The sequence below is a fragment of the Ambystoma mexicanum genome, chromosome 6q (genome assembly GCF_040938575.1).
Source record: "Ambystoma mexicanum isolate Mex_15411 chromosome 6q, UKY_AmexF1_1, whole genome shotgun sequence".
NCBI classification, from domain to species: Eukaryota; Metazoa; Chordata; class Amphibia; order Caudata; family Ambystomatidae; genus Ambystoma; species Ambystoma mexicanum.
The window spans coordinates 451,767,375-451,838,173 of NC_090937.1; positions in this window are offsets into that span (position 1 = coordinate 451,767,375).

Sequence of the window (70,799 nt, forward strand, 5' to 3'; positions counted from 1 at the left end):
TTTGTTTTGCAATTGTCATCCCGAGTGGGATGGGTATGCCCAGATGTGGGTCCCGTGCCTGCTGGGCCTAGAGACCCAAGCTACTCCTCACTGATGACGCCCAACAAGGCTGAAACATGTCTGGGGATGCTTGTGGTCTCGTGCAGAAGGGATGTGACCTAGCAGTTCGGGCTGGACTACCCCTTTGGGGGTGGGGCCAAGCTTGATTTGCACATAGTCTTTCCCCTTCTGTAATGGCTTGGCAGGCAAAGAACGATGGTCTGGAGGGTTGCCCAGAGCAATGCCAGAGGTTAAGATTCATTCTAAACCTTCCAGCCATCACCTCTTTTGTTTTGCTATTGTCACCCCGAGTGGGACGGGTATGCCTAGAGGTGGGTCCCGTGCCTGCTGGGCCTAGAGACCCAAGCTACTCCTCACCGATGACGCCCAACAAGGCTGAAACATGTCTGGGGATGCTTGTGGGCTCGCGCAGAAGGGATGTTACCTAGCAGTTCGGGCTGGACTACCCCTTTGGGGGTGAGGCCAAGCCTCATTTCATATGGTCTTTCCCCTTCTGTAATGGCTTGGCTGGCGAAGACCGATGGTCTGGAGGGATGCCCACAGCAATGCCGGAGGTTAAAATTCATTCTAAACCTTCCAGCCATCACCTCTTTTGTTTTGCTATTGTCACCCCGAGTGGGACGGGTATGCCCAGACGTGGGTCCCGTGGCTGCTGGGCCTAGAGACCCAAACTACTCCTCACTGATGATGCCCAACAAGGCTGAAACATGTCTCGGGATGCTTGTGGTCTCTTGCAGAAGGGATGTGACCTAGCAGGATTACTCCTTTGGGGGTGGGGCCAAGCCTGATTTGAATATGGTTTTTCCCCTTCTGTTGTGGCTTGGCAGGCGAAGAACGATGGTCTGGAGGGTTGCGTAGAGCAATGCCAGAGGTTAAGATTCATTCTAAACCTTCCAGCCATCACCTCGTTTGTTTTGCTATTGTCACCCCGAGTGGGATGGGTATGCCCAGACGTGGGTCCCGTGCCTGCTAGGCCTAGAGACCCAAGCTACTCCTCACTGATGATGCCCAACAAGGCTGAAACATGTCTGTGGATGCTTGTGGTCTCGTGCAGAAGGGATGTGACCTAGCAGTTTGGCTGGACTACCACTTTGGGGGTGGGGCCAAGCCTGATTTGCATATGGTCTTTCCCCTTCTGTAATGGCTTGGCAGGTGAAGAACGATGGTCTGGAGGGTTGCCCAGAGCAATGCCAGAGGTTAAGATTCATTCTAAACCTTCCAGCCATCACCTCTTTTGTTTTGCTATTGTCACCCCGAGTGGGACGGGTATGCCCAGACGTGGGTCCCGTGCCTGCTGGGCCTAGAGACCCAAGCTACTCCTCACTGATGACGCCCAACAAGGTTGAAACATGTCTGGGGATGCTTGTGGTCTCTTGCAGAAGGGATGTGGCCTAGCAGTTCGGCTGGACTACCCCTTTGGGGGTGGGCCCAAGACTGATTTGTATATGGTCTTTCCCCTTCTGTAATGGCTTGGCAGGCGAAGAACGATAGTCTGGAGGGTTGCCCAGAGCAATGCCAGAGGTTAAGATTCATTCTAAACCTTCCAGCCATTACCTCTTTTGTTTTGCTATTGTTACCCCAAGTGGGACGGGTATGCCCAGACGTGGGTCCGTGCCTGCTGGGCCTAGAGACCCAAGCTACTCCTCACTGATGATGCCCAACAAGGCTGAAACATGTCTGGGGATGCTTGTGGCCTTGTGCAGAAGGGATGTGACCTAGCAGTTCGGGCTGGACTACCCCTTTGGGGGGGCGGCCAAGCCTGATTTGCATATGGTCTTTCCCCTTCTGTAATGGCTTGGCAGGTGAAGAACGATGGGCTGGAGGGTTGCCCAGAGCAATGCCAGAGGTTAAGATTCATTCTAAACCTTCCAGCCATCACCTCTTTTGTTTTGCTATTGTCATCGCAAGTGGGACGGGTATGCCCAGACGTGGGTCCCGTGCCGGCTGGGCCTAGAGACCCAAGCTACTCCTCACTGATGACGCCCAACAAGGTTGAAACATGTCTGGGGATGCTTGTGGTCTCTTGCAGAAGGGATGTGGCCTAGCAGTTCGGCTGGACTACCCCTTTGGGGGTGGGGCCAAGCCTGATTTGCATATGGTCTTTCCCCTTCTGTAATGGCTTGGCAGGCGAAGAACGATGGTCTGGAGGGTTGCCCGGAGCAATACCAGAGGTTAAGATTAATTCTAAATCTTCCAGCCATCACCTCTTTTGTTTTGCTATTGTCACCGCAAGTGGGACGGGTATGCCCAGACGTGGGTCCCGTGCCTGCTGAGCCTGGAGACCCAAACTACTCCTCACTGATGATGCCCAACAAGGCTGAAACATGTCTGAGGATGCTTGTGGTCTCTTGCAGAAGGGATGTGGCCTAGCAGTTCGGCTGGACAACCCCTTTGGGGGTGGGGCCAAGCCTGATTTGCATATGGTCTTTCCCCTTCTGTTGTGGCTTGGCGGCGAAGAACGATGGTCTGGAGGGTTGCGCAGAGCAATGCCAGAGGTTAAGATTAATTCTAAACCTTCCAGCCATCACCTCTTTTGTTTTGCTAATGTCACCCCGAGTGGGACGGGTATGCCCAGACGTGGGTCCCGTGCCTGCTCGGCCTAGAGACCCAAGCTACTCCTCACTGATGATGCCCAACAAGGCTGAAACATGTCTGTGGATGCTTGTGGTCTTGTGCAGAAGGGATGTGACCTAGCAGTTTGGCTGGACTACCACTTTGGGGGTGGGGCCAAGCCTGATTTGCATATGGTCTTTCCCCTTCTGTAATGGCTTGGCAGGTAAAGAACGATGGTCTGGAGGGTTGCCCAGAGCAATGCCAGAGGTTAAGATTCATTCTAAACCTTCCAGCCATCACCTCTTTTGTTTTGCTATTGTCACCCCGAGTGGGACGGGTATGCCCAGACGTGGGTCCCGTGCCTGCTGGGCCTAGAGACCCAAGCTACTCCTCACTGATGACGCCCAACAAGGTTGAAACATGTCTGGGGATGCTTGTGGTCTCTTGCAGAAGGGATGTGGCCTAGCAGTTCGGCTGGACTACCCCTTTGGGGGTGGAGCCAAGCCTGATTTGCATATGGTCTTTCCCCTTCTGTAATGGCTTGGCAGGCGAAGAACGATGGTCTGGAGGGTTGCCCGGAGCAATACCAGAGGTTAAGATTAATTCTAAATCTTCAGCCATCACCTCTTTTGTTTTGCTATTGTCACCCTGAGTGGGACGGGTATGCCCAGACGTGGGTCACGTGCCTGCTGGGCCTAGAGACCCAAGCTACTCCTCACTGATGATGCCCAACAAGGCTGAAACATGTCTGGCGATGCTTGTGGTTTCGTGCAGAAGGGATGTGACCTAGCAGTTTGGGCTGGACCACCCCTTTGGGGGTGGGGCCAAGCCTGATTTGCATATGGTCTTTCCCCTTCTGTAATGGCTTGGCAGGTGAAGAACGATGGGCTGGAGGGTTGCCCAGAGCAATGCCAGAGGTTAAGATTCATTCTAAACCTTCCAGCCATCACCTCTTTTGTTTTGCTATTGTCATCGCAAGTGGGACGGGTATGCCCAGACGTGGGTCCCGTGCCGGCTGGGCCTAGAGACCCAAGCTACTCCTCACTGATGACGCCCAACAAGGTTGAAACATGTCTGGGGATGCTTGTGGTCTCTTGCAGAAGGGATGTGGCCTAGCAGTTCGGCTGGACTACCCCTTTGGGGGTGGGGCCAAGCCTGATTTGCATATGGTCTTTCCCCTTCTGTAATGGCTTGGCAGGCGAAGAACGATGGTCTGGAGGGTTGCCCGGAGCAATACCAGAGGTTAAGATTAATTCTAAATCTTCCAGCCATCACCTCTTTTGTTTTGCTATTGTCACCGCAAGTGGGACGGGTATGCCCAGACGTGGGTCCCGTGCCTGCTGATCCTGGAGACCCAAACTACTCCTCACTGATGATGCCCAACAAGGCTGAAACATGTCTGAGGATGCTTGTGGTCTCTTGCAGAAGGGATGTGGCCTAGCAGTTCGGCTGGACAACCCCTTTGGGGGTGGGGCCAAGCCTGATTTGCATATGGTCTTTCCCCTTCTGTTGTGGCTTGGCGGCGAAGAACGATGGTCTGGAGGGTTGCGCAGAGCAATGCCAGAGGTTAAGATTAATTCTAAACCTTCCAGCCATCACCTCTTTTGTTTTGCTATTGTCACCCCGAGTGGGACGGGTATGCCCAGACGTGGGTCCCGTGCCTGCTCGGCCTAGAGACCCAAGCTACTCCTCACTGATGATGCCCAACAAGGCTGAAACATGTCTGTGGATGCTTGTGGTCTTGTGCAGAAGGGATGTGACCTAGCAGTTTGGCTGGACTACCACTTTGGGGGTGGGGCCAAGCCTGATTTGCATATGGTCTTTCCCCTTCTGTAATGGCTTGGCAGTTAAAGAACGATGGTCTGGAGGGTTGCCCAGAGCAATGCCAGAGGTTAAGATTCATTCTAAACCTTCCAGCCATCACCTCTTTTGTTTTGCTATTGTCACCCCGAGTGGGACGGGTATGCCCAGACATGGGTCCCGTGCCTGCTGGGCCTAGAGACCCAAGCTACTCCTCACTGATGACGCCCAACAAGGTTGAAACATGTCTGGGGATGCTTGTGGTCTCTTGCAGAAGGGATGTGGCCTAGCAGTTCTGCTGGACTACCCCTTTGGGGGTGGAGCCAAGCCTGATTTGCATATGGTCTTTCCCCTTCTGTAATGGCTTGGCAGGCGAAGAACGATGGTCTGGAGGGTTGCCCGGAGCAATACCAGAGGTTAAGATTAATTCTAAATCTTCAGCCATCACCTCTTTTGTTTTGCTATTGTCACCCTGAGTGGGACGGGTATGCCCAGACGTGGGTCACGTGCCTGCTGGGCCTAGAGACCCAAGCTACTCCTCACTGATGATGCCCAACAAGGCTGAAACATGTCTGGCGATGCTTGTGGTTTCGTGCAGAAGGGATGTGACCTAGCAGTTCGGGCTGGACTACCCCTTTGGGGGTGGGCCCAAGACTGATTTGCATATGGTCTTTACCCTTCTGTAATGGCTTGGCAGGCGAAGAACGATAGTCTGGAGGGTTGCCCAGAGCAATGCCAGAGGTTAAGATTCATTCTAAACCTTCCAGCCATTACCTCTTTTGTTTTGCTATTGTCACCCTGAGTGGGACGGGTATGCCCAGACGTGGGTCACGTGCCTGCTGGGCCTAGAGACCCAAGCTACTCCTCACTGATGATGCCCAACAAGGCTGAAACATGTCTGGCGATGCTTGTGGTTTCGTGCAGAAGGGATGTGACCTAGCAGTTCGGGCTGGACTACCCCTTTGGGGGTGGGCCCAAGACTGATTTGCATATGGTCTTTACCCTTCTGTAATGGCTTGGCAGGCGAAGAACGATAGTCTGAAGGGTTGCCCAGAGCAATGCCAGAGGTTAAGATTCATTCTAAACCTTCCAGCCATTACCTCTTTTGTTTTGCTATTGTTACCCCAAGTGGGACGGGTATGCCCAGACGTGGGTCCGTGCCTGCTGGGCCTAGAGACCCAAGCTACTCTCACTGATGATGCCCAACAAGGCTGAAACATGTCTGGGGATGCTTGTGGTCTTGTGCAGAAGGGATGTGACCTAGTGTAACGCTCACCTGATTCCCGTAGAGGCGCCGGTCTTGACTGGGCGTATACCGTATCTTCAAAGGTGATGTGTAACACACGGCTGGCTCTTTGGGCTGGACCTCTGTGCACTGTATGTCTGACTCGAAGGGTAAGATGTCTTAGGTAAGTGAACGCCGTGCTCTCCATCTGCCTCGGGGCAGGGTGCTGTAACCAGTTTCTTCACTGGATAAGGGGAGCAGGCCTCTTGACTTCAGAGGACTGCTGTCCGTCGTTTACTGCACGAACGGTAAGTTTCGAGTAATTCTAATGTCTTTAAAAGTCTTTAGTAATGATGTCTCTTGTTTTGCAGGGTTCCGGCGATGGCGGATGACGGGCTGAAGCTAGTTGAAGATGGAGCCCGTGTGATGAATAGAAGCGCCTGGAAGCACGTAAGTAAGCGCTTGTTGCCTGCTTCACGATGCGCTCTAACTGTCTTTTTATTTTGCAGGTAAAAGTTCGGAGCAGCTGCAGGGTGCCGGAATACCCACTGGGTTAGATGTGGAAAGGAGTAATGGCATGTGAGTATTAAAGTTCCCCAATGTCTTTAAATGCACCTTGTTTTGTCTTTCAGATGCGGGATGCAGCGCCGAAGGCCTCCGGAGCGTGCGAAGAGGTGGTAAGCTTTTGTCTTTCAGATGCCGGAATGCAGTGCGAAGACCTCCGGAGCGCACGAAGAGTAGGTAAGCCTTTGTCTTTCAGATGCCGGAATGCAGTGCGAGGCGTTGGTGACAGCCGATGGACCAGGTAAGTGAAGCGCTGTCACTGAAGACCATAATGCTAACCTGTTCTTTCTTGTCTTTATAGGTGTTGCTGAAGACTGGATTCAGGATGGTAAGCCTTTTTCCTTAGGCCCAGGATCAGATGCAGAAGACACAATGAGCGTTCTGCTGCAGAGGATGCAGAATAACGCAAAGCAAGATTCATCCATCGGGTGTGGTTTAAATAGCCTCCTGTAGTGCTTAGGTGTCTCCTTCCACAGCCACGCCTAAGTAAGAAAAGAGTTCCTGCTTTCCAGAAGAGTTCCAGTGTTCTGAACCTAGGCAGTGGCTCCTGCCCCAACCAACAGGAAAAGTAGTTCCAAACAGAAGAGGATCAGAGGCTCAACTGGCAGGCAAGTAAGCAGCATGGTCTGCTGCAGGTAAGTCCACCCAAGCATTATGAGCCCGGCGCTTCCAGCGCTGGGACTGGGCATGTTTATGAGCCTGGTGCCACTGGCGCCAGGACTGGGTCCAAAAGGTCCCAATTGGGACTGGTTGGCACTCGGAACCTGGGTTATGGATCTGCTTCCAAGGGAGTTGGGAAAACCCTGACCTTTTGGAAGCAGAGATCATGACAGTACCCCCCCTCAAGGCCCCTCCCAAACCGGGCTTCTCCGGGGGTTTTGGCTTGTCAGGAAATGTTCGGTGAAATCTTTTGATTAGGCGAGGAGCGTGGACATATTCAGCAGGTTCCCAGGATCTCTCTTGGGGGCCGTAGCCTTTCCAGTCAATTAGGTAAAATAGTTTAGATTTGGAGATCTTGGAGTCCAGAATGCTTTTGACTTCAAACTCGAGTTCTCCATCAACTAGGATGGGTTTTGGAGATTTAGTTAGTTGGGTTTGAGGTTGCACGGGTTTTAATAGAGAGACGTGGAAGACCGGGTGTATCTTTATGTGCGGGGGCAAGTCCAACTTGACCGCTACTGGGTTTACTATGGTAGTGATGGAATAGGGACCAAGGTATCTTGGGATGAATGTGCGTGGCCCTTTTAGAGGTAGATATTTGGTGGATTACCAGACTTGATCCCCTACTTGATATTGAAGGGCTTCCTTCCGATGTTGATCTGCTCCTTTCTTGTATTGTTCTTTAGCCCTTTGAAGGTGAGAAACAGCTTCCTTAAAGGCTTGGGTGATTGTAGAATGCAGGTAGTCTACTGCTGGTGTTTCAAGATCTTGGAGGGGATCCAACTCCGAGGTTCGAGGGTGACTGCCGTATAAAAGAAAAAACGGGGTTTTCCCAGTTCCCGAATGGACAGAGTTATTGTAGGCATATTCGGCTATCCAAAGGTTGTCTTTCCAAGTTTTTTCAGTTTGTTGCAGCATGCAGCATAAATACTGTTCCAGAGTTTGATTGGTCCTCTCGGTTTGTCCGTCGGTCTGAGGTTGGTGACTGGTCCATAGTCTCACATCAATTTGAGCCGACCGACAACAACTTCGCCAAAAATGAGAAATAAATTGACTACCCCGATCCGAAATTAGAACCGAAGGAAAACCGTGCAGTCGGACGATGTTTTCGAGAAATTCTCGGGCCAGAGTTGCTGCTGTTGGCAAGCCTTTGAGCGGAATGAAATGCGCCATCTTGGAGAATAAGTCCACGATTACTAGAATCGTATTGTATCCGAGCATGGAGGTAGATCGGTGATGAAGTCCATAGAAAGCGTATGCCAAGGGCGAGGTGGGATGTCAATAGGGCGTAAGAGGCCTGCTGGTCTTTCCTTTTGACTCTTGTTTTAGGCGCATTCTCCACAGGACATTATAAAGTCTCTGATATCTTTTTTCCAAGACGGCCACCAGAAGTAGTGCTTGATCTTTTCTGAGGTCTTGGCCATACCGGGATGTCCTTCCATTAAAGAATCGTGATAACAAGAGATTACTTTTTTCTGTAAATCTGTGCTGGGCAGGTATAATCGTTCTTGGAAATACAATAAGTTGTCCTTTACTGCAAAGTCCTTTCCCTGCAGATGCCAATTCTGTATGTCTGCTGGAGTTACAAGTTGCCTGGCTTTATCCTTAACTTCCTCTATGGATTGTGTGGCGATTACACCCAGAATTCTTTGTTCGGGAATGATTGGTACAGGTTTAGGGTTGATCAAGTATTCTTCCACTCCCATCCGAGAAAGGGCATCAGCTTTACCGTTTTTTGTACCAGGTCGATAGGTAATTATGAAGTCAAACTCGGCAAAGAATAATGCCCAACGGAGTTGTCTAGAGGATTGGGCTTTTGCGGTTTTCAAATATTGCAGGTTTCGGTGATCCGTAATCACAGTAACGGTGTGTCGGGCCCCCAGCAGATAATGCCGCCAAGCCTTAAAGGCAGACTTGATAGCCAGAAGTTCCTTGTCAGTAATCGTGTAATTGATTTCAGGAGGCGAGAATTTGCGGGACCAAAATGCCACGGGATGCAACTGATTGGTTACCGGGTCCTTTTGTGATAGAACTGCCCCCATGGCAAGGCTTGAAGCATCAGTTTCCACGATGTAGGGGAGTTCGGGCGAGGGTGTTTTAAGATTGGTGCAGAGATAAATTTAGTCTTCAAATCCTGGAAAGCTTGTTCCGCCTCGCTAGACCATTCAAAACGTTTGTTTTTCTTTAACAAGGCAGTGATGGGCTGGACTATTCGAGAGAACTCGGGGATAAACCTGCGGTAAAAGTTAGCAAAGCCTAACATGCTTTGCACACCTTTTACAGAGGATGGTGATGGCCATTTGAGAACTGCATCGACCTTCTTTGAATCCATACGCACTCCGCCAGGTGATAATATGAATCCCAAGAATTCAACTTCAGTCACGTTGAAAACACATTTTTCCAACTTAGCGAAAAGTTTGTGTTGACGCAATCTTTCGAGGACCATTTTCACGTGTTTCCGATGTTCAGTTTCCGATGAAGAATAAACGAGGATGTCGTCAATGTAAACAAAAACACACACATCTATGAGCTCTCTGAGGACATCGTTCATAAAATATTGAAAGGCGGCCGGGGCATTGCAAAGTCCGAAGGGCATGACCTGATATTCAAATAGCCCATACTTGGTGCGGAAGGCCGTCTTCCATTCATCACCCTCTTTTACTCGTACCAAGTGGTAGGCTCCTCTAAGATCCAGCTTTGTATATATGCATGCTTTTCTGACTTGGTCCAGGAGTTCAGGGATCAGAGGTAACGGATATCTATTCTTAACGGTGATCTGGTTCAGGGAGCGATAATCTATACAAGTTCTAAGGTCTCCTTCCTTTTTTGGAACGAAGAACAAAGCTGAAGAAGCAGGGGACTTGGAAGGACGAATAAACCCATTTGCCAGGTATTGATCCAGGTATTGTCGAAGGTGAAGGTTCTCAGGCTCGGTGAGGGCATAAATTCTACTACAAGGAGGAGTAGATCCAGGTATCAGGTCTATCTGGCAGTCATAAGACCTATGAGGAGGTAGAGAGTTAGCCTGATCCTTCCGGAAAACATCTTGGTATTCTAGGTATTCGGGAGGTAACTGGGGAGTCTCTGAAGAAATTGCGGCCAGTGCAACACCAGGTGGAGGGTGACAAGTAGAGACACATTCTAGAAACTGGACCGTTCTTGCTCGCCAATCGATCAGAGGATTGTGTTTCTCTAACCAAGGTATTCCTAGAATAATCTGAAACTGAGGAGCCTTGATCACATCGAAAACGATCTTCTCATGGTGTCCATCTTGACTTACTAGCGTCACTTCTTGAGTGGTATGCGTTACTGGTCCGGAGGCTATCTCCGTTCCATCCACCATAGTAATGACGTCCTTTACAGCCTTGGGACAAAGAGTTAGATTCATCCTCAAAACCATTTCATGATCCACATAATTGCCAATGGCACCGCTGTCGACGTAAGCTTCAATTGCATGTAATCGATCCGGATTATCAGGGCTAATGAGGACCATAGGTATCACGAAATGCGAGGTCACGGAACTGGTTTTCACGCTCGGCAAGAGGACCTCTATTCTTGTCGGGCGAGGTTGTTTCCCTGCTCAGAGTTTGTAACTTTGGTAACTGCAGCTCCTACTGCCTTCTTGGCAGGTTTCACCGGACAGTCTCGAAGAAAGTGCCCTGAGTTTCCGCAATAGAGGCATAATTGCAACTGTTTTCTCCTTTCCCGCTCCTTTTGTGTTAGAGGACCTTTCAGGCCGCCTATTTGGATGGGTTCCCCGGAGTCTACTCCTTTGGAAGGAGTTGGCGGTTTGGAAAATACTCGAGCATCAAACTTGGAACGATCGGCCTTCCTGTTCTGCAGTCTGTGATCTATTTGAACGACTAAGTCTATATAGTCCGAACAATCTTGTGGGGGATTCACTACTTGGGCTAACACATCTTTGAGCTCTCCACGTAGACCTCTATAAAACAGCGTAATCCTTTTGTCCTCAGGCCATTGAGTTTCCACTATCAGTCTGTTGAAAGACGCAATATAACCCAAAAGGTCTTGATTACCTTGTCGCAACGAAAGAAGCTCATTGTCCAAGGCCTGCCCCTGTGAATGTCTTGCGAACAGTTTTTCCATACTGAGCTGAAAAGCTTGAAAATCATGGAGGACCGGATCATCTTGATTTACTAGAGGGATCGACCAGTCTGCCGCATTGCCACTAAGGTACGAAAGCACGAAAGCTACTTTAGCTTGATCAGTTGGAAAGGCTGCTGGCCGGCATAAGAAATGCAACCGGCACTGATTGATAAATACTGCAAACCTCTTTGGGTCACCAGAAAATCGTTCGGGCGGAGCCAGAGGTACATTCCCAGGTAGGTTGATCTGCACTGGATTCATAGAGGATGTAGAAGGAAGATTTCCCCCAGCTGCGGGTAACGGAGTCTGTCCGGCTTGTGACTGTAGCAATTGTCTAGCGAGATCATCTGTTCGCTCCTTGGAAATAATCAGTTGCCTTCTTAGAGCGTTCGTTTCCTGACGGGCTGCATGCACTTCTGCCCTTAGTTCCCCAAGTAACTGGGCTAGCTGGTCGGTATCCGAGGTTTCCATAGCGCCTGGACGGGAGTTTTGCGGTAGGCTTTGCGTTCTGTAACGCTCACCTGATTCCCGTAGAGGCGCCGGTCTCGACTGGGCGTATACCGTATCTTCAAAGGTGATGTGTAACACACGGCTGGCTGTTTGGGCTGGACCTCTGTGCACTGTATGTCTGACTCGAAGGGTAAGATGTCTTAGGTAAGTGAACGCCGTGCTCTCCATCTGCCTCGGGGCAGGGTGCTGTAACCAGTTTCTTCACTGGATAAGGGGAGCAGGCCTCTTGACTTCAGAGGACTGCTGTCCGTCGTTTACTGCACGAACTGTAAGTTTCGAGTAATTCTAATGTCTTTAAAAGTCTTTAGTAATGATGTCTCTTGTTTTGCAGGGTTCCGGCGATGGCGGATGACGGGCTGAAGTGAGTTGAATATGGAGCCCGTGTGATGAATAGAAGCGCCTGGAAGCATGTAAGTAAGCGCTTGTTGCCTGCTTCACGATGCGCTCTAACTGTCTTTTTATTTTGCAGGTAAAAGTTCGGAGCGGCTGCAGGGTGCCGGAATACCCACTGGGTTAGATGTGGAAAGGAGTAATGGCACGTGAGTATTAAAGTTCCCAAATGTCTTTAAACGCACCTTGTTTTGTCTTTCAGATGCGGGATGCAGTGCCGAAGGCCTCCGGAGTGTGCGAAGAGGTGGTAAGCTTTTGTCTTTCAGATGCCGGAATGCAGTGCGAAGACCTCCGGAGCGCACGAAGAGTAGGTAAGCCTTTGTCTTTCAGATGCCGGAATGCAGCGCGAGGCGTTGGTGACAGCCGATGGACCAGGTAAGTGAAGCGCTGTCACTGAAGACCATAATGCTAACCTGTTCTTTCTTGTCTTTATAGGTGTTGCTGAAGACTGGATTCAGGATGGTAAGCCTTTTTCCTTAGGCCCAGGATCAGATGCAGAAGACACGATGAGCGTTCTGCTGCAGAGGATGCAGAATAACGCAAAGCAAGATTCATCCATCGGGTGTGGTTTAAATAGCCTCCTGTAGTGCTTAGGTCTCTCCTTCCACAGCCACGCCTAGGTAAGAAAAGAGTTCCTGCTTTCCAGAAGAGTTCCAGTGTTCTGAACCTAGGGAGTGGCTCCTGCCCCACCCAACAGGAAAAGTAGTTCCAAACAGAAGAGGATCAGAGGCTCAACTGGCAGGCAAGTAAGCAGCATGGTCTGCTGCAGGTAAGTCCACCCAAGCATTATGAGCCCGGCGCTTCCAGCGCTGGGACTGGGCATGTTTATGAGCCTGGTGCCACTGGCGCCAGGACTGGGTCCAAAAGGACTGGTTGGCACTCGGAACCTGGGTTATGGATCTGCTTCCAAGGGAGTTGGGAAAACCCTGACCTTTTGGAAGCAGAGATCATGACACCTAGCAGTTCGGGCTGGACTACCCCTTTGGGGGTGTGGCCAAGCCTGATTTGCATATGGTCTTTCCCCTTCTGTAATGGCTTGGCAGGTGAAGAACGATGGGCTGGAGGGTTGCCCAGAGCAATGCCAGAGGTTAAGATTCATTCTAAATCTTCCAGCAATCACCTCTTTTGTTTTGCTATTGTCACCCTGAGTGGGACGGGTATGCCCAGACGTGGGTCACGTGCCTGCTGGGCCTAGAGACCCAAGGTACTCCTCACTGATGATGCCCAACAAGGCTGAAACATGTCTGGCGATGCTTGTGGTTTTGTGCAGAAGGGATGTGACCTAGCAGTTCGGGCTGGACTACCCCTTTGGGGGTGGGCCCAAGACTGATTTGCATATGGTCTTTTCCCTTCTGTAATGGTTTGGCAGGCGAAGAACGATAGTCTGGAGGGTTGCCCAGAGCAATGCCAGAGGTTAAGATTCATTCTAAACCTTCCAGCCATTACCTCTTTTGTTTTGCTATTGTTACCCCAAGTGGGACGGGTATGCCCAGACGTGGGTCCCGTGCCTGCTGGGCCTGGAGACCCAAGCTACTCCTCACTGATGATGCCCAACAAGGCTGAAACATGTCTGAGGATGCTTGTGGTCTTGTGCAGAAGGGATGTGACCTAGCAGTTCGGGCTGGACAACTCCTTTTGGGGTGGGGCCAAGCCTGATTTGCATATGGTTTTTCCCCTTCTGTTGTGGCCTGGCAGGCGAAGAACAATGGTCTGGAGGGTTGCGCAGGGCAATGCCAGAGGTTAAGATTCATTCTAAACCTTCCAGCCATCACCTCTTTTGTTTGCTATTGTCACCGCAAGTGGGACGGGTATGCCCAGACGTGGGTCCCGTGCCTGCTGGGCCTGGAGACCCAAGCTACTCCTCACTGATGATGCCCAACAAGGCTGAAACATGTCTGAGGATGCTTGTGGTCTTGTGCAGAAGGGATGTGACCTAGCAGTTCGGGCTGGACAACTCCTTTTGGGGTGGGGCCAAGCCTGATTTGCATATGGTTTTTCCCCTTCTGTAATGGCTTGGCAGGTGAAGAACGATGGTCTGGAGGGTTGCCCAGAGCAATGCCAGAGGTTAAGATTCATTCTAAACCTTCCAGCCATCACCTCTTTTGTTTTGCTATTGTCACCCGGAGTGGGACGGGTATGCCCAGACGTGGGTCCCGTGCCTGCTGGGCCTGGAGACCCAAGCTACTCCTCACTGATGATGCCCAACAAGGCTGAAACATGTCTGGGGATGCCTGTGGTCTCTTGCAGAAGGGATGTGGCCTAGCAGTTCGGCTGGACTACCCCTTTGGGGGTGGGGCCAAGCCTGATTTGCATATGGTCTTTCCCCTTCTGTAATGGCTTGGCAGGCGAAGAACGATGGTCTGGAGGGTTGCCCGGAGCAATACCAGAGGTTAAAATTAATTCTAAATCTTCCAGCAATCACCTCTTTTGTTTTGCTATTGTCACCCTGAGTGGGACGGGTATGCCCAGACGTGGGTCACGTGCCTGCTGGGTCTAGAGACCCAAGGTACTCCTCACTGATGATGCCCAACAAGGCTGAAACATGTCTGGCGATGCTTGTGGTTTCGTGCAGAAGGGATGTGACCTAGCAGTTCGGGCTGGACTACCCCTTTGGGGGTGGGCCCAAGACTGATTTGCATATGGTCTTTTCCCTTCTGTAATGGTTTGGCAGGCGAAGAACGATAGTCTGGAGGGTTGCCCAGAGCAATGCCAGAGGTTAAGATTCATTCTAAACCTTCCAGCCATTACCTCTTTTGTTTTGCTATTGTTACCCCAAGTGGGACGGGTATGCCCAGACGTGGGTCCGTGCCTGCTGGGCCTAGAGACCCAAGCTACTCCTCACTGATGATGCCCAACAAGGCTGCAACATGTCTGGGGATGCTTGTGGTCTTGTGCAGAAGGGATGTGACCTAGCAGTTCGGGCTGGACTACCCCTTTGGGGGTGGGGCCAAGCCTGATTTGCATATGGTCTTTCCCCTTCTGTAATGGCTTGGCAGGTGTAGAACGATGGGCTGCAGGGTTGCCCAGAGCAATGCCAGAGGTTAAGATTCATTCTAAACCTTCCAGCCATCACCTCTTTTGTTTTTCTATTGTCACCGCAAGTGGGACGGGTATGCCCAGACGTGGGTCCCGTGCCTGCTGGGCCTGGAGACCCAAGCTACTCCTCACTGATGATGCCCAACAAGGCTGAAACATGTCTGAGGATGCTTGTGGTCTTGTGCAGAAGGGATGTGACCTAGCAGTTCGGGCTGGACAACCCCTTTGTTGGTGGGACCAAGCCTGATTTGCATATGGTCTTTCCCCTTCTGTTGTGGCTTGGCGGCGAAGAACGATGGTCTGGAGGGTTGCGCAGAGCAATGCCAGAGGTTAAGATTCATTCTAAACCTTCCAGCCATCACCTCTTTTGTTTTGCTATTGTCACCCCGAGTGGGACGGGTATGCCCAGACGTGGATCCAGTGCCGGCTCGGACTAGAGACCCAAGCTACTCCTCACTGATGATGCCCAAAAAGGCTGAAACATGTCTGGGGATGCTTGTGGTCTCGTGCAGAAGTGATGTGACCTAGCAGTTCGGGCTGGACTACCCCTTTGGGGGTGGGGCCAAGCCTGATTTGTATATGGTCTTTCCCCTTCTGTAATGGCTTGGCAGGTGAAGAACGATGGTCTGGAGGGTTGCCCAGAGCAATGCCAGAGGTTAACATTCATTCTAAAGCTTCCACCCATCACCTCTTTTGTTTTGCTATTGTCACCCCGAGTGGGACGGGTATGCCCAGTTGTGGGTCCCGTGCCTGCTGGGCCTAGAGACCCAAGCTACTTCTCACTGATGACGTCCAGCAAGTCTGAAACATGTCTGGGGATGCTTGTGGTCTCATGCAGAAGGGATGTGACCTAGCAGTTCGGGCTGGACTACCCCTTTGGGGGTGGAGCCAAGCCTGATTTGCATATGGTCTTTCGCCTTCTGTAATGGCTTGACCGGCGAAGAATGATGGTCTGGAGGGTTGCCCAGAGCAATGCCAGAGGTTAAGATTCATTCTAAAACTTCCAGCCATCACCTCTTTTGTTTTGCTATTGTCACCCGAGTGGGACGGGTATGCCCATACGTGGGTCCCGTGCCTGCTGGGCCTAGAGACCCAAGCTATTCCTCACTGATGATGCCCAACAAGGCTAAAACATGTCTGGGGATGCTTGTGGTCTCGTGCAGAAGGGATGTGAACTAGCAGTTTGGGCTGGACTACCCCTTTGGGGGTGGGGCCAAGCCTGATTTCCATATGGTCTTTCCCCTTCTGTTGTGGTCTGGCAGGTGAAGAACAATGGTCTGGAGGGTTGCACAGGGCAATGCCAGAGGTTAAGATTCATTCTAAACCTTCCAGCCATCACCTCTTTTGTTTTGCTATTGTCACCCCGAGTGGGACGGGTATGCCCAGACGTGGGTCCCGTGCCTGCTCGGCCTAGAGACCCAAGCTACTCCTCACTGATGATGCCCAACAAGGCTGGAACCTGTCTGGGGATGCTTGTGGTCTCGTGCAGAAGGGATGTGAACTAGCAGTTTGGGCTGGACTACCCCTTTGGGGGTGGGGCCAAGCCTGATTTCCATATGGTCTTTCCCCTTCTGTAATGGCTTGGCAGGTGAAGAACGATGGTCTGGAGGGTTGCCCAGAGCAATGCCAGAGGTTAAGATTCATTCTAAACCTCCCAGCCATCACCTCTTTTGTTTTGCTATTGTCACCCTGAGTGGGACGGGTATGCCCAGACGTGGGTCACGTGCCTGCTGGGTCTAGAGACCCAAGGTACTCCTCACTGATGATGCCCAACAAGGCTGAAACATGTCTGGCGATGCTTGTGGTTTCGTGCAGAAGGGATGTGACCTAGCAGTTCGGGCTGGACTACCCCTTTGGGGGTGGGGCCAAGCCTGATTTGCATATGGTCTTTCCCCTTCTGTAATGGCTTGGCAGGCGAAGAACGATGGTCTGGAGGGTTGCCCGGAGCAATACCAGAGGTTAAAATTAATTCTAAATCTTCCAGCAATCACCTCTTTTGTTTTGCTATTGTCACCCTGAGTGGGACGGGTATGCCCAGACGTGGGTCACGTGCCTGCTGGGTCTAGAGATCCAAAGTACTCCTCACTGATGATGCCCAACAAGGCTGAAACATGTCTGGCGATGCTTGCGGTTTCGTGCAGAAGGGATGTGACCTAGCAGTTCGGGCTGGACTACCCCTTTGGGGGTGGGCCCAAGACTGATTTGCATATGGTCTTTTCCCTTCTGTAATGGTTTGGCAGGCGAAGAACGATAGTCTGGAGGGTTGCCCAGAGCAATGCCAGAGGTTAAGATTCATTCTAAACCTTCCAGCCATTACCTCTTTTGTTTTGCTATTGTTACCCCAAGTGGGACGGGTATGCCCAGACGTGGGTCCGTGCCTGCTGGGCCTAGAGACCCAAGCTACTCCTCACTGATGATGCCCAACAAGGCTGCAACATGTCTGGGGATGCTTGTGGTCTTGTGCAGAAGGGATGTGACCTAGCAGTTCGGGCTGGACTACCCCTTTGGGGGTGGGGCCAAGCCTGATTTGCATATGGTCTTTCCCCTTCTGTAATGGCTTGGCAGGTGTAGAACGATGGGCTGCAGGGTTGCCCAGAGCAATGCCAGAGGTTAAGATTCATTCTAAACCTTCCAGCCATCACCTCTTTTGTTTTTCTATTGTCACCGCAAGTGGGACGGGTATGCCCAGACGTGGGTCCCGTGCCTGCTGGGCCTGGAGACCCAAGCTACTCCTCACTGATGATGCCCAACAAGTCTGAAACATGTCTGAGGATGCTTGTGGTCTTGTGCAGAAGGGATGTGACCTAGCAGTTCGGGCTGGACAACCCCTTTGTTGGTGGGACCAAGCCTGATTTGCATATGGTCTTTCCCCTTCTGTTGTGGCTTGGCGGCGAAGAACGATGGTCTGGAGGGTTGCGCAGAGCAATGCCAGAGGTTAAGATTCATTCTAAACCTTCCAGCCATCACCTCTTTTGTTTTGCTATTGTCACCGCAAGTGGGACGGGTATGCCCAGACGTGGGTCCCGTGCCTGCTGGGCCTGGAGACCCAAGCTACTCCTCACTGATGATGCCCAACAAGGCTGAAACATGTCTGAGGATGCTTGTGGTCTTGTGCAGAAGGGATGTGACCTAGCAGTTCGGGCTGGACAACCCCTTTGTTGGTGGGACCAAGCCTGATTTGCATATGGTCTTTCCCCTTCTGTTGTGGCTTGGCAGGTGAAGAACGATGGTCTGGAGGGTTGCCCAGAGCAATGCCAGAGGTTAACATTCATTCTAAAGCTTCCACCCATCACCTCTTTTGTTTTGCTATTGTCACCCCGAGTGGGACGGGTATGCCCAGTTGTGGGTCCCGTGCCTGCTGGGCCTAGAGACCCAAGCTACTTCTCACTGATGACGTCCAGCAAGTCTGAAACATGTCTGGGGATGCTTGTGGTCTCATGCAGAAGGGATGTGACCTAGCAGTTCGGGCTGGACTACCCCTTTGGGGGTGGAGCCAAGCCTGATTTGCATATGGTCTTTCACCTTCTGTAATGGCTTGACCGGCGAAGAATGATGGTCTGGAGGGTTGCCCAGAGCAATGCCAGAGGTTAAGATTCATTCTAAAACTTCCAGCCATCACCTCTTTTGTTTTGCTATTGTCACCCGAGTGGGACGGGTATGCCCATACGTGGGTCCCGTGCCTGCTGGGCCTAGAGACCCAAGCTATTCCTCACTGATGATGCCCAACAAGGCTAAAACATGTCTGGGGATGCTTGTGGTCTCGTGCAGAAGGGATGTGAACTAGCAGTTTGGGCTGGACTACCCCTTTGGGGGTGGGGCCAAGCCTGATTTCCATATGGTCTTTCCCCTTCTGTTGTGGTCTGGCAGGTGAAGAACAATGGTCTGGAGGGTTGCGCAGGGCAATGCCAGAGGTTAAGATTCATTCTAAACCTTCCAGCCATCACCTCTTTTGTTTTGCTATTGTCACCCCGAGTGGGACGGGTATGCCCAGACGTGGGTCCCGTGCCTGCTCGGCCTAGAGACCCAAGCTACTCCTCACTGATGATGCCCAACAAGGCTGGAACCTGTCTGGGGATGCTTGTGGTCTCGTGCAGAAGGGATGTGAACTAGCAGTTTGGGCTGGACTACCCCTTTGGGGGTGGGGCCAAGCCTGATTTCCATATGGTCTTTCCCCTTCTGTAATGGCTTGGCAGGTGAAGAACGATGGTCTGGAGGGTTGCCCAGAGCAATGCCAGAGGTTAAGATTCATTCTAAACCTCCCAGCCATCACCTCTTTTGTTTTGCTATTGTCACCCCGAGTGGGGCGGGTATGCCCAGACGTAGGTCCCGTGCCTGCTGGGCCTAGAGATCCAAGCTACTCCTTTCTGATGACGCCCCACAAGGCTGAAACATGTCTGGGGATGCTTGTGGTCTCGTGCAGAAGGGATGTGACCTAGCAGTTCGGGCTGGACTACCCCTTTGGGGGTGGGGCCAAGCCTGATTTGCATATGGTTTTTCCCCTTCTGTAATGGCTTGGCAGGTGAAGAATGATGGTCTGGAGGGTTGCCCAGAGCAATGCCATAGGTTAAGATTCATTCTAAACCTTCCAGCCATCACCTCTTTTGTTTTGCTATTGTCACCCCAAGTGGGACGGGTATGCCCAGACGTGGGTCCCGTGCCTGTTGGGCCTGGAGACCCAAGCTACTCCTCACTGATGATGCCCAACAAGGCTGAAACATGTCTGAGGATGCTTGTGGTCTTGTGCAGAAGGGATGTGACCTAGCAGTTCGGGCTGGACAACCCCTTTGGGGGTCGGGCCAAGCCTGATTTGCATATGGTCTTTCCCCTTCTGTTGTGGCTTGGCGGCGAAGAACGATGGTCTGGAGGGTTGCGCAGAGCAATGGCAGAGGTTAAGATTCATTCTAAACCTTCCAGCCATCACCTCTTTTGTTTTGCTATTGTCACCCCGAGTGGGACGGGTATGCCCAGACGTGGATCCCGTGCCTGCTCGGACTAGAGACCCAAGCTCCTCCTCACTGATGATGCCCAACAAGGCTGAAACATGTCTGGGGATTCTTGTGGTCTCGTGCAGAAGTGATGTGACCTAGCAGTTCGGGCTGGACTACCCCTTTGGGGGTGGGGCCAAGCCTGATTTGTATATGGTCTTTCCCCTTCTGTAATGGCTTGGCAGGTGAAGAACGATGGTCTGGAGGGTTGCCCAGAGCAATGCCAGAGGTTAACATTCATTCTAAAGCTTCCACCCATCACCTCTTTTGTTTTGCTATTGTCACCCCGAGTGGGACGGGTATGTCCAGACGTGGGTCCCGTGCCTGCTGGGCCTAGAGACCCAAGCTACTTCTCACTGATGACGTCCAACAAGTCTGAAACATGTCTGGGGATGCTTGTGGTCACATGCAGAAGGGATGTGACCTAGCAGTTCGGGCTGGACTACCCCTTTGGGGGTGGAGCCAAGCCTGATTTGCATATGGTCTTTCCCCTTCTGTAATGGCTTGGCCGGCGAAGAACGATGGTCTCGAGGGTTGCCCAGAGCAATGCCAGAGGTTAAGATTCATTCTAAAACTTCCAGCCATCAACTCTTTTGTTTTGCTATTGTCACCCGAGTGGGACGGGTATGCCCAGACATGGGTCCCGTGCCTGCTGGGCCTAGAGACTCAAGCTACTCCTCACTGATGACACCCAACAAAGCTGAAACATGTCTGGGGATGCTTGTGGTCTCGTGCAGAAGGGATGTGACCTAGCAGTTTGGGCTGGACCACCCCTTTGGGGGTGGGGCCAAGCCTGATTTGCATGTGTCTTTCCCCTTCTGTAATGGCTTGGCAGGCGAAGAACAATGGCCTGGAGGGTTGCCCAGAACAATGCCAGAGGTTAAGATTCATTCTAAACCTTCCAGCCATCACCTCTTTTGTTTTGCTATTGTCACCCTGAGTGGGACGGGTATGCCCAGACATGGGTCCCGTGCCTGCTGGGCCTAGAGACTCAAGCTACTCCTCACTGATGACGCCCAACAAGGCTGAAACATGTCTGGGGATGCTTGTGGTCTCGTGCAGAGGGGATGTGACCTAGCAGTTCGGGCTGGACTACCCCTTTGGGGGTGGGGCCAAGCCTGATTTGCATATGGTCTTTCCCCTTCTGTAATGGCTTTGCAGGCGAAGAACAATGTTCTAAACCTTCCAGCCATCACCTCTTTTGTTTTGCTATATGTGCAAAAGTGCTACTAAATGCACCAGCATTAGTAATACCACAAAGTGAGGTTGACGTTGGGACGTTTCCTTCAATGGCACATAACTTGAAGAAAAGATCCCTAGGCCTAAAACGCACAAAAATAGCTTATTATTTTTCCAAAGAAGCCGACGCTGCATTTGATTAAATCTCAGAGAGTCATAAGTTATTTCGTAAAACAACAATGTTCTTCACATCCTTTCTAATGCCTGGCCTGCAAGCAGCAACAAATACACATTATATTCATATAACTAGGTAGCAACGTTTGCAAACTATTAATGCCACAACAAAAAGGCTTTAATGCCATTGAGGAGGAGTTTAAAGCGGTCCAATTGATGACCCTAAAGAACAGGTATGTTCTGGACCTCCTCACAGCCATGGAGGGGGGAGTGTGCACAGAGATAGGGCCAAGTTGCTGTTCATAGGTACCTGTCATGATGAAGAGAATGGGACCTTGACAGAGGCCATATACTCCCTGAAAGAGCAGCATGATAAATTAGAGGAAGAAGTAGATGACATTGGGGATTATAGCTAGTTCAGATATCTATTCTCCTGGATGCCTACCTGGCTGACAGATGCATTCAAATTTGTGTTGGCAATTTTGGTACTGGTCGTAACAGCTTTTGCATCTTGAGAATAGCAATAAGCCAATGTATAAAGACTGGCAAGAAGGCACTCCAAAGGACAGTAATGGTTAACGTGGCTGACACCGTACATTAGTACACTCAAACTGATGATGAAGTTTACTGTCCCATGTACCCATTTGGGCTGCCAGCTAGACAACCTGGAGCATTGCTTACATGCCCAAAAGATACCCATAACTACAATGAGAACTGGATGAAATGTGATGACAATGTGAGTGTTGGCTTATGTCATGCAGTTCAGCAGAATACGTAGCACTAGGAAGTAACTTGAGGGGGGTCACCAGACTGTGGCTGCCCAAGGATGGCTATAATATGATGAGACAAAATGAAGGCATGGTCAATGGCTCGACCAGAGGGGGGTATGTAGTGGGCAATTGTTGACTAGCGAGCATGTGCCTCCACCTTCCTCAGAAGAAAACGAATTATAAAATCAGAAAGGACACATTTGAAACTGCGTTACAGAAGTAGGGGACAGATAAGGCATTAGCTTGCACTATTAGTATGTTTTTAAATATAATAGACTAGGTGACAGGGAGGCATGTACACAGGATAGGAGCTCACTACTCAAGTAAGGCAGCATGGCTAAAGGTAGGATGAGGTTACAGCTTACCCTTAGGTAGATATATCATGTGCCAGGCATGCACCATGACTTGGAATGTGGAGCAAATGTGTCCTACAGAGGAAAATAACATGACAAGCAGCTACGATGTTTTGCACCAGTACAGCAGAAATTGAGCTCTGGAGCTTTAAGAAATAAAAAACCCAGTTAAGCACACTTGAACAACTACATTTAATTCAGAAAACTTCTGTGGCCAGCTAAATGGTAGCTGCCTCAAAAGGAATGTCAAAACCCAAGGCTTTGTTACATGTCGGAAACAAGACACCATTGTGTGCACCCAGCTGTCGAGGTAAATTAAGTTACGATAACACAGCAGACCATTTGAAGTCTATGGGACAGACTGAACATCCCAGGAAGTTCAGAAGTAGTTGGCAGATTAATACCTTTGCGAACCGCTAGGTGTGACAGAGGAACCCGATGCGACTAAAAGACAACTAATTGCTGCAATGAAATCTTAACAGGGTGGAAGTGGCATGACTCACAAATAGTTATTCATAAATGTGTCAAGAACAGGATAGTAGTTACTGTTGCGAGAATAGGTTCTTGAGACTCGGCTACAACATGGTTGGAGATAACATGTGCTATTTTATTTAATTAAAAACAAGGTGATACACTTGTCCTCTCTCTCTTCTTATCTTCATGGAACATGTCATCATGCAGCCAGTTCATGGAGAGTGTGACCGCCTGTTAACTGATGAACATGTGTCTTTTTCACCGCAGAAGTAAGCTAAGGCCTACAAATAATATTCAACTATGATGAGTAGCACATTTATTATGGGAACGGGTATGGGTGGGATCTTAGATAAGGGTATCCAATCACTAGTTGTGGTCATATAGAATTATATATGAAGCTTAGTAGAGGGAGCCAATGACCAGGAGCAATAGGGTTTTCATAACTGTGACATCATATTGCCTATAAAACATGTTGTTTCCTGTTGAGTTGTGGAGAATCCTTGAGTGAGAACTTGGCTTTAAATCTTGCTTTCCCCCCGGTCTATATTGCAATAAAACTGGGTTACCTTGCATTTGGAATTCCATATACACTCTGTGTTGTCCCTTTTTTGACAAATACCAGTTAGAGGGCTATTTGGCTTTGACCTCTGTTTCAACACAATATAACAAATAAAAAATGGCGCTCTGTGATTACAACGCAGGTCGAATTTTGAGATATGCAGTCACAATTTACATCAGATTTCTAGCAATTTAATCCATACAAATATGACACACACAGTGACAATTTTATTTAGTCACAAGGATCTTTCTCCCAGCAACCTCTACCCTCTAAGCATCAACTAAATATGACCCCTCTGATTGGAAGGCAAGGCTCACAGAGTGTAAACACAATGGAAACATTGTTTTGGCTTGGATTTGTAAAGCAAGGTTGGGAAGGAAGCTCAATGACGAAATCGCTTTGGCTCTGATTTGAAAAGCAAGGTTTGGGAAAGAGGCTCAATGGGAAAATCGTTTTTTCAACACACATTCAAAGGACATACAGGACTTTGGGATTCTGGAATGGACTAACACATGGGAATTCGTTTTGCACCCACTTACAATGAAACTCCAATGCTTTGGGGATTCTGTTTTAGGATGCAAGAAAACCAATGGGGAATTTTCTCTTTGCAATACACATACAAATAAAATGTAATGCTTTGTAATGCTGATTTAAACTGAATAGGAAAAACGTTGTTTCTACACCCTCCCCATTCACTTGAAAGGTAGCGCTTGGGGATTAATTATTTTGGGATACAGAACCCTCCTTTCTATAAAGAATTCAGGGGTTTCAGGAATAACAGTCACCAAAGTCTTTATTGGCTATACTGGTTCTAACACACTAGGCAAGAGTTCTGTTAGTTATGAATGCTAACAAAACTCATCCTGTGGTTTACTATATGGGAATTAATTGATCTACTTTAATTTAATGTTCTAAGCCTATACAGTGTCACCCCTCTCCCCCACAATTGAATGGAAAGGGTTAAGGCAGGCAGTTCCCAACACAATTCAATTTCAAAAGAGAGAGTGTTTTTCTAAGGGGAAACAATTTTAGTGATATTTAAGAAATGTGTGCAAAGGGCCTACCAGGTTTCACCCCCCTTTACCCACTATTGGAAAGGGATAACAGCAGGTAGTTCCCACACAATGGATGGCTTTTGGGATGGGTCTACTTACATGTGGGATCTCTGTTATTTGCTCAGGAGGTCAGTCAGATTTTAAGGACCGTCTTTAGGCAGGTCACGCCGGGGCTCTACCATAGCATGGTCCCTCAAGATTGGCCTCTCTCAGATAGGGCTGCCAGGTTTCCAGGCAAGGTTTCCCTGGTAGTCTTGATAGCTCTCCTTGCCTCTCTGCTAGTTGTTCCTTGCAAGAGTTCAACAGTAGACTACCTCCAGAAATAAAGTGGAAAAGCCCTCTCCTGATGCAATCATGGACTATTATAGGGTTGATGACACCACGACATTGTAATACTTCCCATGGTGAGGATTGGTTAGCTTGCTCCCTTCAACTCCCCCCACCACACCACCTGCCTGCTGATAGGACCAGGAATTGAGAGGAGTATATGGTGTAGGCTGAGGGAGGAGAAAAGATACATAATTTCAAAATGACAGGGAGTTTTACATTTTGTGTTCTGATCATCTATGAACATAGCAACAACCTTAACTTTTCAGATAACCACCTGAATATATTTGACCTCTACATTTTATGGCATGTCAGACCATACTAATTTTATTTCAGCACGCCCTCCCTGGGCAGAGCTACCATTTTTCGCAGTTTGCTGCAGCACTGAAATAGCTAATAATGGGATAATTTCCAATTCAAACCTTACTTTCATGATCTATCACCTTGCCAACTTTCCCATTTCTCAGATGTATGAAAATGGCAGAATCATAATTTTCCACCTGAGTTTGTGTATATCACACAAATGCCATTTTTACGGGGTCCCAATGGGCTTTTTATCCTCTTTAATATAAGCCTGGTTTGGACTCGGTGGAAATAGGGGTGTACCGAACTTCGGCTTCGGTTAGGTATTCGGAAGAATTTCGTCTGAAAACCAGCTATTCGACTTCGGCCGAAGGTTCCTGGAATACTTACTCGAAGCCGAAGTTACAAAAAAAATAAAAAATCTTTTTTTTTAAGTCCTCTTTCTATGATTAGCAATCTTCTCTCAGTGTGAGAGACAATAGCCAATCCTATAAAGAGAACAGTGGGAAAGCAGCAGTAGCCAGTAAAATGGTAGATTACTGGCTGCTGCAAGCAACACAAGGAAAAATACCCTGCACCGAGGCCGAGCTGCGAGTGTTATTTATTTATTTATTGGCGGGAATTCCAATAAATACAAACGTGTGGGGGTGTGCAGCCATTGTCTCCAACGCGTCCCTATTTGGGTGTGTAGGCGATCTCTTGGAGACTTTGCTTCAGTGGGTCTTGTGGGCCACCGGTTGCAGACCCCTGGATTGTTTCAGCCACTGCACCCCGGAAGGTCATCGCTGGATTGATGCGCTGCTCTGAAAGGGCCCTGTCGCTCCCGTCCATGTTTTTGTGAACACTAAACTACATTGGAGCAGTCCAGGCTGTCATGGCCATTGGACAAGGGTCCAGGCCTTCCTCACCCCCAAGGTCCAAATGGACCCAGTCCTGGCGCCTCTGGCGCCAGGCTCATGGAGAAATTTGCTTTGCACACTCTGTGCCTAGGGCACGTGCAGCAGGGCCGGGCGTGGCCATAGAACATCATTGGAAGGCACGTGCAAGAGTCCCTGGGAGGGGCAAGGAGGAGCCACAAGGTGGGGCCAAAGGGAGGGGCCAGGGCCAGCCTATTTAAGGCCAACCCACCCACATGCCTCCACTTTGTGTTATTCTGCTTTCAGCAGCGTAACACTTACCACTGTCCTTACCTGTTCTTCATCTCGTCGTGCATCCACTTGATTCCAGCAGCTCCATCGCTGAAGACCATTTTACCTGGATCCAGCTACTCCATCGCTGATGGCGCATCTTACCCAATTCCAGCTACTCCATCGCTGAAGGCGCATCTTAGCTGAATCCAGCTAATCCATCGCTGAAGGCGCACCTTACCTGATTCCAACCGCTCCATCGTAGTGCGCGCGTCTTACCTGCATCCCATCACTATCGGAGTCAGAGCCTTTCCTCACCTGATCCAGACGTCAGTAACGCGGAGCTCCACTTCTTTTCTTCATCTTCGCGGTACCTTCATCCTGCAGCTGCAGAGCTGCTCCCAAGCACCCAAACTCCGCTCTACGCCACCAGTCTTCTCCTGCAAAGGAAAAAGAACACAACAGGTTAGAAGCCATATAAATAACGAACGCTTTGCCGCGCCATACCTAGAGTTCCATTATAAAGGCCAATTTACCAGCTTATTCGGAAGCTCCATCATCCTCAGGGAATCCCGGACTTGCTCCACGACTCTGATCTGCCATCTTCACACCTATTGGGAAGACATAAGACATTGCAAGAATTATTATTAATAATCAAGGCAAAAGACATTATAATTTAACAAACATTAATCATAACCAAAAGACTTACCTTCTAAGTGGATTGGTCGCAGCAGGTCTGGATCACCACTTCCACGGACCAGTGAAGCAACTAGGTCCACTCTACGCGCTACTGCTACAAGAAGCAGGATGGAGAGCTCAACGTTACAAAACCACAGGTGAGCTTGCATGGGAAAACGCTTGCACACTTCATTTTGGCACGAGAGGGTCGAGGGAATTCACAACACCACCATGCCATTCTCATTGCCTCTCATCTTCTCTCAGGGGCAATACCAGTGTCCAGAACAGCAGGGTCAGCAGCAGCTGGGGGAGAGAATCCATCCAGGGGAGCCTAGTTGAGGGAGGGCTCCAACCGTGCCCCAACGCCCCCGCAGAGACCAGGTGAGCGTACACAAGCTCCCACACAGGGCCCCCTCAACCCCCATTTCCGCCGACAGGTCCAGCGAGAGCTGCCTCCTTTGCTTCCCTCATCTTCCCTAGCCCCCCCCGTCTCATATAAGAGTCCTCTGGGAGCACCTTGCCCTGCTCCAGGTAGTGGCCAAGAAGGAACGCAAGAAAGTAAAGGAGCCAAACCAGTACCTGCTGCCGCTCAACGGCACCCTCTCCAACAGCGAGGAGCTTCATGGCTACACCAAGGTAAGAGACGCCGCCAGCGTCTGTACTGGGGACGGCGTGTGCTCGCCTGTACGCCATCACCACTCAAACCCTGTGGTGTACTGTATACACACGTGGAAACACTGAATACAAAGAAAATATACCAAGGGCTGCGCCATGTGTACCCACTTGAGCACCATGTACACGTAGCTGTGTGATAGCGACTCGCAAGCATACACTATGTATTTGAATACATAGAACAGGCGCACAGGGCGATGTGACGCATGCTCACACATGTGCTCTAATTTCCGTATACACAGAGCTATTCCACTTCATGTACCTGTGTGCTTGATATCAATTTGCACATGAACGCACGCTATATTGTGTGGTGTACTCATAATTTTACAATATTTTCCACATTTATGGGACATAAACCGATGGCTGTGAGGTGCGTACTCTCATGGATACAGTAAATGTTCTGTGCTCACGCTGTAACACATACCATGAGAGTGTTGCATGTGTACTCACGTGTGTACTACTATACCAATACAGAGAACTGGACAGTTTGTTCTCGCACGTACACTTAACATGCATAGAACATGCCAGTTGTGTGTGCTAACACAAGTGCTTTATCCAGATAGATATGTAGAGTTCACATCATGTGTACAATAGTCACATGTGTGGACTATGTCTATACTAGGGCCAGTGCTGTCTGCACATACTTGTGTACTTTTGAGGGAGCATACACTGAGATGTTTGCTGTGTTGTTTATTTTCACATGTACAGTTTCTTTGTATATGTGCAGAATTTACATCAAGGTCTTTGTATGAAGTATATTCACTGAAGGGTACATCATGCTTACATGCGTGTGTTTGTATTATGAACTGGCACACTGGGCCTCTTTTCTGCGGTATTTCCATATTTTCCCATAGGAAAAGGGTTAGGCTTGCTGAAAATGTGTAATATGGGGCCAATTTCAAAATTATTTCCATGGCCTCTTTTGGTTGTGCAAATGCTCAAATGGGGTTGAAAAGGGGAGCTGAATGTGTGCATCCATGATGCATGCATTCACATGCTCTTTACTGTCTTGCGAGGCAGTATTTCTCATGTGCTGGAAAATGTATTTAAAAAACAAACTATTCAGTTCACTATTTGGCTTCGGCCGAATAGTTTTGCTAACTATTCGGTATTCGGCCGAATAGTAATTTCACTATTCGGGAAACATCCCTAGGTGGAACACCTGCTGCACTTTCTATTTATGAAAATGTGTTCCATGTTAGTTAATGGCAACGCATTACATGTGTCAGCAAGTTTCATTTTTCTTTCAACCATTTCTTAAGTTTCCATTTCCCAAGTTCACTTACAGGACATCTGTCTTTCAGACCATGTGGTTCTGCCCCCCTTGGCGTCAAAGGTCTTGGTTCGGAGGTAATGCACTTTTAATGGGAAGACCTGACCTTAAGGTCACTTATGCGGGCCATGTTATCAGCAACTAACCACAATTACGATCTCTTTCTCTGTATATTTAAGCATTTACTTGAACCAGTCCTACATTCCTGGTATGCCTCAACCAAAGGGCTGCAAGGTCAGGATCCAGATATACTCTTCAGCACACAGTTCAGTGGGGGATTTCAGCTCAGAGAGAAAAACAAGTTACGGTTTACCATTCTGAAAGGCTAGCATATTACATTTACCCACTGTGTACATGTAACTTTCAATACTGCACCAGGGCATGTTGTTCACAATATAATCATTTCTTTATACAATATCAGAACAGAGGTCGATGAAACAATCTCCTGCATACAAAATAGGCCATAGTTAACAGAGAGCACCAGTGTTCATTTATGCAAACGAAATAGGCCTTTCTCTTACAAATGTTATTTTGATGTTATGTTATGTTATGTTACTTGGCATTTATAAAGCGCCTTATGTATCACTGATATGATCTCAAAGCGCTGGCAGGTTGAACGCCCTCTGGAACCGCAGTTCAAGTCAGTAGAGAGAGGAAGTGTTTTATGGTGTCTGGGTGCACCGGATATGTGTGCAGCTGGTGTGATTGTTGCATGATAGCTGCTTCTCAGCGGTAGGTGTGGTGCTGCGGAAATCAGTTGGATGTGTTCAGTCTAAAGGGTGGACACCCAGACTGAGTTCTGGCTGTGTTAGGCCTGAGGAGACGCCTAAGCTAGCTGGAATGTGCCCAGCTAGCTGTGTTTTATTAGTGTGATGAGGTGATCGTGGGGTCATGTTAGTAGGAGAACAGCTAGGCCGAATGTGTCATAGTATAGCTGTGTTCTAGTTGAATGATGGTGTATAGGATAGAGTAAGCGTAGTAGTGTGATATGGTGGTTATCAGTAAAGCGCATGCAACCAAACATGAGAGCAGGACAGGGGGCGTACATAGCGGATACGTATATAGAGCGACAGGATGGGTAGGGGTAAAAATATGATACAGATAACACAGGGATACAGATACATAGCATATTCATAGCATATATAGAAGATACAGAGATATACAGAGATATATCCACTCCATCCAATCTGTCCTATCCATCCACTCCATTCACTCTATCCTTTCCATCCACTCTATCCATCTTTTCCATCTGTTCCTCCAGTAGCATCTGTTCCATCCTTTCTATCCACTCCATCCTTTCCATCCACTCCATCCTTTCCATCCACTCCATCCTTTCCATCTATCCCATCCTTTCCATCCACATGGTGAACAGGTGTAGTCTCTAGCCGCACCATAGTGATGCTATTAGTCACACTTTCTAGATTCAACTTTAACACAGTGACGCTATTAGGGCACACTCAATGATGTTGGGAATACCTGATGTGCTGAAGTCAAGTCTCTTATTACTGGACAAAAGCAGTCTGACATTCCACTTTTTTTTCTAAAATGAAAAGGCATTAATCCTCCTATTTAGCTTCCAAAAACACAACAATTTCTTTTCATCACATGTGCACTGCTGCAGTTTTACAATCTGTCCAATGTAATGTATTTCTTTAATATACCAGTTAAAACCACATGAGTATCCCTTCGGTAATGTCCACGCAAAGGCCATTATTTATCATGGGAAACCGATGTCCCTTTTAATACTCCAAGTAGGCCTTTCCATTTAAATGTCAATTCCTTTGATATGATATTTTATTTATAGCGCACCTATAAAATGTATTTCAAGGCACGACGAGGCAGGGGAGGGGAAAAGATGGACAAGACAAATGATCTTACTAGGCCCCATGAAATTGAGATCGCACAAGTGCAGGGGAGAAGAAAGGGGAGAAGTACCGGGGGCAAGGGGAGGAGGAGCAAGTGCAGGACATAGGATCAAAAATATTGAAAAACAAGAAGTGCGGCCAGCAGGTGGCAGGGGTTAAGTGCAGACAACAAGTGTTAGATAGTGTAGGTAGGGGGACGTTAGGGTTGCAGATACAGCCCCAGGTGCAGGGATACCAGGCGGCAGTGCTGGTGTGCAACTGGGAGGGCAGGGACCTGGGCCCATGGTTCCGATGGTAGCCAGGTAAACCAGTGCAGTATCAGACAGGAGATCAGCAAGGTAGCGGAAGAGAGAAGACAGAAGCAAAGAGGAAAGTCTTGAGCTGCTTTCGGCCCGGAGATTGTTCTGCTCAAGTTTCAGAGAGGCAGGGAAGCAGTTTCAAAGGGAGCCAGCTGAAGAGAGAGATCTGCCCCCAAATCATTGCTTGGAAAAGCGACTGACTCTCAAGAAGTTGGAGGTGGAGGAGCGGAGAGCTCGAGTAGGAAGATACTTCAGAAGAGAAAGCTGGAGAAATGTTGGTGCCAGGCCCCAGACGGCCTTGTGGATGATCCAAAGGGTCTTGAATTTGATCCTTGCAGAGACAGAGAGCCATTGAGAGATTTCAGTCCTGGAAAGATATGATCCCTGGGCTTGAAGCCAAGGACAGGTCTTGCAGTCCTGTTCTGGATGAGTTGCAGAGGGCAGAGGGTAGAGGCAGGCAGATTTAGAAAGAGGCTGTTACAGTAGTCAAGCCTAAAGAGAACCAGAGCTCTAGAGACAGTGAGCTTCTGGGGAAGGAGAGGAAGAAAACTTCTGAGGAGGTGCAGTTGGTAATTTGACTTCTTAGAGATGGCAGAGATATGAGGAGAGGAGAGTGGGGAGTGGAAGATAACCTTGAGGTTCTTAGCCTCACAGCAGGGAGCAGGAAGAGGGCCAATGGAGGCCAGCCAGAGAATGAGCCGAAAGAGGGGCGCAGGCGTGCTGATGAGGAGGATCTCCGCCTTGCCGTCTTGCTGGCATTCAGGCAGAGATCATTGGTGGCGCACCACTCCTGGATTGCAGACAGACCAGGATGAGAGAAGGAGAAGAGGCGGCAGAGGGGAGTCTGAAAGCGAGCTGGGTGTCATCCGCGTTGTACTGGAAGTTGGGGCAGAGAGCAGCAATGCGGTGGGCGAGATGTGCCAGGTATTGGTTGAACAACCAGAGTGAAAGGTTAGACCCCCGCAGGTGGAGAGAGCGATAGAGGAGAAGAAGGACCCAAGTTGGAACTAGGAGGGTCAATCAGAGAGGAAAGAAGTCAGCCAGGCCAGACCCTGATCAGTGATACCCAGGTTATCACGGAGACAGTTGAGCAGGATGGCATGGTTGACCATGTCAAAGGCAGAGGATAGATCAAGTAGGATGAGAACAGAGAAGAGATTAGAATCAAGGTTAGAGGGCAGGTCTACACAGATGTTCAGGAGAGCGGTTTCCATGCTTCTAGCTGCTCTGAAGCCAGACTGACAGTCATGGAGACAACCAAAAGATTCAGTTTGAAGATTAAGCTGGGAGATGGCCAGCTTTTCTAGATGTTTTCCCAGGAAAGGAGTGATAGAGATCGGGCAGTAGTTAGCTGGAAGTGAGGGGTCGGCTGAGTGTTTCTTGAGAAGAGGGTGCACAAGAGAGTGCTTCGGGGGGAGTGAAATGTTCCAGAGGTGAAAGAGTGGTTGCAGAAGTCAGCCAAGGCTGGAGCAAGGGTGTAATGTTGTCCTTGATAGTTTTGGAAGAACAGGGCAGAACATGTTTTCATAAGGTTTTCATAGATCGGACTTGTCTAGAAACCTTGTCAGGAGAGAAGAGAGGAAAGACAGAGAAGAGAGGGGGGTGGCCTCAAGGGGCCCGGAGGAAGAGGGGAGATTGGAGGGAGAAGCAGGAGATGTTGAGAGGGTGGACAGGCTGTCTTGGGTTTTTGAGATGAAGTGAGAAACCAGGGCCGTGCAGAGGGTCTGGGAAGGAACAGGAGAGGTAGAGACTGTGGCAGGATTGGCCAGCTCCTTGCAGATTTTAAAGAGTTTGGCCGAGTTGTTAGATGCCGCAGAAATGCCTGCTTGTATGTGAGCTCTCTATTTAGTGAGGACAGAGAGTCGGTATTGCCTTTGGAGCAGGCAGCAGGCCAGTTTGTCAGAGGATGTACAAAATGCCAACCATTTCCTCTCAGCCACCGTACACTTGCGTTTAAGGGTGATGAGATCTGAGTCATACCAGGAGTTGCAAATGGGTTTGGGATTCATGCGAATCCTCGTGACAGGGGCAAGTGCATCGAGAGTGTCAGAGATAGCAGAGTGGAGCATAGAAAGGGCTGTGTCAGGGTGTGAGTCAGCCAGGGGTGCCGGAGGGGAAGAGAAAGAGGTGGCGAAAGCCTCAACTGACAAACGCTTCATGGGTCGAATGACTGAGAAGGTAGGTGGTAATGTGGAGGTAGGCTTGGCCTGGGGGGTCAAGAGAGATGAGAGGAGAGGAGAAAATGGTCACTCTAGGAGAGAGGAGCGGTAAGAGGGTTAGAGAGGGGGAGGTCTGAGGACGGAATGAGAGTGTGCCCTGCAGAGTGAGTCGGACCAGAGGGAAGAATAGTGATAGAGAGTCACAAAGGTTGTGAAAGTGTCCTGTGGTGGGGCAGGAGGCATCCAGATGGATGGTGAAGTCTCATGGAAGAGGAGTTGAGTGGATGAGGCCAGCATGGAGGAAGAGAGGTGCGCCAACTCGGAGAGGAAGGAGGAGATCTGACCAGGTGGCCGGTAGATAGTAGCCACTGTGACAGAATGGACAGGAGAGAGAGAAAGCCTACAGACCAGACATTCAAAGGAGGAGTAGGTCTGCATAGGAGTGATAGAGGCAGGAATCCACTCCAGGAATATTACAGCTACACCCCCACCGGAACTGTGGTGTCTGGGCTTGTAGCCATCAGGAAGGAGAGTGTCAAAGTTTGTGACAGAGCTGGCCGTGAACCATGTCTCAGTGAGACCAAGGACATCAAGGTCGAGTTCTTCCAGGAGACGGCAGATTTCAGAGGAGTGTTTGATGGCTGAACGAGAGTTAAGAGTGTCAAGGTTAAGATGGTTGCCATCCTTAAAAACGTTCTGACAGGGGTACAAATCCGAGGTACTCCCTGCAAAGGTGAAGAAGGAGCCCGAGGGAGGGCAGAGGAGGTAAAATGAGAGGGCAAGGTAGCCAAGGAGGAGGAAGAGGGTGCCAGAGAAGTGGAAGAAGGTGGAGGCAAGGTAGCGGAAGAAGGGAGAGAGGGGAAAGTAAGTGTCTTTCTCCACCTGCTCACTTGTCCATTTTAGTAGAATTTAACTAGGCCCATTTCTTTCCATGTCACTAGGCCTTAAGTCGGAAAAAGAGGTGTTTTGCACTGGCCTGCATTTTCCAATGGATAGCACCAGCCCACTTCACTCTTAAATAATGGCCAGGCCTCTTTATTTCTGACATTCAGGGGCTATATTTTACTCCATAAGTAACGGTGAGCTGGATATGTCTCTGGGCACAGAGTGCAGAACAGTAAATGGTGCCGAGTACAGTAATGGTGGGCAGGGTAGCCTCTCTCTGCACAGAGTGCACAAAAGTAAGGGTGGGCTCGGCATGATCTCCCTGCACAAAGTGCAGAACAATAAGGGTGGGCAGGGTACTTTCTATCTGCACAGAATGGAGCACAGTAAATGTGTGCTGAGTACAGTAATCACGGGCATTGTATCTTCTCTCTAGTTTTGAAGTTTTGTTTATTTATAAACCACACACCAGGCCCAGGGGCAACCGGGCGCATACTCTTGAGAACAATTACAATAATCAGTACATACACAATAAATGTACACAATACAGAAGGATACTATTAGCAGATTATAATCCAAGTACAATAATAGGTGTATATGCACATAGCCTATATTACACGTGGAAGGCAGGTCTAAGTGAGGAGCCTCATAGATCATGAGAGAACAGCCAAGTTTTGGCGTTGTTCTTGAAGGTTTGGAACGACGGTTCAGTTCTGATAGGAGTAGGCAGAGTGTTCCAAAGTTTGGACGCTAAGACAAGGAAGCTCACACCACCAGCTTTTTGGAGTTTGAATCTCGGCATGGTGAGGCTGTGAGTTTGGGCTGATCTAGTGGGTCGAGAGGAGGTGTGGAGAGTAAGGTGGGAGGAAAGGTAGAGTGGGGCATTGTTATTCAGGCATTTGTGGGTCAAGGCTAGGGTTTTCAAAGCAGTTCTTTGTTTTACCGGGAGCCATCGTATGTCAGATCTGACGGCGGAGATATGGGAGCGTCTCGGGATGTTTAAGGCTGCCCCTATGGCGTTATTTTGTACAGTTTGTAATTTATTGAGGTTGGACTGGCTGGTTCCTAGGTAGAGGGCACTGCAGTAGTCAATTTTGGCCATGATGATTGTTCTGGCGAGGGTGATGCAGTTGATGGAGTTTAGAAAGGGTCTACAGGCGGTGATAAGTTTACAAGTATAGGCTGATGCCGACCTTACTGCATTTGTTTGTCTGTTCAAGGAGAGCGTGGAATCGAGATAGACGCCTAAAGTTTTAGTGTCTTTGGAGACCTTGATATCATTGTCGTCAATGGTGAAGGACTTGTAAGTTTGATCTAATTTGTTAAGATGATGGCTTGATCCTAGTAGTAAGAGCTCGGTCTTATCATCATTAAGGCAAAGTCTGTGACATCATTCAAGGCTTTGGTGTCAGCTGTGTAATCACCTGTGATAGGAATGAGTATCTGGGTGTCGTCTGCGTAGTTGGTGTAGGAGACACCCAGATAGTCAAGCACATCGAAGAGGGGCTTGGTGAATACGTTGTACAACGTAGGGGACACACAAAAGCCTTGAGGATCGCCACCGTGAATGGGGGAAGGGTCTGCCGATACTGTAGGTGAGAAGACCCTCATGGATCTGTTGCTCAGGAATGAATGGATGCAGGCATTGGCAGAATCAGAGTGGGCTGCAGATTTAAGATGTTGGCAGAGTATTTGGTGGTTGACCAATTCGAAGGCCACGGAGAGGTCAAGGAGAAGGAGTAGGGCTAACTTCCCATTATCCTTTAGTGTCTCCATCTGAGTTTTCAGATCAATCAGGGCTGATTCAGTGCCGTGTTTGGGACGGAATCCTGATTGTCTTAACCCCAGGAGGTTGTTAGATTCGAGGTAGTCTTGAATCTGAAGGTAGGCTGCGCGATCCAGGATCTTAAGCAGGAATGGGACTGTGGTGATTGGTTTAAAATTGGTTGGGATGTTAGGGTCAAGGGAAGATTTTTTGAGAAGTGGGATTACCCACGCATCCTGTAGGTTATCCTGGACTATACCCGTCTTGAAGGAGGCATTTATGAAAGCTGTGATGAAGGGGGCTAAATCGTGAGATGCTTCCTTGATGATAGGTGCCGGGCAAGGGTCACCTTGGCAGTTGGACGGTTTAAGGTTGTTTATGATCCTTCTACTTCAAGGGTGGTGAGTGGGGAAAAAGAGAAAGGTTTATGGGAGGGATTGGCTTGCAGAGTATTAAGTATAGGTGTTGTCTGTGGTTGGTCAGACTTTAAGGGTTTTTGTTTGTCTTTGATTTTAGTTTGGAGAGTGGCAATTTTACCCAGAAGTGCTGCCTGGATATCCGTGCACCAAGTGCTATCTTTGGTACACGAGTCAGGAGGGGCTGACACAGAGTGCAGAAAAGCAAGGGTTGGCAGGGTATCTTCTCTCTGCATTGAGTGTAGCACAGTAAAGGTGTGCTGAGTACCGGAATGGTGGACTGGGAATCTTCTCTCTGCAAAGAATGCAGAACATTAAGTGTGGGCTGGGTATCTTCTCTCTGCACACACTGTAGAAACGGGTTGGCAGGGTATATTCACCCTGCACTGAGTGCAGCACAGTAAGGGTGGGCGGAGCACAGTAATGGTTGGCTGGGTATCTTCTCTCTGCACAGAGTTCAGCACAGTAAGGTCGGGCTGGCCATCTTCTCTCTGCACAACTGCAGAACAGTAAGTGTGGGCTGGGTATCCTGTCTTCTGCAGAGCCCAGCGCAGTAAAGGTGGGATGAGTACAGTAATGGTTGGCTGGGTAAATTGTCTCGCACAGAGTGCAGCACAGTAAAGGTGAGCTGAGTACAGTAAGGTTGGGCAACCATCTTCTCTCTGAAGAGACTGAAGAACACTAAGGGTGAGCAGGGTATCTTCTCTCTGCACAGAGTGCAGCGCAGTAAAGGTGGGCTGAGGACAGTAATGGTTGGCTGGCTATCTTCTCTCTGCACAGACTGCAGAACACTAAGGGTGGGCAGGGTATGTTCTCTCTGCACAGAGTGCAGCGCAGTAAAGGTGGGCTGAGTACAGTAATGGTGGGCTGGGCATATTCTCTCTGCACAGACTGCAGAACACTAAGGGTGGGCAGGGTATCTTCCCTCTGCACTGAGTGCAGCACAGTAAAGGTGGGCTGAGTGCAGTAACGATGGGCTGGGTATCCTGTCTTCTGCACAGAGTGCAGTGCAGTAAATGTGGGCTGTGTACAGTAAAGGGGGGCTGTGTCCTGTCTCTGCACAGAGTGCAGCACAGTACAAGTGGCCGGAGAACAGTAACGGTGGGCTGGGTATCCTGTCTTCTGCACAGAGTGCAGTGCAGTAAATGTGGGCTGAGTACAGTAAAGGTGGGCTGTCTATCCTGTCTTTGCACAGTGTGCAGCACAGTAAAGGTGGGCTGAGTACAGTAAAGGTGGGCCATCTATCCTGTCTCTGCACAGAGTGCAGTGCAGTAAAGGTGGGCTGAGCACAGTAAAGGTGATCTGTGTATCCTGTCTCTGAGCAGAGTGCAGTGCAGTAAAGGTGGGCTGAGTACAGTAAAGGTAGGCTGTGTATTCTGTCTCTGCACAAAGTGCAGCACAGTACAGGTGGGCGGAGTACAGTAACGGTGGGCTGGGTATCATTTTTCTGTACAGAGTGCAGCGCAGTAAAGGTGGGCTGAGTACAGTAAAGGTGGGCTGTCTATCCTGTCTCTGCACAGAGTGCAGCGCAGTAAAGGTGGGCTGAGTACAGTAAACGTGGGCTGAGTACAGTGAAGGTGGGCTGTCTATCCTGTCTCTGCACAGAGTGCAGCTTAGTAAAGGTGGGCTGAGTACAGTAAAGGTGGGCTGTCTATCCTGTCTCAGCACAGAGTGCAGCACAGTAAAGGTGGGCGCAGTACAGTAACGCTGGGCTGAGTACAGTAAAGGTGGGCTGTGTATCCTGTCTCTGCACGTAGTGCAGCGGAGTAAAGGTGGGCTGAGTACAGTAAAGGTGGGCTGTGTATCCTGTCTCTGCATAGAGTGCAGCGCAGCAAAGGTGGGCTGAGTACAGTAATGGTTGGCTGGGTATCCTGTTTCTGTACAGAGTGCAGAGCAGTAAAGGTGGGCTGAGTACAGTAAAGGTGGGCTGTGTATCCTGTCTCTGCACAGAGAGCACCGCAGTAAAGGTGGGCTGAGTGCAGTAACGGTGGGCTGGGTATCCTGTAACTGCACACAGAGTACAGCACAATAAAGGTTGGCAGAGTACAGTAATGGTTGGCTGGGTATCCTGTTTCTGCACAGAGTGCAGCGCAGTAAAGGTGGGCCGAGTACAGTAAAGGTGGGCTGTGTATCCTGTCTCTGCACAGAGTGCAGCGCAGTAAAAGTGGGCTGAGTGCAGTAATGGCGGGCTGATTATCCTGTATCTGCACACAGAGTGCAGCGCAGTAAAGGTGGGCTGACTACAGTAAAGGTGGGCTGTGTATCCTGTCTCTGCACAGAGTGCAGCGCAGTGAAGGTGGGCTGAGTGCAGTAACGGTAGGCTGGGTATCCTGTATCTGCACACAGAGTACAGCACAGTAAAGGTGGGCGGAGTACAGTAATGGTGGGCTGGGTATCCTGTTTCTGCACAGAGTGCAGCACAGTAAAGGTGGGCTGAGTAAAGGAAGGTTGGGCTGGCCATCTTCTCTCTGCAGAGACTGAAGAACACTAAGGGTGGGCAGGGTATCTTCCCTCTGCACAAAGTGCAGCGCAGTAAAGGTGGGCTGAGCACAGTAATGGTTGGATGGCTATCTTCTCTCTGCACAGACTGCAGAACAATAAGGGTGGGCACGGTATCTTCCCTCTGCACAGAGTGTAGCACAGTAAAGGTGGGCTGAGTACAGTAATGGTTGGCTGGCTATCTTGTCTCTGCACAGAGTGCAGCGCAGTAAAGGTGGGCTGAGTACAGTAATGGTGGGCTGGGCATATTCTCTCTGCACAGACTGCAGAACACTAAGGGTGGGCAGGGTATCTTCCCTCTGCACTGAGTGCAGCACAGTAAAGGTGGGCTTAGTGCAGTAACGATGGGCTGGGTATCATGTCTCTGCACACAGAGTGCAGCACAGTAAAGGTGGGTTGAGTACAGTAAAGGTGGGCTGGGTATCCTGTCTTCTGCACAGAATGCAGCGCAGTAAATGTGGGCTGTGTACAGTAAAGGGGGGCTGTGTCCTGTCTCTGCACAGAGTGCAGCACAGTACAAGTGGGCGGTGTACAGTAACGGTGGGCTGGGTATCCTGTCTTCTGCACAGAGTGCAGTGCAGTAAATGTGGGCTGAGTACAGTAAAGGTGTGCTGTCTATCCTGTCTTTGCACAGAGTGCAGCACAGTAAAGGTGGGTTTAGTACAGTAAAGGTGGGCTATCTATCCTGTCTCTGCACAGAGTGCAGTGCAGTAAAGGTGGGCTGAGTACAGTAAAGGTGATCTGTGTATCCTGTCTCTGAGCAGAGTGCAGTGCAGTAAAGGTGGGCTGAGTACAGTAAAGGTGGGCTGTGTATTCTGTCCCTGCACAAAGTGCAGCACAGTACAGGTGGGCGGAGTACAGTAACGGTGGGCTGGGTATCCTTTTTCTGTACAGAGTGCAGCGCAGTAAAGGTGGGCTGAGTACAGTAAAGGTGGGCTGTCTATCCTGTCTCTGTACAGAGTGCAGCGCAGTAAAGGTGGGCTGAGTACAGTAAACGTGGGCTGAGTACAGTGAAGGTGGGCTGTCTATCCTGTCTCTGCACAGAGTGCAGCTTAGTAAAGGTGGGCTGAGTACAGTAAAGGTGGGCTGTCTATCCTGTCTCAGCACAGAGTGCAGCACAGTAAAGGTGGGCGCAGTACAGTAACGCTGGGCTGAGTACAGTAAAGGTGGGCTGTGTATCTTGTCTCTGCACGTAGTGCAGCGGAGTAAAGGTGGGCTGAGTACAGTAAAGGTGGGCTGTGTATCCTGTCTATGCACAGAGAGCACCACAGTAAAGGTGGGCTGAGTGCAGTAACGGTGGGCTGGGTATCCTGTTTCTGCACAGAGTGCAGCGCAGTAAAGGTGGGCTGAGTACAGTAATGGTTGGCTGGGTATCCTGTTTCTGCACAGAGTGCAGCGCAGTAAAGGTGGGCTGAGTACAGTAAAGGTGGGCTGTGTATCCTGTATCTGCACACAGAGTGCAGCGCAGTAAAGGTGGGCTGACTACAGTAAGGGTGGGCTGTGTATCCTGTCTCTGCACAGAGTGCAGCGCAGTAAAAGTGGGCTGAGTGCAGTAATGGTGGGCTGATTATCCTGTATCTGCACACAGAGTGCAGCGCAGTAAAGGTGGGCTGACTACAGTAAAGGTGGGCTGTGTATCCTGTCTCTGCACAGGGTGCAGCGCAGTGAAGGTGGGCTGAGTGCAGTAACGGTGGGCTGGGTATCCTGAATCTGCACACAGAGTACAGCGCAGTAAAGGTGGGCGGAGTACAGTAATGGTTGGCTGGGTATCCTGTTTCTGTACAGAGTGCAGCGCAGTAAAGGTGGGCTGAGTACAGTAATGGTGGGCTGGGTATCCTGTTTCTGCACAGAGTGCAGCACAGTAAAGGTGGGCTGAGTAAAGGAAGGTTGGGCTGGCCATCTTATCTCTGCAGAGACTGAAGAACACTAAGGGTGGGCAGGGTATCTTCCCTCTGCACAAAGTGCAGCGCAGTAAAGGTGGGCTGAGCACAGTAATGGTTGGATGGCTATCTTCTCTCTGCACAGACAGCAGAACACTAAGGGTGGGCACGTTATCTTCCCTCTGCACAGAGTGTAGCACAGTAAAGGTGGGCTGAGTACAGTAATGGTGGGCTGGGCATATTCTCTCTGCACAGACTGCAGAACACTAAGGGTAGGCAGTGTATCTTCCCTCTGCACTGAGTGCAGCACAGTAAAGGTGGGCTGAGTGCAGTAACGATGGGCTGGGTATCCTGTCTCTGCAAACAGAGTGCAGCGCAGTAAAGGTGGGCTGAGTACAGTAAAGGTGGGCTGGGTATCCTGTCCTCTGCACAGAGTGCAGTGCAGTAAATGTGGGCTGTTTACAGTAAAGGTGGGCAGTGTATCCTGTCTCTGCAAAGAGTGCAGCACAGTACAAGTGGGCGGAGTACAGTAAAGGTGGGCTGTCTATCCTGTCTCTGCACAGAGTGCAGCACAGTAAAGGTGGGCTGAGTACAGTAAAGGACGGCTGTCTATCCTGTCTCTGCTCAGAGTGCAGTGCAGTAAAGGTGGGCTGAGTACACTAAAGGTGATCTGTGTATCCTGTCTCTGCACAGAGTGCAGTGCAGTAAAGGTGGGCTGAGTACAGTAAAGGTGGGCTGTGTATTCTGTCTCTGCACAAAGTGCAGCACAGTACAGGTGGGCGGAGTACAGTAACGGTGGGCTGGGTATCCTTTTTCTTTACAGAGTGCAGCACAGTAAAGGTGGGCTGAGTACAGTAAAGGTGGGCTATCTATCCTGTCTCTGCACAGAGTGCAGTGCAGTGCAGTAAAGGTGGGCTGAGTACACTAAAGGTGATCTGTGTATCCTGTCTCTGCGCAGAGTGCAGTGCAGTAAAGGTGGGCTGAGTACAGTAAAGGTGGGCTGGGTATCCTGTCTTCTGCACAGAGTGCAGCGCAGTAAATGTGGGCTGAGTACAGTAAAGGTGGGCTGTCTATCCTGTCTCTGCACAGAGTGCAGCACAGTAAAGGTGGGCTGAGTACAGTAAAGGGGGGCTGTGTCCTGTCTCTGCACAGAGTGCAGCACAGTACAAGTGGGCGGAGTACAGTAACGGTGGGCTGGGTATCCTGTCTTCTGCACAGAGTGCAGTGCAGTAAATGTGGGCTGAGTACAGTAAAGGTGGGCTGTCTATCCTGTCTCTGCACAGAGTGCAGCACAGTAAAGGTGGGCTGGGTACAGTAAAGGTATCCTGTCTCTGCACAGAGTGCAGTGCAGTAAAGGTGGGATGAGTACAGTAAAGGTGGGCTGTGTATTCTGTCTCTGCACAAAGTGCAACACAGTACAGGTGGGCGGAGTACAGTAACGGTGGGCTGGGTATCCTTTTTCTGTACAGAGTGCAGCGCAGTAAAGGTGGGCTGAGTACAGTAAAGGTGGGCTGTCTATGCTGTCTCTACACAGAGTGCAGCACAGTAAAGGTGGGCTGAGTACAGTAATGGTGGGCTGGGCATATTCTCTCTGCACAGACTGCAGAACACTAAGGGTGGGCAGGGTATCTTCCCTCTGCACTGAGTGCAGCACAGTAAAGGTGGGCTTAGTGCAGTAACGATGGGCTGGGTATCCTGTCTCTGCACACAGAGTGCAGCACAGTAAAGGTGGGTTGAGTAGAGTAAAGGTGGGCTGGGTATCCTGTCTTCTGCACAGAATGCAGCGCAGTAAATGTGGGCTGTGTACAGTAAAGGGGGGCTGTGTCCTGTCTCTGCACAGAGTGCAGCACGGTACAAGTGGGCGGAGTACAGTAACGGTGGGCTGGGTATCCTGTCTTCTGCACAGAGTGCAGTGCAGTAAATGTGGGCTGAGTACAGTAAAGGTGTGCTGTCTATCCTGTCTTTGCACAGAGTGCAGCACAGTAAAGGTGGGCTGAGTACAGTAAAGGTGGGCTATCAATCCTGTCTCTGCACAGAGTGCAGTGCAGTAAAGGTGGGCTGAGTACAATAAAGGTGATCTGTGTATCCTGTCTCTGAGCAGAGTGCAGTGCAGTAAAGGTGGGCTGAGTACAGTAAAGGTGGGCTGTGTATTCTGTCCCTGCACAAAGTGCAGCACAGTACAGGTGGGCGGAGTACAGTAACGGTGGGCTGGGTATCCTTTTTCTGTACAGAGTGCAGCGCAGTAAAGGTGGGCTGAGTACAGTAAAGGTGGGCTGTCTATCCTGTCTCTGTACAGAGTGCAGCGCAGTAAAGGTGGGCTGAGTACAGTAAACGTGGGCTGAGTACAGTGAAGGTGGGCTGTCTATCCTGTCTCTGCACAGAGTGCAGCTTAGTAAAGGTGGGCTGAGTACAGTAAAGGTGGGCTGTCTATCCTGTCTCAGCACAGAGTGCAGCACAGTAAAGGTGGGCGCAGTACAGTAACGCTGGGCTGAGTACAGTAAAGGTGGGCTGTGTATCTTGTCTCTGCACGTAGTGCAGCGGAGTAAAGGTGGGCTGAGTACAGTAAAGGTGGGCTGTGTATCCTGTCTCTGCATAGAGTGCAGCGCAGTAAAGGTGGGCTGAGTACAGTAATGGTTGGCTGGGTATCCTTTTTCTGTACAGAGTGCAGCGCAGTAAAGGTGGGCTGAGTACAGTAAAGGTGGGCTGTGTATCCTGTCTATGCACAGAGAGCACCACAGTAAAGGTGGGCTGAGTGCAGTAACGGTGGGCTGGGTATCCTGTAACTGCACACAGAGTACAGCACAATAAAGGTTGGCACAGTACAGTAATGGTTGGCTGGGTATCCTGTTTCTGCACAGAGTGCAGCGCAGTAAAGGTGGGCTGAGTACAGTAAAGGTGGGCTGTGTATCCTGTATCTGCACACAGAGTGCAGCGCAGTAAAGGTGGGCTGACTACAGTAAAGGTGGGCTGTGTATCCTGTCTCTGCACAGGGTGCAGCGCAGTGAAGGTGGGCTGAGTGCAGTAACGGTGGGCTGGGTATCCTGAATCTGCACACAGAGTACAGCGCAGTAAAGGTGTGCGGAGTACAGTAATGGTTGGCTAGGTATCCTGTTTCTGTACAGAGTGCAGCGCAGTAAAGGTGGACTGAGTACAGTAATGGTGGGCTGGGTATCCTGTTTCTGCACAGAGTGCAGCACAGTAAAGGTGGGCTGAGTAAAGGAAGGTTGGGCTGGCCATCTTATCTGTGCAGAGACTGAAGAACACTAAGGGTGGGCAGGGTATCTTCCCTCTGCACAAAGTGCAGCGCAGTAAAGGTGGGCTGAGCACAGTAATGGTTGGATGGCTATCTTCTCTCTGCACAGACAGCAGAACACTAAGGGTGGGCACGGTATCTTCCCTCTGCACAGAGTGTAGCACAGTAAAGGTGGGCTGAGTACAGTAATGGTGGGCTGGGCATATTCTCTCTGCACAGACTGCAGAACACTAAGGGTAGGCAGTGTATCTTCCCTCTGCACTGAGTGCAGCACAGTAAAGGTGGGCTGAGTGCAGTAATGATGGGCTGGGTATCCTGTCTCTGCAAACAGAGTGCAGCGCAGTAAAGGTGGGCTGAGTACAGTAAAGGTGGGCTGGGTATCCTGTCCTCTGCACAGAGTGCAGTGCAGTAAATGTGGGCTGTGTACAGTAAAGGTGGGCAGTGTATCCTGTCTCTGCAAAGAGTGCAGCACAGTACAAGTGGGCGGAGTACAGTAAAGGTGGGCTGTCTATCCTGTCTCTGCACAGAGTGCAGCACAGTAAAGGTGGGCTGAGTACAGTAAAGGACGGCTGTCTATCCTGTCTCTGCTCAGAGTGCAGTGCAGTAAAGGTGGGCTGAGTACACTAAAGGTGATCTGTGTATCCTGTCTCTGCACAGAGTGCAGTGCAGTAAAGGTGGGCTGAGTACAGTAAAGGTGGGCTGTGTATTCTGTCTCTGCACAAAGTGCAGCACAGTACAGGTGGGCGGAGTACAGTAACGGTGGGCTGGGTATCCTTTTTCTTTACAGAGTGCAGCACAGTAAAGGTGGGCTGAGTACAGTAAAGGTGGGCTATCTATCCTGTCTCTGCACAGAGTGCAGTGCAGTGCAGTAAAGGTGGGCTGAGTACACTAAAGGTGATCTGTGTATCCTGTCTCTGCGCAGAGTGCAGTGCAGTAAAGGTGGTCTGAGTACAGTAAAGGTGGGCTGGGTATCCTGTCTTCTGCACAGAGTGCAGCGCAGTAAATGTGGGCTGTGTACAGTAAAGGGGGGTTGTGTCCTGTCTCTGCACAGAGTGCAGCACAGTACAAGTGGGCGGAGTACAGTAACGGTGGGCTGGGTATCCTGTCTTCTGCACAGAGTGCAGTGCAGTAAATGTGGGCTGAGTACAGTAAAGGTGGGCTGTCTATCCTGTCTCTGCACAGAGTGCAGCACAGTAAAGGTGGGCTGAGTACAGTAAAGGTATCCTGTCTCTGCACAGAGTGCAGTGCAGTAAAGGTGGGATGAGTACAGTAAAGGTGGGCTGTGTATTCTGTCTCTGCACAAAGTGCAGCACAGTACAGGTGGGCGGAGTACAGTAACGGTGGGCTGGGTATCCTTTTTCTGTACAGAGTGCAGCGCAGTAAAGGTGGGCTGAGTACAGTAAAGGTGGGCTGTCTATGCTGTCTCTACACAGAGTGCAGCACAGTAAAGGTGGGCTGAGTACAGTAAACGTGGGCTGAGTACAGCGAAGGTGGGCTGTCTATCCTGTCTCTGCACAGAGTGCAGCTTAGTAAAGGTGGGCTGAGAACAGTAAAGGTGGGCTATCTATCCTGTCTCAGCACAGAGTGCAGCACATTAAAGGTGGGCGCAGTACAGTAACACTGGGCTGAGTACAGTAAAGGTGGGCTGTGTATCCTGTCTCTGCACGTAGTGCAGCGGAGTAAAGGTGGGCTGAGTACAGAAAAGGTGGGCTGTGTATCCTGTCTCTGCACAGAGTGCAGCACAGTAAAGGTGGGCTGAGTACAGTAAAGGTGGGCTGGGTATCCTGTCTTCTGCACAGAGTGCAGCGCAGTAAATGTGGGCTGTGTACAGTAAAGGGGGGCTGTGTAAAGGAAGTTTGGGTTGGCCATCCTCTCTCTGCAGAGACTGAAGAACACTAAGGGTGGGCAGGGTATCTTCCCTCTGCACAAAGTGCAGCGCAGTAAAGGTGGGCTGAGCACAGTAATGGTTGGATGGCTATCTTCTCTCAGCACAGACTGCAGAACACTAAGAGTGGGCACGGTATCTTCCCTCTGCACAGAGTGTAGCACAGTAAAGGTGGGCTGAGTACAGTAATGGTTGGCTGGCTATCTTGTCTCTGCACAGAGTGCAGCGCAGTAAAGGTGGGCTGAGTACAGTAATGTTGGGCTGGGCATATTCTCTCTGCACAGACTGCAGAACACTAAAAGTAGGCAGTGTATCTTCCCTCTGCACTGAGTAAAGGTGGGCTGAGTGCAGTAACGATGGGCTGGGTATCCTGTCTCTGCAAACAGAGTGCAGCGCAGTAAAGGTGGGCTGAGTATAGTAAACGTGGGCTGAGTACAGTGAAGGTGGGCTGTCTATCCTGTCTCTGCACAGAGTGCAGCTTAGTAAAGGTGGGCTGAGTACAGTAAAGGTGGGCTGTCTATCCTGTCTCAGCACAGAGTGCAGCACAGTAAAGGTGGACGCAGTACAGTAACGCTGGGCTGAGTACAGTAAAGGTGGGCTGTGTATCCTGCTCTGCACGTAGTGCAGCACAGTAAAGGTGGGCTGAGTACAGTAAAGGTGGGCTGGGTATCCTGTCTTCTGAACAGAGTGCAGCACAGTAAATATGGGCTGTGTACAGTAAAGGGGGGCTGTGTCCTGTCTCTGCACAGAGTGCAGCACAGTACAAGTGGGCGGAGTACAGTAACGGTGGGCTGGGTATCCTGTCTTCTGCACAGAGTGTAGTGCAGTAAATGTGGGCTGAGTACAGTAAAGGTGGGCTGTCTATCCTGTCTCTGCACAGAGTGCAGTGCAGTAAAGGTGGGCTGAGTACAGTAAAGGTGATCTGTGTATCCTGTCTCTGCACAGAGTGCCGTGCAGTAAAGGTGGGCTGAGTACAGTAAAGGTGGGCTGTGTATTCTGTCTCTGCACAAAGTGCAGCACAGTACATGTGGGCGGAGTACAGTAACGGTGGGCTGGGTATCCTTTTTCTGTACAGAGTGCAGCGCAGTAAAGGTGGGCTGAGTACAGTAAAGGTGGGCTGTCTATCCTGTCTCTGCACAGAGTGCAGCGCAGTAAAGGTGGGCTGAGTACAGTAAACGTGGGCTGAGTACAGTGAAGGTGGGCTGTCTATCCTGTCTCTGCAGAGAGTGCAGCTTAGTAAAGGTGGGCTGAGAACAGTAAAGGTGGGCTGTCTATCCTGTCTCAGCACAGAGTGCAGCACAGTAAAGGTGGGCGCAGTACAGTAACGCTGGGCTGAGTACAGTAAAGGTGGGCTGTCATCCTGTCTCTGCACGTAGTGCAGCGGAGTAAAGGTGGGCTGAGTACAGTAAAGGTGGGCTGTGTATCCTGTCTCTGCATAGAGTGCAGCGCAGTACAGGTGAGCGGAGTATAGTAACGGTGGGCTGTCTATCCTGTCTCTGCACAGAGTGCAGCGCAGTAAAGGTGGGCTAAGTACAGTAAAGGTGGGCTGTGTATCCTGTCTCTGCACAGTATGCAGCGCAGTAAAGGTGGGCTGAGTACAGTAATGGTTGGCTGGATATCCTGTTTCTGTACAGAGTGCAGCGCAGTAAAGGTGGGCTGAGTACAGTAAAGGTGGGCTGTGTATCCTGTCTCTGCACAGAGAGCAGCGGAGTAAAGGTGGGCTGAGTGCAGTAACGGTGGGCTGGGTATCCTGTAACTGCACACAGAGTGCAGCACAATAAAGGTTGGCAGAGTACAGTAATGGTTGGCTGGGTATCCTGTTTCTGCACAGAGTGCAGCGCAGTAAAGGTGGGCTGAGTACAGTAAAGGTGGGCTGTGTATCCTGTCTCTGCACAGAGTGCAGCGCAGTAAAAGTGGGCTGAGTGCAGTAATGGTGGGCTGATTATCCTATATCTGCACACAGAGTGCAGCGCAGTAAAGGTGGGCTGACTACAGTAAAGGTGGGCTGTGTATCCTGTCTCTGCACAGAGTGCAGCGCAGTGAAGGTGGGCTGAGTGCAGTAACGGTAGGCTGGGTATCCTGTATCTGCACACAGAGTACAGCACAGTAAAGGTGGGCGGAGTACAGTAATGGTTGGCTGGGTATCCTGTTTCTGTACAGAGTGCAGCGCAGTAAAGGTGGGCTGAGTACAGTAATGGTGGGCTGGGTATCCTGTTTCTGCACAGAGTGCAGCACAGTAAAGGTTGGCTGAGTAAAGGAAGGTTGGGCTGGCCATCTTCTCTCTGCAGAGACTGAAGAACACTAAGGGTGGGCAGGGTATCTTCCCTCTGCACAAAGTGCAGCGCAGTAAAGGTGGGCTGAGCACAGTAATGGTTGGATGGCTATCTTCTCTCTGCACAGACTGCAGAACACTAAGGGTGGGCACGGTATCTTCCCTCTGCACAGAGTGTAGCACAGTAAAGATGGGCTGAGTACAGTAATGGTTGGCTGGCTATCTTGCCTCTGCACAGAGTGCAGCGCAGTAAAGGTGGGCTGAGTACAGTAATGGTGGGCTGGGCATATTCTCTCTGCACAGACTGCAGAACACTAAGGGTAGGCAGTGTATCTTCCCTCTGCACTGAGTGCAGCACAGTAAAGGTGGGCTGAGTGCAGTAACGATGGGCTGGGTATCCTGTCTCTGCAAACAGAGTGCAGCGCAGTAAAGGTGGGCTGAGTACAGTAAAGGTGGGCTGGGTATCCTGTCCTCTGCACAGAGTGCAGCGCAGTAAATGTGGGCTGTGTACAGTAAAGGTGGGCAGTGTATCCTGTCCCTGCAAAGAGTGCAGCACAGTACAAGTGGGCGGAGTACAGTAAAGGTGGGCTGTCTATCCTGTCTCTGCACAGAGTGCAGCACAGTAAAGGTGGGCTGAGTACAGTAAAGGTGGGCTGTCTATCCTGTCTCTGCTCAGAGTGCAGTGCAGTAAAGGTGGGCTGAGTACAGTAAAGGTGGGCTGTGTATTCTGTCTCTGCACAAAGTGCAGCACAGTACAGGTGGGCGGAGTACAGTAACGGTGGGCTGGGTATCCTTTTTCTTTACAGAGTGCAGCACAGTAAAGGTGGGCTGAGAACAGTAAAGGTGGGCTATCTATCCTGTCTCTGCACAGAGTGCAGTGCAGTAAAGGTGGGCTGAGTACACTAAAGGTGATCTGTGTATCCTGTCTCTGCGCAGAGTGCAGTGCAGTAAAGGTGGGCTGAGTACAGTAAAGGTGGGCTGGGTATCCTGTCTTCTGCACAGAGTGCAGCGCAGTAAATGTGGGCTGTGTACAGTAAAGGGGGGCTGTGTCCTGTCTCTGCACAGAGTGCAGCACAGTACAAGTGGGCGGAGTACAGTAACGGTGGGCTGGGTATCCTGTCTTCTGCACAGAGTGCAGTGCAGTAAATGTGGGCTGAGTACAGTAAAGGTGAGCTGTCTATCCTGTCTCTGCACAGAGTGCAGCACAGTAAAGGTGGGCTGAGTACAGTAAAGGCGGGCTATCTACCCTGTCTCTGCACAGAGTGCAGTGCAGTAAAGGTGGGCTGAGTACAGTAAAGGTGATCTGTGTATCCTGTCACTGCACAGAGTGCAGTGCAGTAAAGGTGGGCTGAGTACAGTAAAGGTGGGCTGTGTATTCTGTCTCTGCACAAAGTGCAGCGCAGTAAAGGTGGGCTGAATACAGTAAAGGTGGGCTGTCTATGCTGTCTCTACACAGAGTGCAGCACAGTAAAGGTGGGCTGAGTACAGTAAACGTGGGCTGAGTACAGCGAAGGTGGGCTGTCTATCCTGTCTCTGCACAGAGTGCAGCTTAGTAAAGGTGGGCTGAGTACAGTAAAGGTGGGCTGTCTATCCTGTCTCAGCACAGAGTGCAGCACAGTAAAGGTGGGCGCAGTACAGTAACACTGGGCTGAGTACAGTAAAGGTGGGCTGTGTATCCTTTTTCTGTACAGAGTGCAGCGCAGTGAAGGTGGGCTGAGTACAGTAAAGGTGGGCTGTCTATGCTGTCTCTACACAGAGTGCAGCACAGTAAAGGTGGGCTGAGTACAGTAAACGTGGGCTGAGTACAGCGAAGGTGGGCTGTCTATCCTGTCTCTGCACAGAGTGCAGCTTAGTAAAGGTGGGCTGAGTACAGTAAAGGTGGGCTGTCTATCCTGTCTCAGCACAGAGTGCAGCACAGTAAAGGTGGGCGCAGTACAGTAACACTGGGCTGAGTACAGTAAAGGTGGGCTGTGTATCCTGTCTCTGCACGTAGTGCAGCGGAGTAAAGGTGGGCTGAGTACAGAAAAGGTGGGCTGTGTATCCTGTTTCTGCACAGAGTGCAGCACAGTAAAGGTGGGCTGAGTACAGTAATGGTTGGATGGCTATCTTCTCTCTGCACAGACTGCAGAACACTAAGGGTGGGCAGGGTATTTTCCCTCTGCACAAAGTGCAGCACAGTAAAGGTGGGCTGAGCACAGTAATGGTTGGATGGCTATCTTCTCTCTGCACAGACTGCAGAACACTAAGGGTGGGCACGGTATCTTCCCTCTGCACAGAGTGTAGCACAGTAAAGGTGGGCTGAGTACAGGAATGGTTGGATGGCTATCTTGTCTCTGCACAGAGTGCAGCGCAGTAAAGGTGGGCTGAGTACAGTAATGGTGGGCTGGGCATATTCTCTCTGCACAGACTGCAGAACACTAAAAGTAGGCAGTGTATCTTCCCTCTGCACTGAGTGCAGCACAGTAAAGGTGGGCTGAGTACAGTAAACGTGGGCTGAGTACAGTGAAGGTGGGCTGTCTATCCTGTCTCTGCACAGAGTGCATCTTAGTAAAGGTGGGCTGAGTACAGTAAAGGTGGGCTGTCTATCCTGTCTCAGCACAGAGTGCAGCACAGTAAAGGTGGGCGCAGTACAGTAACGCTGGGCTGAGTACAGTAAAAATGGGCTGTGTATCCTGCTCTGCACGTAGTGCAGCGGAGTAAAGGTGGGCTGAGTACAGTAAAGGTGGGCTATCTATCCTGTCTCTGCACAGAGTGCAGCACAGTAAAGGTGGGCTGAGTACAGTAAAGGTGGGCTGGGTATCCTGTCTTTTGCACAGAGTGCAGCACAGTAAATGTGGGCTGTGTACAGTAAAGGGGGGCTGTGTCCTGTCTCTGCACAGAGTGCAGCACAGTACAAGTGGGCGGAGTACAGTAACGGTGGGCTGGGTATCCTGTCTTCTGCACAGAGTGCAGTGCAGTAAATGTGGGCTGAGTACAGTAAAGGTGGGCTGTCTATCCTGTCTCTGCACAGAGTGCAGCACAGTAAAGGTGGGCTGAGTACAGTAAAGGCGGGCTATCTACCCTGTCTCTGCACAGAGTGCAGTGCAGTAAAGGTGGGCTGAGTACAGTAAAGGTGATCTGTGTATCCTGTCACTGCACAGAGTGCAGTGCAGTAAAGGTGGGCTGAGTACAGTAAAGGTGGGCTGTGTATTCTGTCTCTGCACAAAGTGCAGCGCAGTAAAGGTGGGCTGAGTACAGTAAAGGTGGGCTGTCTATGCTGTCTCTACACAGAGTGCAGCACAGTAAAGGTGGGCTGAGTACAGTAAACGTGGGTTGAGTACAGCGAAGGTGGGCTGTCTATCCTGTCTCTGCACAGAGTGCAGCTTAGTAAAGGTGGGCTGAGTACAGTAAAGGTGGGCTGTCTATCCTGTCTCAGCACAGAGTGCAGCACAGTAAAGGTGGGCGCAGTACAGTAACACTGGGCTGAGTACAGTAAAGGTGGGTTGTGTATCCTTTTTCTGTACAGAGTGCAGCGCAGTAAAGGTGGGCTGAGTACAGTAAAGGTGGGCTGTCTATGCTGTCTCTACACAGAGTGCAGCACAGTAAAGGTGGGCTGAGTACAGTAAACGTGGGCTGAGTACAGCGAAGGTGGGCTGTCTATCCTGTCTCTGCACAGAGTGCAGCTTAGTAAAGGTGGGCTGAGTACAGTAAAGGTGGGCTGTCTATCCTGTCTCAGCACAGAGTGCAGCACAGTAAAGGTGGGCGCAGTACAGTAACACTGGGCTGAGTACAGTAAAGGTGGGCTGTGTATCCTGTCTCTGCACGTAGTGCAGCGGAGTAAAGGTGGGCTGAGTACAGAAAAGGTGGGCTGTGTATCCTGTTTCTGCACAGAGTGCAGCACAGTAAAGGTGGGCTGAGTACAGTAATGGTTGGATGGCTATCTTCTCTCTGCACAGACTGCAGAACACTAAGGGCGGGCAGGGTATTTTCCCTCTGCACAAAGTGCAGCACAGTAAAGGTGGGCTGAGCACAGTAATGGTTGGATGGCTATCTTCTCTCTGCACAGACTGCAGAACACTAAGGGTGGGCACGGTATCTTCCCTCTGCACAGAGTGTAGCACAGTAAAGGTGGGCTGAGTACAGGAATGGTTGGATGGCTATCTTGTCTCTGCACAGAGTGCAGCGCAGTAAAGGTGGGCTGAGTACAGTAATGGTGGGCTGGGCATATTCTCTCTGCACAGACTGCAGAACACTAAAAGTAGGCAGTGTATCTTCCCTCTGCACTGAGTGCAGCACAGTAAAGGTGGGCTGAGTACAGTAAACGTGGGCTGAGTACAGTGAAGGTGGGCTGTCTATCCTGTCTCTGCACAGAGTGCATCTTAGTAAAGGTGGGCTGAGTACAGTAAAGGTGGGCTGTCTATCCTGTCTCAGCACAGAGTGCAGCACAGTAAAGGTGGGCGCAGTACAGTAACGCTGGGCTGAGTACAGTAAAAATGGGCTGTGTATCCTGCTCTGCACGTAGTGCAGCGGAGTAAAGGTGGGCTGAGTACAGTAAAGGTGGGCTATCTATCCTGTCTCTGCACAGAGTGCAGCACAGTAAAGGTGGGCTGAGTACAGTAAAGGTGGGCTGGGTATCCTGTCTTCTGCACAGAGTGCAGCACAGTAAATGTGGGATGTGTACAGTAAAGGGGGGCTGTGTCCTGTCTCTGCACAGAGTGCAGCACTGTACAAGTGGGCGGAGTACAGTAACGGTGGGCTGGGTATCCTGTCTTCTGCACAGAGTGCAGTGCAGTAAATGTGGGCTGAGTACAGTAAAGGTGGGCTGTCTATCCTGTCTTTGCACAGAGTGCAGCACAGTAAAGGTGGGCTGAGTACAGTAAAGGTGGGCTATCTATCCTGTCTCTGCACAGAGTGCAGTGCAGTAAAGGTGGGCTGAGTACAGTAAAGGTGATCTGTGTATCCTGTCTCTGCACAGAGTGCCGTGCAGTAAAGGTGGGCTGAGTACAGTAAAGGTGGGCTGTGTATTCTGTCTATGCACAAAGTGCAGCACAGTACAGGTGGGCGGAGTACAGTAACGGTGGGCTGGGTATCCTTTTTCTGTACAGAGTGCAGCGCAGTAAAGGTGGGCTGAGTACAGTAAAGGTGGGCTGTCTATCCTGTCTCTGCACAGAGTGCAGTGCAGTAAAGGTGGGCTGAGTACAGTAAACGTGGGCTGAGTACAGTGAAGGTGGGCTGTCTATCCTGTCTCTGCACAGAGTGCAGCTTAGTAAAGGTGGGCTGAGTACAGTAAAGGTGGGCTGTCTATCCTGTCTCAGCACAGAGTGCAGCACAGTAAAGGTGGGCGCAGTACAGTAACGCTGGGCTGAGTACAGTAAAGGTGGGCTGTGTATCCTGTCTCTGCATGTAGTGCAGCAGAGTAAAGGTGGGCTGAGTACAGTAAAGGTGGGCTGTGTATCCTGTCTCTGCATAGAGTGCAACGCAGTACAGGTGAGCGGAGTATAGTAACGGTGGGCTGTCTATCCTGTCTCTGCACAGAGTGCAGCGCAGTAAAGGTGGGCTAAGTACAGTAAAGGTGGGCTGTGTATCCTGTCTCTGCACAGTATGCATCACAATAAAGGGTGGCAGAATACAGTAATGGTTGGCTGGGTATCCTGTCTTCTGCACAGAGTGCAGCGCAGTAAATGTGGGCTGTGTACAGTAAAGGGGGGCTGTGTCCTGTCTCTGCACAGAGTGCAGCACAGTACAAGTGGGCGGAGTACAGTAACGGTGGGCTGTGTATCCTGTCTCTGCATAGAGTGCAACGCAGTACAGGTGAGCGGAGTATAGTAACGGTGGGCTGTCTATCCTGTCTCTGCACAGAGTGCAGCGCAGTAAAGGTGGGCTAAGTACAGTAAAGGTGGGCTGTGTATCCTGTCTCTGCACAGTATGCATCACAATAAAGGTTGGCAGAGTGCAGCGCAGTAAAGGTGGGCTGAATACAGTAAAGGTGGGCTGTGTATCCTGTCTCTGCACAGAGTGCAGCGCAGTAAAAGTGGGCTGAGTGCAGTAATGGTGGGCTGATTATCCTGTATCTGCACACAGAGTGCAGCGCAGTAAAGGTGGGCTGACTACAGTAAAGGTGGGCTGTGTATGCTGTCTCTGCACAGAGTGCAGCGCAGTGAAGGTGGGCTGAGTGCAGTAACGGTGGGCTGGGTATCCTGTATCTGCACACAGAGTACAGCGCAGTAAAGGTGGGTGGAGTACAGTAATGGTTGGCTGGGTATCCTGTTTCTGTACAGAGTGCAGCGCAGTAAAGGTGGGCTGAGTACAGTAATGGTGGGCTGGGTATCCTGTTTCTGCACAGAGTACAGCACAGTAAAGGTGGGCTGAGTAAAGGAAGGTTGGGCTGGCCATCTTCTCTCTGCAGAGACTGAAGAACACTAAGGGTGGGCAGGGTATCTTCCCTCTGCACAAAGTGCAGCGCAGTAAAGGTGGGCTGAGCACAGTAATGGTTGGATGGCTATCTTCTCTCTGCACAGACTGCAGAACACTAAGGGTGGGCACGGTATCTTCCCTCTGCACAGAGTGTAGCACAGTAAAGGTGGGCTGAGTACAGTAATGGTTGGCTGGCTATCTTGCCTCTGCACAGAGTGCAGCACAGTAAAGGTGGGCTGAGTACAGTAATGGTGGGCTGGGCATATTCTCTCTGCACAGACTGCAGAACACTAAGGGTAGGCAGTGTATCTTCCCTCTGCACTGAGTGCAGCACAGTAAAGGTGGGCTGAGTGCAGTAACGATGGGCTGGGTATCCTGTCTCTGCAAACAGAGTGCAGCGCAGTAAAGTTGGGCTGAGTACAGTAAAAGTGGGCTGGGTATCCTGTCCTCTGCACAGAGTGCAGCACAGTAAATGTGGGCTGTGTACAGTAAAGGTGGGCAGTGTATCCTGTCCCTGCAAAGAGTGCACCACAGTACAAGTGGGCGGAGTACAGTAAAGGTGGGCTGTCTATCCTGTCTCTGCACAGAGTGCAGCACAGTAAAGGTGGGCTGAGTACAGTAAAAGTGGGCTGTCTATCCTGTCTCTGCTCAGAGTGCAGTGCAGTAAAGGTGGACTGAGTACACTAAAGGTGATCTGTGTATCCTGTCTCTGCACAGAGTGCAGTGCAGTAAAGGTGGGCTGAGTACAGTAAAGGTGGGCTGTGTATTCTGTCTCTGCACAAAGTGCAGCACAGTACAGGTGGGCGGAGTACAGTAACGGTGGGCTGGGTATCCTTTTTCTTTACAGAGTGTAGCACAGTAAAGATGGGCTGAGTACAGTAATGGTTGGCTGGCTATCTTGCCTCTGCACAGAGTGCAGCGCAGTAAAGGTGGGCTGAGTACAGTAATGGTGGGCTGGGCATATTCTCTCTGCACAGACTGCAGAACACTAAGGGTAGGCAGTGTATCTTCCCTCTTCACTGAGTGCAGCACAGTAAAGGTGGGCTGAGTGCAGTAACGATGGGCTGGGTATCCTGTCTCTGCAAACAGAGTGCAGCGCAGTAAAGGTGGGCTGAGTACAGTAAAGGTGGGCTGGGTATCCTGTCCTCTGCACAGAGTGCAGCGCAGTAAATGTGGGCTGTGTACAGTAAAGGTGGGCAGTGTATCCTGTCCCTGCAAAGAGTGCAGCACAGTACAAGTGGGCGGAGTACAGTAAAGGTGGGCTGTCTATCCTGTCTCTGCACAGAGTGCAGCACAGTAAAGGTGGGCTGAGTACAGTAAAGGTGGGCTGTCTATCCTGTCTCTGCTCAGAGTGCAGTGCAGTAAAGGTGGGCTGAGTACACTAAAGGTGATCTGTGTATCCTGTCTCTGCACAGAGTGCAGTGCAGTAAAGGTGGGCTGAGTACACTAAAGGTGATCTGTGTATCCTGTCTCTGCACAGAGTGCAGTGCAGTAAAGGTGGGCTGAGTACAGTAAAGGTGGGCTGTGTATTCTGTCTCTGCACAAAGTGCTGCACAGTACAGGTGGGCGGAGTACAGTAACGGTGGGCTGGGTATCCTTTTTCTTTACAGAGTGCAGCACAGTAAAGGTGGGCTGAGTACAGTAAAGGTGGGCTATCTATCCTGTCTCTGCACAGAGTGCAGTGCAGTAAAGGTGGGCTGAGTACACTAAAGGTGATCTGTGTATCCTGTCTCTGCGCAGAGTGCAGTGCAGTAAAGGTGGGCTGAGTACAGTAAAGGTGGGCTGGGTATCCTGTCTTCTGCACAGAGTGCAGCGCAGTAAATGTGGGCTGTGTACAGTAAAGGGGGGCTGTGTCCTGTCTCTGCACAGAGTGCAGCACAGTACAAGTGGGCGGAGAACAGTAACGGTGGGCTGGGTATCCTGTCTTCTGCACAGAGTGCAGTGCAGTAAATGTGGGCTGAGTACAGTAAAGTTGGGCTGTCTATCCTGTCTCTGCACAGAGTGCAGCACAGTAAAGGTGGGCTGAGTACAGTAAAGGTGGGCTGGGTATCCTGTCTTCTGCACAGAGTGCAGTGCAGTAAATGTGGGCTGAGTACAGTAAAGGTGATCTGTGTATCCTGTCACTGCACAGAGTGCAGTGCAGTAAAGGTGGGCTGAGTACAGTAAAGGTGGGCTGTGTATTCTGTCTCTGCACAAAGTGCAGCACAGTACAGGTGGGCGGAGTACAGTAACGGTGGGCTGGGTATCCTTTTTCTGTACAGAGTGCAGCGCAGTAAAGGTGGGCTGAGTACAGTAAAGGTGGGCTGTCTATGCTGTCTCTACACAGAGTGCAGCACAGTAAAGGTGGGCTGAGTACAGTAAACGTGGGCTGAGTACAGCGAAGGTGGGCTGTCTATCCTGTCTCTGCACAGAGTGCAGCTTAGTAAAGGTGGGCTGAGTACAGTAAAGGTGGGCTGTCTATCCTGTCTCAGCACAGAGTGCAGCACAGTAAAGGTGGGCGCAGTACAGTAACACTGGGCTGAGTACAGTAAAGGTGGGCTGTGTATCCTGTCTCTGCACGTAGTGCAGCGGAGTAAAGGTGGGCTGAGTACAGAAAAGGTGGGCTGTGTATCCTGTTTCTGCACAGAGTGCAGCACAGTAAAGGTGGGCTGAGTACAGTAAAGGAGGGCTGGGTATCCTGTCTTCTGCACAGAGTGCAGCGCAGTAAATGTGGGCTGTGTACAGTAAAGGGGGGCTGTGTAAAGGAAGGTTGGGCTGGCCATCTTCTCTCTGCAGAGACTGAAGAACACTAAGGGTGGGCAGGGTATTTTCCCTCTGCACAAAGTGCAGCGCAGTAAAGGTGGGCTGAGCACAGTAATGGTTGGATGGCTATCTTCTCTCTGCACAGACTGCAGAAAACTAAGGGTGGGCACGGTATCTTCCCTCTGCACAGAGTGTAGCACAGTAAAGGTGGGCTGAGTACAGTAATGGTTGGCTGGCTATCTTGTCTCTGCACAGAGTGCAGCGCAGTAAAGGTGGGCTGAGTACAGTAATGGTGGGCTGGGCATATTCTCTCTGCACAGACTGCAGAACACTAAAAGTAGGCAGTGTATCTTCCCTCTGCACTGAGTGCAGCACAGTAAAGGTGGGCTGAGTACAGTAAACGTGGGCTGAGTACAGTGAAGGTGGGCTGTCTATCCTGTCTCTGCACAGAGTGCATCTTAGTAAAGGTGGGCTGAGTACAGTAAAGGTGGGCTGTCTATCCTGTCTCAGCACAGAGTGCAGCACAGTAAAGGTGGGCGCAGTACAGTAACGCTGGGCTGAGTACAGTAAAAATGGGCTGTGTATCCTGCTCTGCACGTAGTGCAGCGGAGTAAAGGTGGGCTGAGTACAGTAAAGGTGGGCTATCTATCCTGTCTCTGCACAGAGTGCAGCACAGTAAAGGTGGGCTGAGTACAGTAAAGGTGGGCTGGGTATCCTGTCTTTTGCACAGAGTGCAGCACAGTAAATGTGGGCTGTGTACAGTAAAGGGGGGCTGTGTCCTGTCTCTGCACAGAGTGCAGCACAGTACAAGTGGGCGGAGTACAGTAACGGTGGGCTGGGTATCCTGTCTTCTGCACAGAGTGCAGTGCAGTAAATGTGGGCTGAGTACAGTAAAGGTGGGCTGTCTATCCTGTCTTTGCACAGAGTGCAGCACAGTAAAGGTGGGCTGAGTACAGTAAAGGCGGGCTATCTATCCTGTCTCTGCACAGAGTGCAGTGCAGTAAAGGTGGGCTGAGTACAGTAAAGGTGATCTGTGTATCCTGTCTCTGCACAGAGTGCCGTGCAGTAAAGGTGGGCTGAGTACAGTAAAGGTGGGCTGTGTATTCTGTCTATGCACAAAGTGCAGCACAGTACAGGTGGGCGGAGTACAGTAACGGTGGGCTGGGTATCCTTTTTCTGTACAGAGTGCAGCGCAGTAAAGGTGGGCTGAGTACAGTAAAGGTGGGCTGTCTATCCTGTCTCTGCACAGAGTGCAGTGCAGTAAAGGTGGGCTGAGTACAGTAACGGTGGGCTGGGTATCCTGTCTTCTGCACAGAGTGCAGTGCAGTAAATGTGGGCTGAGTACAGTAAAGGTGGGCTGTCTATCCTGTCTCTGCACAGAGTGCAGCACAGTAAAGGTGGGCTGAGTACAGTAAAGGCGGGCTATCTACCCTGTCTCTGCACAGAGTGCAGTGCAGTAAAGGTGGGCTGAGTACAGTAAAGGTGATCTGTGTATCCTGTCACTGCACAGAGTGCAGTGCAGTAAAGGTGGGCTGAGTACAGTAAAGGTGGGCTGTGTATTCTGTCTCTGCACAAAGTGCAGCGCAGTAAAGGTGGGCTGAGTACAGTAAAGGTGGGCTGTCTATGCTGTCTCTACACAGAGTGCAGCACAGTAAAGGTGGGCTGAGTACAGTAAACGTGGGTTGAGTACAGCGAAGGTGGGCTGTCTATCCTGTCTCTGCACAGAGTGCAGCTTAGTAAAGGTGGGCTGAGTACAGTAAAGGTGGGCTGTCTATCCTGTCTCAGCACAGAGTGCAGCACAGTAAAGGTGGGCGCAGTACAGTAACACTGGGCTGAGTACAGTAAAGGTGGGTTGTGTATCCTTTTTCTGTACAGAGTGCAGCGCAGTAAAGGTGGGCTGAGTACAGTAAAGGTGGGCTGTCTATGCTGTCTCTACACAGAGTGCAGCACAGTAAAGGTGGGCTGAGTACAGTAAACGTGGGCTGAGTACAGCGAAGGTGGGCTGTCTATCCTGTCTCTGCACAGAGTGCAGCTTAGTAAAGGTGGGCTGAGTACAGTAAAGGTGGGCTGTCTATCCTGTCTCAGCACAGAGTGCAGCACAGTAAAGGTGGGCGCAGTACAGTAACACTGGGCTGAGTACAGTAAAGGTGGGCTGTGTATCCTGTCTCTGCACGTAGTGCAGCGGAGTAAAGGTGGGCTGAGTACAGAAAAGGTGGGCTGTGTATCCTGTTTCTGCACAGAGTGCAGCACAGTAAAGGTGGGCTGAGTACAGTAATGGTTGGATGGCTATCTTCTCTCTGCACAGACTGCAGAACACTAAGGGTGGGCAGGGTATTTTCCCTCTGCACAAAGTGCAGCACAGTAAAGGTGGGCTGAGCACAGTAATGGTTGGATGGCTATCTTCTCTCTGCACAGACTGCAGAACACTAAGGGTGGGCACGGTATCTTCCCTCTGCACAGAGTGTAGCACAGTAAAGGTGGGCTGAGTACAGGAATGGTTGGATGGCTATCTTGTCTCTGCACAGAGTGCAGCGCAGTAAAGGTGGGCTGAGTACAGTAATGGTGGGCTGGGCATATTCTCTCTGCACAGACTGCAGAACACTAAAAGTAGGCAGTGTATCTTCCCTCTGCACTGAGTGCAGCACAGTAAAGGTGGGCTGAGTACAGTAAACGTGGGCTGAGTACAGTGAAGGTGGGCTGTCTATCCTGTCTCTGCACAGAGTGCATCTTAGTAAAGGTGGGCTGAGTACAGTAAAGGTGGGCTGTCTATCCTGTCTCAGCACAGAGTGCAGCACAGTAAAGGTGGGCGCAGTACAGTAACGCTGGGCTGAGTACAGTAAAAATGGGCTGTGTATCCTGCTCTGCACGTAGTGCAGCGGAGTAAAGGTGGGCTGAGTACAGTAAAGGTGGGCTATCTATCCTGTCTCTGCACAGAGTGCAGCACAGTAAAGGTGGGCTGAGTACAGTAAAGGTGGGCTGGGTATCCTGTCTTCTGCACAGAGTGCAGCACAGTAAATGTGGGATGTGTACAGTAAAGGGGGGCTGTGTCCTGTCTCTGCACAGAGTGCAGCACTGTACAAGTGGGCGGAGTACAGTAACGGTGGGCTGGGTATCCTGTCTTCTGCACAGAGTGCAGTGCAGTAAATGTGGGCTGAGTACAGTAAAGGTGGGCTGTCTATCCTGTCTTTGCACAGAGTGCAGCACAGTAAAGGTGGGCTGAGTACAGTAAAGGTGGGCTATCTATCCTGTCTCTGCACAGAGTGCAGTGCAGTAAAGGTGGGCTGAGTACAGTAAAGGTGATCTGTGTATCCTGTCTCTGCACAGAGTGCCGTGCAGTAAAGGTGGGCTGAGTACAGTAAAGGTGGGCTGTGTATTCTGTCTATGCACAAAGTGCAGCACAGTACAGGTGGGCGGAGTACAGTAACGGTGGGCTGGGTATCCTTTTTCTGTACAGAGTGCAGCGCAGTAAAGGTGGGCTGAGTACAGTAAAGGTGGGCTGTCTATCCTGTCTCTGCACAGAGTGCAGTGCAGTAAAGGTGGGCTGAGTACAGTAAACGTGGGCTGAGTACAGTGAAGGTGGGCTGTCTATCCTGTCTCTGCACAGAGTGCAGCTTAGTAAAGGTGGGCTGAGTACAGTAAAGGTGGGCTGTCTATCCTGTCTCAGCACAGAGTGCAGCACAGTAAAGGTGGGCGCAGTACAGTAACGCTGGGCTGAGTACAGTAAAGGTGGGCTGTGTATCCTGTCTCTGCATGTAGTGCAGCAGAGTAAAGGTGGGCTGAGTACAGTAAAGGTGGGCTGTGTATCCTGTCTCTGCATAGAGTGCAACGCAGTACAGGTGAGCGGAGTATAGTAACGGTGGGCTGTCTATCCTGTCTCTGCACAGAGTGCAGCGCAGTAAAGGTGGGCTAAGTACAGTAAAGGTGGGCTGTGTATCCTGTCTCTGCACAGTATGCATCACAATAAAGGGTGGCAGAATACAGTAATGGTTGGCTGGGTATCCTGTCTTCTGCACAGAGTGCAGCGCAGTAAATGTGGGCTGTGTACAGTAAAGGGGGGCTGTGTCCTGTCTCTGCACAGAGTGCAGCACAGTACAAGTGGGCGGAGTACAGTAACGGTGGGCTGTGTATCCTGTCTCTGCATAGAGTGCAACGCAGTACAGGTGAGCGGAGTATAGTAACGGTGGGCTGTCTATCCTGTCTCTGCACAGAGTGCAGCGCAGTAAAGGTGGGCTAAGTACAGTAAAGGTGGGCTGTGTATCCTGTCTCTGCACAGTATGCATCACAATAAAGGTTGGCAGAGTGCAGCGCAGTAAAGGTGGGCTGAATACAGTAAAGGTGGGCTGTGTATCCTGTCTCTGCACAGAGTGCAGCGCAGTAAAAGTGGGCTGAGTGCAGTAATGGTGGGCTGATTATCCTGTATCTGCACACAGAGTGCAGCGCAGTAAAGGTGGGCTGACTACAGTAAAGGTGGGCTGTGTATCCTGTCTCTGCACAGAGTGCAGCGCAGTGAAGGTGGGCTGAGTGCAGTAACGGTGGGCTGGGTATCCTGTATCTGCACACAGAGTACAGCGCAGTAAAGGTGGGTGGAGTACAGTAATGGTTGGCTGGGTATCCTGTTTCTGTACAGAGTGCAGCGCAGTAAAGGTGGGCTGAGTACAGTAATGGTGGGCTGGGTATCCTGTTTCTGCACAGAGTACAGCACAGTAAAGGTGGGCTGAGTAAAGGAAGGTTGGGCTGGCCATCTTCTCTCTGCAGAGACTGAAGAACACTAAGGGTGGGCAGGGTATCTTCCCTCTGCACAAAGTGCAGCGCAGTAAAGGTGGGCTGAGCACAGTAATGGTTTGATGGCTATCTTCTCTCTGCACAGACTGCAGAACACTAAGGGTGGGCACGGTATCTTCCCTCTGCACAGAGTGTAGCACAGTAAAGGTGGGCTGAGTACAGTAATGGTTGGCTGGCTATCTTGCCTCTGCACAGAGTGCAGCACAGTAAAGGTGGGCTGAGTACAGTAATGGTGGGCTGGGCATATTCTCTCTGCACAGACTGCAGAACACTAAGGGTAGGCAGTGTATCTTCCCTCTGCACTGAGTGCAGCACAGTAAAGGTGGGCTGAGTGCAGTAACGATGGGCTGGGTATCCTGTCTCTGCAAACAGAGTGCAGCGCAGTAAAGTTGGGCTGAGTACAGTAAAAGTGGGCTGGGTATCCTGTCCTCTGCACAGAGTGCAGCACAGTAAATGTGGGCTGTGTACAGTAAAGGTGGGCAGTGTATCCTGTCCCTGCAAAGAGTGCACCACAGTACAAGTGGGCGGAGTACAGTAAAGGTGGGCTGTCTATCCTGTCTCTGCACAGAGTGCAGCACAGTAAAGGTGGGCTGAGTACAGTAAAGGTGGGCTGTCTATCCTGTCTCTGCTCAGAGTGCAGTGCAGTAAAGGTGGACTGAGTACACTAAAGGTGATCTGTGTATCCTGTCTCTGCACAGAGTGCAGTGCAGTAAAGGTGGGCTGAGTACAGTAAAGGTGGGCTGTGTATTCTGTCTCTGCACAAAGTGCAGCACAGTACAGGTGGGCGGAGTACAGTAACGGTGGGCTGGGTATCCTTTTTCTTTACAGAGTGTAGCACAGTAAAGATGGGCTGAGTACAGTAATGGTTGGCTGGCTATCTTGCCTCTGCACAGAGTGCAGCGCAGTAAAGGTGGGCTGAGTACAGTAATGGTGGGCTGGGCATATTCTCTCTGCACAGACTGCAGAACACTAAGGGTAGGCAGTGTATCTTCCCTCTTCACTGAGTGCAGCACAGTAAAGGTGGGCTGAGTGCAGTAACGATGGGCTGGGTATCCTGTCTCTGCAAACAGAGTGCAGCGCAGTAAAGGTGGGCTGAGTACAGTAAAGGTGGGCTGGGTATCCTGTCCTCTGCACAGAGTGCAGCGCAGTAAATGTGGGCTGTGTACAGTAAAGGTGGGCAGTGTATCCTGTCCCTGCAAAGAGTGCAGCACAGTACAAGTGGGCGGAGTACAGTAAAGGTGGGCTGTCTATCCTGTCTCTGCACAGAGTGCAGCACAGTAAAGGTGGGCTGAGTACAGTAAAGGTGGGCTGTCTATCCTGTCTCTGCTCAGAGTGCAGTGCAGTAAAGGTGGGCTGAGTACACTAAAGGTGATCTGTGTATCCTGTCTCTGCACAGAGTGCAGTGCAGTAAAGGTGGGCTGAGTACACTAAAGGTGATCTGTGTATCCTGTCTCTGCACAGAGTGCAGTGCAGTAAAGGTGGGCTGAGTACAGTAAAGGTGGGCTGTGTATTCTGTCTCTGCACAAAGTGCTGCACAGTACAGGTGGGCGGAGTACAGTAACGGTGGGCTGGGTATCCTTTTTCTTTACAGAGTGCAGCACAGTAAAGGTGGGCTGAGTACAGTAAAGGTGGGCTATCTATCATGTCTCTGCACAGAGTGCAGTGCAGTAAAGGTGGGCTGAGTACACTAAAGGTGATCTGTGTATCCTGTCTCTGCGCAGAGTGCAGTGCAGTAAAGGTGGGCTGAGTACAGTAAAGGTGGGCTGGGTATCCTGTCTTCTGCACAGAGTGCAGCGCAGTAAATGTGGGCTGTGTACAGTAAAGGGGGGCTGTGTCCTGTCTCTGCACAGAGTGCAGCACAGTACAAGTGGGCGGAGAACAGTAACGGTGGGCTGGGTATCCTGTCTTCTGCACAGAGTGCAGTGCAGTAAATGTGGGCTGAGTACAGTAAAGTTGGGCTGTCTATCCTGTCTCTGCACAGAGTGCAGCGCAGTAAAGGTGGGCTGAGTACAGTAAAGGTGGGCTGGGTATCCTGTCTTCTGCACAGAGTGCAGTGCAGTAAATGTGGGCTGAGTACAGTAAAGGTGATCTGTGTATCCTGTCACTGCACAGAGTGCAGTGCAGTAAAGGTGGGCTGAGTACAGTAAAGGTGGGCTGTGTATTCTGTCTCTGCACAAAGTGCAGCACAGTACAGGTGGGCGGAGTACAGTAACGGTGGGCTGGGTATCCTTTTTCTGTACAGAGTGCAGCGCAGTAAAGGTGGGCTGAGTACAGTAAAGGTGGGCTGTCTATGCTGTCTCTACACAGAGTGCAGCACAGTAACGGTGGGCTGAGTACAGTAAACGTGGGCTGAGTACAGCGAAGGTGGGCTGTCTATCCTGTCTCTGCACAGAGTGCAGCTTAGTAAAGGTGGGCTGAGTACAGTAAAGGTGGGCTGTCTATCCTGTCTCAGCACAGAGTGCAGCACAGTAAAGGTGGGCGCAGTACAGTAACACTGGGCTGAGTACAGTAAAGGTGGGCTGTGTATCCTGTCTCTGCACGTAGTGCAGCGGAGTAAAGGTGGGCTGAGTACAGAAAAGGTGGGCTGTGTATCCTGTTTCTGCACAGAGTGCAGCACAGTAAAGGTGGGCTGAGTACAGTAAAGGAGGGCTGGGTATCCTGTCTTCTGCACAGAGTGCAGCGCAGTAAATGTGGGCTGTGTACAGTAAAGGGGGGCTGTGTAAAGGAAGGTTGGGCTGGCCATCTTCTCTCTGCAGAGACTGAAGAACACTAAGGGTGGGCAGGGTATTTTCCCTCTGCACAAAGTGCAGCGCAGTAAAGGTGGGCTGAGCACAGTAATGGTTGGATGGCTATCTTCTCTCTGCACAGACTGCAGAAAACTAAGGGTGGGCACGGTATCTTCCCTCTGCACAGAGTGTAGCACAGTAAAGGTGGGCTGAGTACAGTAATGGTTGGCTGGCTATCTTGTCTCTGCACAGAGTGCAGCGCAGTAAAGGTGGGCTGAGTACAGTAATGGTGGGCTGGGCATATTCTCTCTGCACAGACTGCAGAACACTAAAAGTAGGCAGTGTAACTTCCCTCTGCACTGAGTGCAGCACAGTAAAGGTGGGCTGAGTACAGTAAACGTGGGCTGAGTACAATGAAGGTGGGCTGTCTATCCTGTCTCTGCACAGAGTGCAGCACAGTAAAGGTGGGCGCAGTACAGTAACGCTGGGCTGAGTACAGTAAAAATGGGCTGTGTATCCTGCTCTGCACGTAGTGCATCTTAGTAAAGGTGGGCTGAGTACAGTAAAGGTGGGCTGTCTATCCTGTCTCAGCACAGAGTGCAGCACAGTAAAGGTGGGCGCAGTACAGTAACGCTGGGCTGAGTACAGTAAAAATGGGCTGTGTATCCTGCTCTGCACGTAGTGCAGCGGAGTAAAGGTGGGCTGAGTACAGTAAAGGTGGGCTATCTATCCTGTCTCTGCACAGAGTGCAGCACAGTAAAGGTGGGCTGAGTACAGTAAAGGTGGGCTATCTATCCTGTCTCTGCACAGAGTGCAGCGCAGTAAATGTGGGCTGTGTACAGTAAAGGGGGGCTGTGTCCTGTCTCTGCACAGAGTGCAGCACAGTACAAGTGGGCGGAGTACAGTAACGGTGGGCTGGGTATCCTGTCTTCTGCACAGAGTGCAGTTCAGTAAATGTGGGCTGAGTAAAGTAAAGGTGGGCTGTCTATCCTGTCTCTGCACAGAGTGCAGCACAGTAAAGGTGGGCTGAGTACAGTAAAGGTATCCTGTCTCTGCACAGAGTGCAGTGCAGTAAAGGTGGGATGAGTACAGTAAAGGTGGGCTGTGTATTCTGTCTCTGCACAAAGTGCAGCACAGTACAGGTGGGCGGAGTACAGTAACGGTGGGCTGGGTATCCTTTTTCTGTACAGAGTGCAGCGCAGTAAAGGTGGGCTGAGTACAGTAAAGGTGGGCTGTCTATGCTGTCTCTACACAGAGTGCAGCACAGTAAAGGTGGGCTGAGTACAGTAAACGTGGGCTGAGTACAGCGAAGGTGGGCTGTCTATCCTGTCTCTGCACAGAGTGCAGCTTAGTAAAGGTGGGCTGAGAACAGTAAAGGTGGGCTATCTATCCTGTCTCAGCACAGAGTGCAGCACATTAAAGGTGGGCGCAGTACAGTAACACTGGGCTGAGTACAGTAAAGGTGGGCTGTGTATCCTGTCTCTGCACGTAGTGCAGCGGAGTAAAGGTGGGCTGAGTACAGAAAAGGTTGGCTGTGTATCCTGTCTCTGCACAGAGTGCAGCACAGTAAAGGTGGGCTGAGTACAGTAAAGGTGGGCTGGGTATCCTGACTTCTGCACAGAGTGCAGCGCAGTAAATGTGGGCTGTGTACAGTAAAGGGGGGCTGTGTAAAGGAAGGTTGGGTTGGCCATCCTCTCTCTGCAGAGACTGAAGAACACTAAGGGTGGGCAGGGTATCTTCCCTCTGCACAAAGTGCAGCGCAGTAAAGGTGGGCTGAGCACAGTAATGGTTGGATGGCTATCTTCTCTCAGCACAGACTGCAGAACACTAAGAGTGGGCACGGTATCTTCCCTCTGCACAGAGTGTAGCACAGTAAAGGTGGGCTGAGTACAGTAATGGTTGGCTGGCTATCTTGTCTCTGCACAGAGTGCAGCGCAGTAAAGGTGGGCTGAGTACAGTAATGGTGGGCTGGGCATATTCTCTCTGCACAGACTGCAGAACACTAAAAGTAGGCAGTGTATCTTCCCTCTGCACTGAGTAAAGGTGGGCTGAGTGCAGTAACGATGGGCTGGGTATCCTGTCTCTGCAAACAGAGTGCAGCGCAGTAAAGGTGGGCTGAGTATAGTAAACGTGGGCTGAGTACAGTGAAGGTGGGCTGTCTATCCTGTCTCTGCACAGAGTGCAGCTTAGTAAAGGTGGGCTGAGTACAGTAAAGGTGGGCTGTCTATCCTGTCTCAGCACAGAGTGCAGCACAGTAAAGGTGGGCGCAGTACAGTAACGCTGGGCTGAGTACAGTAAAGGTGGGCTGTGTATCCTGCTCTGCACGTAGTGCAGCGGAGTAAAGGTGGGCTGAGTACAGTAAAGGTGGGCTATCAATCCTGTCTTTGCACAGAGTGCAGCACAGTAAAGGTGGGCTGAGTACAGTAAAGGTGGGCTGGGTATCCTGTCTTCTGAACAGAGTGCAGCACAGTAAATGTGGGCTGTGTACAGTAAAGGGGGGCTGTGTCCTGTCTCTGCACAGAGTGCAGCACAGTACAAGTGGGCGGAGTACAGTAACGGTGGGCTGGGTATCCTGTCTTCTGCACAGAGTGTAGTGCAGTAAATGTGGGCTGAGTACAGTAAAGGTGGGCTGTCTATCCTGTCTCTGCACAGAGTGCAGTGCAGTAAAGGTGGGCTGAGTACAGTAAAGGTGATCTGTGTATCCTTTCTCTGCACAGAGTGCCGTGCAGTAAAGGTGGGCTGAGTACAGTAAAGGTGGGCTGTGTATTCTGTCTCTGCACAAAGTGCAGCACAGTACATGTGGGCGGAGTACAGTAACGATGGGCTGGGTATCCTTTTTCTGTACAGAGTGCAGCGCAGTAAAGGTGGGCTGAGTACAGTAAATGTGGGCTGTCTATCCTGTCTCTGCACAGAGTGCAGCGGAGTAAAGGTGGGCTGAGTACAGTAAACGTGGGCTGAGTACAGTGAAGGTTGGCTGTCTATCCTGTCTCTGCACAGAGTGCAGCTTAGTAAAGGTGGGCTAAGTACAGTAAAGGTGGGCTGTCTATCCTGTCTCAGCACAGAGTGCAGCACAGTAAAGGTGGGCGCAGTACAGTAACGCTGGGCTGAGTACAGTAAAGGTGGGCTGTGCATCCTGTCTCTGCACGTAGTGCAGCGGAGTAAAGGTGGGCTGAGTACAGTAAAGGTGGGCTGTGTATCCTGTCTCTGCATAGAGTGCAGCGCAGTACAGGTGAGCGGAGTATAGTAACGGTGGGCTGTCTATCCTGTCTCTGCACAGAGTGCAGCGCAGTAAAGGTGGGCTAAGTACAGTAAAGGTGGGCTGTGTATCCTGTCTCTGCACAGAGAGCAGCGCAGTAAAGGTGGGCTGAGTGCAGTAACGGTGGGCTGGGTATCCTGTAACTGCACACAGAGTACAGCACAATAAAGGTTGGCAGAGTACAGTAATGGTTGGCTGGGTATCCTGTTTCTGCACAGAGTGCAGCGCAGTAAATGTGGGCTGAGTGCAGTAATGGTGGGCTGATTATCCTATATCTGCACACAGAGTGCAGCGCAGTAAAGGTGGGCTGACTACAGTAAAGGTGGGCTGTGTATCCTGTCTCTGCACAGAGTGCAGCGCAGTGAAGGTGGGCTGAGTGCAGTAACGGTAGGCTGGGTATCCTGTATCTGTACAGAGTGCAGCGCAGTAAAGGTGGGCTGAGTACAGTAATGGTGGGCTGGGTATCCTGTTTCTGCACAGAGTGCAGCACAGTAAAGGTTGGCTGAGTAAAGGAAGGTTCGGCTGGCCATCTTCTCTCTGCAGAGACTGAAGAACACTAAGGGTGGGCAGGGTATCTTCCCTCTGCACAAAGTGCAGCGCAGTAAAGGTGGGCTGAGCACAGTAATGGTTGGATGGCTATCTTCTCTCTGCACAGACTGCAGAACACTAAGGGTGGGCACGGTATCTTCCCTCTGCACAGAGTGTAGCACAGTAAAGATGGGCTGAGTACAGTAATGGTTGGCTGGCTATCTTGCCTCTGCACAGAGTGCAGCGCAGTAAAGGTGGGCTGAGTACAGTAATGGTGGGCTGGGCATATTCTCTCTGCACAGACTGCAGAACACTAAGGGTAGGCAGTGTATCTTCCCTCTGCACTGAGTGCAGCACAGTAAAGGTGGGCTGAGTGCAGTAATGATGGGCTGGGTATCCTGTCTCTGCAAACAGAGTGCAGCGCAGTAAAGGTGGGCTGAGTACAGTAAAGGTGGGCTGGGTATCCTGTCCTCTGCACAGAGTGCAGCGCAGTAAATGTGGGCTGTGTACAGTAAAGGTGGGCAGTGTATCCTGTCCCTGCAAAGAGTGCAGCACAGTACAAGTGGGCGGAGTACAGTAAAGGTGGGCTGTCTATCCTGTCTCTGCACAGAGTGCAGCACAGTAAAGGTGGGCTGAGTACAGTAAAGGTGGGGTGTCTATCCTGTCTCTGCTCAGAGTGCAGTGCAGTAAAGGTGGGCTGAGTACAGTAAAGGTGGGCTGTGTATTCTGTCTCTGCACAAAGTGCAGCACAGTACAGGTGGGCGGAGTACAGTAACGGTGGGCTGGGTATCCTTTTTCTTTACAGAGTGCAGCACAGTAAAGGTCGGCTGAGAACAGTAAAGGTGGGCTATCTATCCTGTCTCTGCACAGAGTGCAGTGCAGTAAAGGTGGGCTGAGTACACTAAAGGTGATCTGTGTATCCTGTCTCTGCGCAGAGTGCAATGCAGTAAAGGTGGGCTGAGTACAGTAAAGGTGGGCTGGGTATGCTGTCTTCTGCACAGAGTGCAGCGCAGTAAATGTGGGCTGTGTACAGTAAAGGGGGGCTGTGTCCTGTCTCTGCACAGAGTGCAGCACAGTACAAGTGGGCGGAGTACAGTAACGGTGGGCTGGGTATCCTGTCTTCTGCACAGAGTGCAGTGCAGTAAATGTGGGCTGAGTACAGTAAAGGTGGGCTGTCTATCCTGTCTCTGCACAGAGTGCAGCACAGTACAAGTGGGCGGAGTACAGTAACGGTGGGCTGGGTATCCTGTCTTCTGCACAGAGTGCAGTGCAGTAAATGTGGGCTGAGTACAGTAAAGGTGGGCTGTCTATCCTGTCTCTGCACAGAGTGCAGCACAGTAAAGGTGGGCTGAGTACAGTAAAGGTGGGCTATCTACCCTGTCTCTGCACAGAGTGCAGTGCAGTAAAGGTGGGCTGAGTACAGTAAAGGTGATCTGTGTATCCTGTCACTGCACAGAGTGCAGTGCAGTAAAGGTGGGCTGAGTACAGTAAAGGTGGGCTGTGTATTCTGTCTCTGCACAAAGTGCAGCACAGTACAGGTGGGCGGAGTACAGTAACGGTGGGCTGGGTATCCTTTTTCTGTACAGAGTGCAGCGCAGTAAAGGTGGGCTGAGTACAGTAAAGGTGGGCTGTCTATGCTGTCTCTACACAGAGTGCAGCACAGTAAAGGTGGGCTGAGTACAGTAAACGTGGGCTGAGTACAGCGAAGGTGGGCTGTCTATCCTGTCTCTGCACAGAGTGCAGCTTAGTAAAGGTGGGCTGAGTACAGTAAAGGTGGACTATCTATCCTGTCTCAGCACAGAGTGCAGCACAGTAAAGGTGGGCGCAGTACAGTAACACTGGGCTGAGTACAGTAAAGGTGGGCTGTGTATCCTGTCTCTGCACGTAGTGCAGCGGAGTAAAGGTGGGCTGAGTACAGAAAAGGTGGGCTGTGTATCCTGTTTCTGCACAGAGTGCAGCACAGTAAAGGTGGGCTGAGTACAGTAATGGTTGGATGGCTATCTTCTCTCTGCACAGACTGCAGAACACTAAGGGTGGGCAGGGTATTTTCCCTCTGCACAAAGTGCAGCGCAGTAAAGGTGGGCTGAGCACAGTAATGGTTGGATGGCTATCTTCTCTCTGCACAGACTGCAGAACACTAAGGGTGGGCACGGTATCTTCCCTCTGCACAGAGTGTAGCACAGTAAAGGTGGGCTGAGTACAGTAATGGTTGGATGGCTATCTTGTCTCTGCACAGAGTGCAGCGCAGTAAAGGTGGGCTGAGTACAGTAATGGTTGGCTGGGTATCCTGTTTCTGCACAGAGTGCAGCGCAGTAAATGTGGGCTGAGTGCAGTAATGGTGGGCTGATTATCCTATATCT